Source organism: Micromesistius poutassou (assembly GCF_964030765.1).
Source record: "Micromesistius poutassou genome assembly, chromosome: 10".
Lineage (NCBI taxonomy): Eukaryota > Metazoa > Chordata > Actinopteri > Gadiformes > Gadidae > Micromesistius > Micromesistius poutassou.
The window spans coordinates 7,352,302-7,413,249 of record NC_140280.1 but is presented as its reverse complement, the minus strand read 5'-3'; the positions used below and the strand labels follow the sequence as shown (position 1 = coordinate 7,413,249).

Sequence of the window (60,948 nt, the reverse complement as noted above, 5' to 3'; positions counted from 1 at the left end):
TCCTCACTAACAGAGCTAACGATATTAGCACGGTGTCCCGCGGCGTGGACAGGGCTGTGATGGTGTGTAATGGAGCCTCTTTATGTCTGCGGGCGCTTTACAAACGACAGGGCCTTCACTCAAACGCTCGCATCTCTCAAGCCTGGCGTTCATTATGGGAACGTCTGAAAGAGCCGAGCCTGGTCCTCCGGTTCTCCTCGTCATCCCCACACAGAGGGGCCCGTCATGGAGTCGAGGGGCCGTGTATTCTCCCAGTCGACTGTGATCTAATGCTTATTATTCCACCAGCTCTATGGCTGCGCTTGTGAGGATTCTGCAAAGTGTGATTGTTGGCTTGGCCGGACCCCTGGTCTGGTCGTTTCTATGGTAATAGAGGGGGGGCTGGGCCATGCCGCGTGTCCCCCCCCTCTATAGAACGCATCTGCACTGACCCGGTGGTGAGGAGAAAGTTTCTAAATATAAAACTAGCACCCAAACACTCAACACCCCCTCCCACACACACACACACTCAGGCACCCACACACACACACACACACACACACACACACACACACACACACACACACACACACACACACACTCACACACACACACACACACACACACACACACACTCACTCACTCACTCACTCACACACACACACACACACACACACACACACACACACACATGCACAGGCAGACACACATACACATGCACACAGACAGACACACACACACACACACACACACACACACATACACACACGCACACAAGCACACACAATCGCACACACATGGAAAGTCTAGTGTGTGTGCACATGTAAAAAACGTTATGAATATAATAATACCCATACACTCACTAAAAATGCATGTGTGTGTCCACAAACAAACATTGATACACACAGACACACAGGTTTATGCACACACTTACACACACAAAAACACACATACATACACACACTCATACACAAAAACACACACACACACACACACACACACACACACACACACACACAACACAGACACATGAAAGGGTGTGCACACACATGCATAGTCACACACATGCTCATGTGTAGACACACACACACACACACACACACACACACACACACACACACACACCCGGAGATGAAGAAAGGGTGCAGAGCAGAGGGTGTGTGCGTGTGTATATAGTCTTTCATTGCTCTCACATTATAACCTTGAGGAGCGTCTGTAACGGAGCTGAGTGTGCAAGGGAGCGTGAGAGGAGTGGACACGCGGGTCAGGAGGAGAGCCGGGGCTCTAAAGAACGTCCACAAAACATCTGACAAGCTGCTTCACACACACAATGATGGAGAAGTGAGGAGAAAAGATGATATTGGGTTATTAGAAATCATAAAAGAGGAGGCTGGTTTTTTGTACTTTATGCTAATGTCATCCATTCTGTTTCATTGGTGGTGAAGTGAGGTGAAGTGGTACCATACAAGGATGGAAATATACATGTTTTAATGTTTACACTAACCTTTCCTCTCCGGAAATGCACATACAAGTCGTACAAATTAAAGCATCACTACGAGACAAAAAAACTCAACTAAATTCAATGAATCAAGCAAAAAGATACATTCTAAACGGGGGCTTGTTTGTTCCTTATTTCCAGCTGTTTCACTGCATGTTAAAGGTGTTTAACTGTCTGTTTACAGCAGATTTTTGGTTTTACTGGCTGTTCCTGGAGCGAGGGAGTGACAGTACAGAACCACACAACCCCACTGTCCCGAGGCCAAACTATAAGACCTAAAACGAGGCAATCAGGACACACTAAGTTCAAAATCAGCAAGGAGGGGTAACATGTCTGCTGAGGACTGCCCCTCCCCCTCCTTTACTCTCTGACCTCAACCCCCCCCCACCGCCCCCTCCACCCCCGGACACCCCGTGGAGGTTTCCCATGGCTTTCAAATGGATTCAATTAACTGAAAACACAAAAAAACTAATGACCAAAAGATGTGCCTTTCTAAGGAACACCAAAGGAAAACCAAAACACTTAACAACTTCACACCAGGACTGCTTTCTGACATTTTTTTATCGTTGCTTTTCAAAGACTATCGTAGAAGTTGGACTGGAAAAGAGCACGGTAGAGAGTATAAGAGTTTGGAAGTGACGGGTGGAGAAGGTGAAGCAATGTGGCGGAGAAAGCAGTGAGATGTCAGGGGAGAAGAAGATGGAGGCAGAGGGTCGGGGTTAGAAGCGGTGACAGTGAATGAGTACAGCTGAATGAAGGGAGAAAAACAAGGGAGGGTCTGACAATCAAAGGCGGCGACCGAAAGAAAAGAATGGTAAATTAGGGAAAGTGAACAATTCCTCTAAAATGGCAGTTTTAGAAACGTGTTTGTCGGTTGGTTGTTTTTTTCTCGCTCACAACGTCTTTTCACTTTGCCATTTTTTGACGAAAAACTGTGAAAATAGCTTTTGATTCTGTCCTCGGTGGCATTTGAAAGTTCCTGAAAGAGAAACACAAACAGAGGCCTGAACAAAGGCTCCAGTGTGAGGAGGAAGGCACCGTCACTGACATCGTCAATACTTTAAACAACTTGTCAATGCAGATGCTGGAGTGACTTCATTCTCTCCCATTTGTGTACAAACCCCTTTGAAAGGGGCTTGCTGGCCTGCCCATACCCCTTTATCTGGGTTCAAATGGCAAAAGCCAGCCTTTGTGTCTGGGAGAGTTCATTAAATTCATTGGTTTGACCTGTTATTTCTAGGCCAAAAGTCTGCTGATTTGGAGAAAATGTGAGCCAGCCATACGTAGTAGCCTACTGACCTCCATAGCCAGAGGAGCTCTTTTGAGGGACATTTCAAGGCTGTTGTGTGAATACGTCCATCAGGGTTGGCTCCCGAGTTATCCATACCAGAACCAATGGATTTACATCAAAAGGGAATTTGAAATCATCAAACGATATTTAGTCCCTTACCATCTTGTGCCCATTTTTTTTGTGAGGAAATAACGTGGTTGTTAAAGACTTTTTGAGAAGCTTTTAGAAACGTGGGAAACATTCTAAATGAAGTTGTTTAAACTTTCCAGAAAGGTCTTGAACATTGTTAGCTGTAACCACCATTGACAATATGAGGCAGTTTATTTGGCTATTCTCATAAGGTGCATAATGTTGGCCAAATAAAGTCTTGCTATGACTCAAGAAGTTAGTAGATATTGAAGTGTGCCTATTATTTCGTTATTTTCTTTAACAGACACCGCTTTTAATCCAACTCGCTACACACAGTGAACCATCGCACTAGGCTATCTTCTGACAGCTCTGATTCTCACGTGTGTTATGAACAAATCCTGGTCTGAAGAGCGAAAGAAGCACCGAAAAGTTGGACAATTTGGGCCATTGCTCCTTGTTGGACAATAGTGGACAAATGCCGTAAGACAAAGGACATAAACAGTCCCACTTTTTCAGGATCTTTTTGAGGAAACAGAGTTGATGTTGAAGACCGTGAAGAGCTTGAAGGAGCGGGAACGTTTTCAGACCACGTTGGAGGAAGGCATTGGGGACTGATCCTCTGCTCTGTCCCTGCATGGTCATTGACATTCTGTTGGCAAACTGTTTCTGATTGGGTGGCGAATCAAAACCTGTCCTATCTGGCCCATCTCTCTCACACACACCACACACACACACACACACACACACACACACACACACACACACACACACACACACACACACACACACACACACACACACACACATTTTTTGGACCATTCATGTTATTGCTCCTATTTGGACCAGTGGAGAATAGTGTTATAGTAATCCAACATATCTGTGTTATTTTTGCACAAACCGAGTAGTTGAAGAATATTTTCTCAACACGTGTATGAAGCAATGGTTTCTTATGCTAGAAAACGGGATACTGTGAAGTTTCCCTTTAAGAAGCAGGTAGGGCTTTAGACATTGAGAGGATGACCACAGCTAGGTGGACATTGGGGATTGATCCTTGGCTCTGTTCCATGTTTATTGACTTTCTATTGGCAAATAAGCCTGCTTCTGATTGGGCAGTTAATTTAAATATGCCCCCTCCATACACACACGCACAAAAGGCTTTTCAATACTGGACCTATAATGCAACATTATATCAAAGTTATGCTGCAGTGGGAAATTCTGGACGCTCAATTTTAATGCAAAGCCAAAACAAAAAGCAATAAGGAAGTTGGTTTTATACTTTTATTCGTTGTTTTGTATTAAATGCCATATACTGAGTAAATCTGAAGCTGTAGGTCAGAGTGAAGAGCTGTAATTTGAGTGTTATTTGTTAGAAATTCCAAAGCTACCTGTCAGCTTTTAGTGAGGGAAATGCCTCTGTCTGAGAACCTCTTGATTCAGACCTCTCCTGACTCATTTCTGGTCAGGGCATCTCTTCCCTGATAGGTTTCTTCTCTGTCAATCACAGTTGTGCACACAGTGTAGCAGTAGCACTGCCACAGATGCATGAATGCAATCATACCAAAAAAAAGGTACACATTTTTTCGACCCAATCCACCTGAAGAACCAAGTTGTAAACTCCCAAGTTCCCACTATGCTCTGAACGCATCACCGCAGCTGGTTGTACAGATACCTGCTGAGAAACATCCCCCCCCACCCCCACTACCCATCCACTTTAAGATAACAATACCTCAATCACTACACGCACTACACTACAATCATACATGTAATCCTTAAAATGAGTTTCGGTGTAGAAAGTATGGCTTAAGAAGACATTTGTAACATAACAATAATGGGGATTGTGACAACGAACAGTAAGTTAAATACATGAATTTAAATGGATACCTAAGTGAGCAAAGAAAGAAACAGGTACAGCTCTGTTGTACCATGGTACAGCAGCGCTGTACCGTGGTACAGCACTGCTGTAGGCTACTGTTCCTCTCATAAGCAAAAGCCAAGTTGATCTACGTAATACAATGTTAAAAGTTATGACATCATAAATCTATGTTTGTTATTATTGAGCTTGTATTACTATACTATATTCACTGAAGAAACACTGACCACATGTTCTTCTTTGTGTTGTGATTAAAGTGATAAAAGTCTTTAATAAATTATATTGTGTATCAAAGACACAAGTATGAAAATATTGAATTTCTTGCCTCTTCTATAATTTACAACAGCAACTACAAAAACAAGAAAACACATTCACAATATAAATAATAATTACCAATATCATAATAACAAAACAATATTATACTATATATATTATATCAACAGTATATTGAAAGTCAATAATTATAAATTCAATTCATTTCATATCAATATATTTTCTGTCTGTAAATTCCTTTGAATGGAACAAGATTTATTAAAAAAAGTATATATCTCTAACATATTTAGTTTTAAAAAAATCAAAACCAAATGCAGGTTTGAGTTTTGACTCACCTGTCAGACGTCATCTTGTCTAACGATGAGCAGAGTAAACAATGAGACTCACACCATACGCCTTTAATGTAATCACAACCTAATAATCACGTCTCTTTAATGTGATGTGTGCCTCCCACTCGCTTGCTGGAACATGAGCTCACCGATGGCAGGCAGTGTATTCAGAATAAATATGACATTATTTTACATATAATCCTGCCAGAGCAATTATGGTAATGAGTCACTGATGTCACTTATCTCCATCTTCATGTTTACCCGACCCACATAGTTCTGTCAAATTGTGATTTTTAAATCACCCCCTCACTCGCTCACTGCAACTGCTTCTCTCTCATTATCTCTCACCCCTCGTTCTCCAATGATTATCTTCCTCTCTAATCGCCCCTCGCTCCGTCTCTATCTCCACCCATCTCTCCCTCTCTTCAACCGTCTCCATCCCTCTCTCAACCCATCTCTCTCTCTCTTCAACTCTCTCTCTCTCTCTCTCAACTCTCACTCTCACTCTCTCTCTCACACACACACACACACACACACACACACACACACACACACACATACACACACACACACACACACACACACACACACACACACCATCTTTCTCTCCTTCTCCCCCTCTCTCTCTCTCTTTCTCTCTATCTTCATCCTTCTCTTCTTCCCTCCCCCACTCTTTCTCTTTCTCACTTTCCTTCCCTCCCACCATCTCTTTCTTTATTTCAATTAAATCCAAATGGTTTATTTGATCTAACATATAAATCATTTATCAAAGCAAAATGAGCAATGAATATTCTATCCACCCCCCCCCCCCCACCCCTCTCTCTCTATTTGTGTGTGTGTGTGTGTGTGTGTGTGTGTGTGTGTGTGTGTGTGTGTGTGTGTGTGTGTGTGTATGTGTGTGTGTGTGTGTGTGTGTGTGTGTGTGTGTGTGTGTGTGTGTGTGTGTGTATGTGTGTGTGTGTGTGTGTGTGTGTGTGTGTGTGTGTGTGTGTGTGTGTGTGTGTGTGTGTGTGTTTGCGCGCGCGCGTCCCCGTGCGTGCTCACACCTGCGTGCGCGTCGCGCCACCCCCATATCGCCCCATTGAGCCGGTGCTTGTTGACTGTTTATGTGTATGACTGGTGGCTCTACTGGTCATATGAATGATAATCAGCCTTTTGTGCGTCCGGAGCGCAAGCGACGCGCGGAGCGGCGTAGCGGCGCAGGCTGTCGGGCCCGTATAGAGAACGGAGGCCTATAGCCCGGGGGGAAGATTAGCCTTAGCCGGCGCGCACCGGCCCTCTGTGTCACGTCGCCAGTCACAGAGCCCATCCACAGCTGGCCCCCCGTACCCCTCAGGGACCTTAAATCCTGTTACACTGTCAGCTAAAACCATCATTTGTATTAGCGATGTGTGGGTGTTTTAAGTGTGTGTGTGTGTGTGTGTGTGTGTGTGTGTGTGTGTGTGTGTGTGTGTGTGTGTGTGTGTGTGTGTGTGTGTGTGTGTGTGTGTGTGTGTGTGTGTGTGTGTGTGTGTGTGTACATATTAAGCGAGGGGGATAGTGTCTTAAAACTATGAATAATTCATAGTGGAAAGAAAAGGAGTTATTGACTACATCTCCATAAACAGACTGCTCCCTTTTTGTCACCGGGCACGAGATGTGTTGAAATAATTACATTAAAGCGCATGAAAATGTGCTCCTCCATACGGCGCAGCTTTATCACCCGGGATGGGTGTGAGTGACGGCGATTGTTCCCGCTTAATACTCATAAATAATTTACAATTTAAGACACATTGTGGGGGTATTCAAAATATACCCCTTTTTAAATATTCCTAATTTATTTATCATGGCGTCAGTTGTATTTTTTACCAGATAAGTACTGTATAAACGGTTGGTGTACATTGCGTAATCTCTTTGTGTGTGTAGATGTCGTGGGTCTACAGCGGGCCGTGTGCGTGTGTGTGCGTGTGTTTTAATACGTGTTATGTGGGGACTTAGCAGGTCGCACGATTCTCAACCATAACCCGGCCGCCGGCCGGAATACAAAAAGTGAAATAAATAGTCGAGAAAATATGTGAAAATATACTAAGAGTCCTATACTATACTACAGTCCATTACGGTAATATGAATAAACGGGATAATTTATTTCTGGGTTTGCCACCATTACGCACCGTGCGTCGTGGAGCGGTAACCCGTGTGGGGTTTTATCTCGGTAACAACAAGTGATTCTGGCCAATGAGATGCTTTGCACTTCAGCCTCGCGCCTCCAGAGGGAGGTCAGGTCTATTTGTCGGTCTCCAGTCGGGCTGGCAAATTATTAGGATGAGCCGCTCTGCGTGACGACTCGAGGGACCTCTATTGATATCCACGGGGAGACCGCTGCGTACATCATTAGAAAATTAGGCCCTTTGGTCAGATCAGCAATAGGCCTACGGCACCACGCCACACACGCACACACACACACACACACACACACACACACACACACACACACACACACACACACACACACACACACACACACACACACACACACACACACACACAGAATAACCGCACAGTTAAACACACAAATAATGGTGCATTTACAGGCTTAAGATCACAATCCAAACAAACAAGACAGACAATCATATTGAAATCCAACACATTATTATTGTATATAGTCGTGAACAAATAGACAGTTCATGAGCCTGCTCATATGAGCAGAAGATACAGGAGCCATACAAAACAATGTGCAGGTGCATAAAGAAATTTACCAAATTTGGAGGAATGAAGAATAATTTGGGATGAATATGCCTGCAGGTCGTTTGCGTAATGGTTAAGCTGCTTCTTAATTGTAGTATTCTTTGGATTTAAATTACATGACTACTGTTTCGACCGACCTCGGGCTGGTCCAGGCTGTGGTGGGTCTGGTGCCCCTCGACGCGGACGCGTTGTGGGCGGAGGGATCTCTCCCCTTGTGGGCTCGGTTCTCAAAGTGATTTCCAATGTAAGGAAACTGGAAAGCCTCCCGGATCTTTCTTCCAAAGTCTTCACTATTTGCGACCCAGTTCAATTGGATCGCAAAAGTCCCAGTACAGTCGGAATGACTTGTTCGAGAAATGATCCTGAATATCTGAGTGACACAAAGCACCTAAAAACAAACTTTAGATGATCTATTACCAAAATTGATTAGAATCTGACAACACATACCCAAATAGCCTGTCTAACCTGGGCCTATATGGGGACATTATCTCAACTATTTGTTTATCTAGGTTTTTTTTTGACATTTTAACACCGTGGTTTAAACTAGGCTTAGGAACGCTTTAAACAGTATTGTAACACATGGCAACACGAGGAGAAATGAAAGGAATTCGGCTAAAATGAAAAGAAATGTCATTTTGCTCCTAGCCCTGGTGTCTTTGAAGGTGTTGTTGAGCAGGGCCCTAAAGTGAAAGAAAATGTTTTCCTATTACTTAATTCAGGCCGGGCGGGGCGGGGCCCTCCGCTCGGGCCCTCTGACAGAGCGCCCTTTGTGCGCCTCTATCCGCCGCTGTCACACACTTTAATTCGAGTCTCTTTCTCTCTCATTGAAAAGTCCCCACAATGACATTCAATAAGGGCCGGCAAGTGAAAACCTGGTTATTTTTACATATTCTTTCCCCGGCCCGGCAGGGGCCCGGGCTAAGGAATTAATCACTGAGCATTGCCTTCGGGGATGACTTGTCCTTTTTTTTGTGGCCAGAAATGACACATTAACCCTTAAATTAATACACATTTATACTGAATACGATTTAATTCATCAACAGCGACGTTTATTTATGCCGGGCGACCAAACGGCCCATCACTTCAACTAGAGCATTGAAACGTGGCTTTAAAGAAAGGGTTAGGCCTGCTTCTGTGTGCTTCCCAAAGGGTTGAATCTTATTCTAGATTTTAATGAAGAGATTAGTGTTAGTGACAGCCCCGCAAGACAAACAACATTTAACGGAGAAACGTAAACGATGGGATAAAGCATGGAGTGTCAGATCCATCAGGGGCCACGCTGAGAATCCCCGTGAGAACTGGCCCCTGGTGTCTAAGTTAGGGACCCCAGATAGAGAGAGCGCAATAAGACGCTCTTTATCCATATCTAACGCACTCCATTTCAAAGACCCAACCCACTCCAAATGCATACGGCGCCCTTCCCAAATCTCGCTTCAATGTATTCTTTCGTAAACGTGGGCTTTATCTCTGATAAAATAGGTGATAATGAAAAGGGAGGGGGGGTATCGGGTAGTGCCGCCTCTCGCGGTGTGGGTGGGGCCGACAAGAATAGACTACATTATGCAGTTCATTTAGTTAACAAGTGAAATAATGGGGAAGCGTGCAGTGGGAATGCCAAGAGAAAAGCAGCGACCCCATTGAGAGCTCTCACCGCATCACCGCGTAACCGTCACATGTCCGGAGCCGCGCGGCCCCGCCACCGGTGCTATTTAAGGCGCGCGTCGCTCTCATCAGCACCAGTTCGCTGTCCACTCTCTTTACGCGAACACTCCACACCGCACTGACGACGCACGCTACGACTCCTCTCCACTCTTTCTCCACACACACACAGGCGCACGCAAGAGAAAGTTTCCACTTTTTCCTGTCAACATGCCGAGGTCTTTCCTGGTGGATTCGTTGATTTTAAGGGAGGCCAATGACAAGGGCAACGAGAACAGCCCGCCTCTGTTCCCGTACGCGGTGCACTCCGGCCACCACCACGCGTTGCCGGGCTCCTGCCACTCCAGGAAAGCAGGGCTGCTGTGCTTCTGCCCTCTGTGCATGGCCGCGTCGCAGCTGCACCCGTCCCCGCCGTCCCTGCCTCTGCTCAAGGCCTCCTTCCCCGCCTTCGGCTCGCAGTACTGCCACTCGGCGCTGTCGAGGCACTCCTCGACCAACGGCGCGCACCTCGGCCACGGCCCGGGGATTTACCAAGCCACCTACTCCATGCCCGACCCACGGCAGTTCCACTGCATCTCCATCGGTGAGTTTGAATGATGGTTGATTGTTTTTGTATGTGCATCACTTGGATATGAGTTAGCAGACCAGGATGAGCCAAACACTAGCCACGCACGCATTTGTCGCAAGTTGTCGTTGTGCATTTATTTTTGGGGTAAATCGTCATCTGATTGTGTGACTTATCTCGTGTTCTTTCCTTCCTTTTTCCTTCTCACAGAAAGTAACAACGCCAAACTTCAGAGCAGCAAGCGCATGCGCACGGCCTTCACCAGCACGCAGCTTTTGGAGCTGGAGCGGGAGTTCACCTCCAACATGTACCTGTCAAGGCTGCGGCGCATCGAGATCGCCACGTACCTGAACCTGTCCGAGAAGCAGGTGAAGATCTGGTTCCAGAACCGCCGGGTGAAGCACAAGAAGGAGGGCAAGGGGAGCGGACACAGGGCGGGGGGCGCGCACAACTGCAAGTGCTCGTCCGCACGGTGCTCGGAGGAGGAGGAGGAGGACAGCCCCGTATCTCCGTCCTCCTCATCAGAGAAGGACGACGTGGACCTGTCCGTGTCCCCGTGAGATCTACGCTCACACGCACGCACGCGCGCAACCACACACACACGCGCGCGCGCGCACACACATAAACAATATGCGGTTACCGTAAAACTTTGAATGCAGCCAAAAAAAGACTGTTACTTTTGAGTGCAGTCGTCTGTACATAGGAAGAAAAAATATATATGAACAGGGGTTTCTCTGACTTATTGTATAGTTGAATACATGTTGTATGTTTTCTATGTAGTTTTTTTTAACGGTTTGTAAATTTGTTTTCGCCAATCTATCTAAGGCTATGCTAGAAAAATGTGTAATGATGAACAACCCAAATGAAGAAAATGAATTGGAAAAAGTTGTTTAGTTTTGGGAAGAAAGCAGTATTTTGTATTGATGTTAAAAACTAGATTCACTCTGTGTGTGGATGGTACAAAAGTAGGATTCCTGACATTACGGCATTGTCGCCACAACACTCTGAAATTATATCTTCAGTGTCATTAAGAAATATTTATTTATTTAAAATGTTACATGAATAAACATATTTCTGAGAAATCTACCCTTGATGTTGTCGTGTCAATCAAACATACCCTTGATGTTTGTCATGTCAATCAAACGTACCCTTGCGCACCACTGGGAGCGCGCACTGGGCGCGCGGCCGCGAACCAGAGACTTTGACAACTACTGATAAACCGAAGCTTGAGTTTACTAACGAATAATGTACGTTAAATTGCACCTTTTCTCTCATAAAATTGTGCTTAAAGGCCAATACATGAGGGGAAACAAAGAACAAGAACAATACACAACAAAGTTAAAGTTTAGTCTATTTGCCATAAAGTAAAGTGTATACGTCTGTTGGATTTCCTAGCCATTTTTTTTTATTCAAGATTACATAAAGCAATATTAGAATACTATTGGAGTTGAATCCAAGTGAAAGGTGGACACGCAGCCTGCACTATAGCGGGGAGAATCCAAGACGCCAAAGACTCATTCTTGGTTCAAAAGTTTGCAGTGCGACGTTTGCTTGCGATGATCTGATGCACCGTGCAAACATTAAACCTAACCTATGACTAATCCGAGTGCCAGCAAACTGACGGATTGCTTATATTTGCACATAAAACGTGCCGGTGTGTGCAGCTCGGGGTTAACAGAGGTCTATAACAACCTTAAAATATGCTTATCTATAGAGTCGTCTCGGGTGTCCCCCTATATGAATAAACCATGTGTCTATTGTACACACACACACACACACACACACACACACACACACACACACAGACACACACACACACACACACACACATATATATATATATATATATATATATATATACATATGTCCTCCCAGGTTTCATAGAACGACCTGTCAGACTCCGTCTAAACCTGTCCGGATCCTCCTCGCGTGACTCTGAATCAATCCTCTCCACGCAGTCAGCAGAACATCATCTAGACGCGCGCCCTTCTGTCCGAGGTTCAAGGTACACCGAGATGCAGTGGTGTGGAAGAGAAACCTGTAAACACACACTCACACACACATAGTGTATGCAAGTGGCGTGGTCCAGTGTAATAAAGGATGTTTCACCTCCAAATGTGAGTTACATCATTCCTCCTGCATAGTCTGTGAAACGTGTGTCGTAATTAGATTAACTAATTGATAATAGCCCTATAATAACAAAATAAAAGAATGGCTTTTCAGTCACGACGCAAAAGGAAAAAAAAAGGGTGAAGGACGCAGAAATACATATATATGTCTCTCGGTTGTGTGTCTTAGGATACACATTCATTTTAAAGATAAACTCCCAAATATATATTTTTCATAATTTGAGTTTATTGTTTAAAAAGTGATATATTATTTGGAGTGCATAAAACCAGATTTACGGAAGGATAGTGCAGATGGCCACTTTATAAGTACTACTTTACGCATCTATCCTGCTGCCTTTAGATCCATGCGTTACCTCTCCTCGTCAACGCGCCCTGTGCAACAGGCTCTAAAGAGTAGAGTTTAAAGTGTATTTACTTCGTTAAAAATCCATCGCCAGACTCCACTGCCAACAAAAAAGCTGTTGTTGAGTCGGGGAGCCGCAGCACCGCATCTCATGGCCCTTTTGTATCACCCGGGACGTGGAGGCTCTCTTGTAAACTTTCCTTTAATTGTTCACTTAACCATTTTAACAAAACCCTAATATTTGCATTTGTTAAGATATGGGATTAGACTATTTTGTTAATTGCACCATAGAGTCCCATTTTGCTCACTGGGTCCTCGGCAAAGCGCCCTTTATCCGTTCAATAGCCCCGGGGTACGCGCCCTGGGGGAGCTTATGGCCGCTCGCGGTGCTCCAAATGCTCAATTTATTTATTCTTAATTTTGTGCCTATCAATTCATTGTAGCAGAAAAAGAACGACAGTGTCTTTTGGAGAGAAGAAAGGCGAATTGTTGACGTAACCCTGACGGAGCCGGGGAGAGAGGGCTCCCTCGGAGCTCGAGAGCGGCTTGAGCCAACAGGCGCCCATCTAGCAGACTCGCCCTTGTCTTTATACCGGCTAATTTTTTATTTACGGCCTTTCTTTGACATGTCTCTTATCTATCAGATTAAAAGACCAGCTTGTAACAAATCAGTCTGCACGATTTACAACAGCATTACAAGGGGACAAAGGGAGCCGCCGTCAGTACCTGAGAGTCTGGTAGACGGAGCGGCGCTGCAGCTGATTCGATGGTTGGAAAATACGCACGAAACAAAATACTTGAATCCTGAAAAAGAGCCTTTGTACGTTTCTTTAGAAATCAAGCAATTCTGCATGACAAAGGACAATTAATAAGCCGTCTTTTCACGACCAGCAGCTGGTTTCCCCGTCAAGGAAAGTTGGAAAAAAATTCAGACTGAATGCGCGCAAAAGCCCTTTGCGCGCAGACAGAAACCCAAGGTGACCCATTTGGCACAGTTAAAATAACCAAGCCGAGGTAAAAGCGAGGGAACTGTCAAAAACATTTAAGCTGAAATATCTTGAAATTGCAAATCCCTTTATGTGAAGGGACGCTGCCGATGTGGGTTAGTGGTACAAAGGAGGTGGTTAAGTTGGACACTCTTTGGAGGCGGACACGTGGCTTCTCCATGAGGAGCCTCTCGGACCCGCGCGGCCCTCCGCGGCACTACACATGCACAACCCCAAACCTTTTAAATGTTTCACGTTGTTTAGGGATATATTATCCTGCTGAATATATCCACAATGTTTGATGAGAACACGATAAAGTTGTTTAGGTAATTTTAAGTATAAATGGATTGGGTTCTTTTGTTCGTTTTCCCGGAGGAGTCTGGCTGCTCCCAGCTCTGCTCCCCGGTCCTTGGCTGGTGGTTGTTGCTGCCTGGTTGGAAGGTTTTCACTTGTTTGTTAAGTGATAGTGATATAACTTAGGTGATATGTAGACTGTATAAGTTGATAAATGTTAATTATTCCACTTGTGGAACGTTTTCAATCGCTGTTTTTTTTTGTCAGATAAAAATACTCAGATAATAGTACTCATCTATAGAAAGCATTTTTTTAAGGGAGCCACAACCTGTGTCAGATAGTTAAATATACATTTTCACAGTCGATGAGAGACAACAGCCGTGACCATGAATTGACCTTCAACTAGCCTACATTTCACTACAAGTTTAACCCCTTGGCAAGTTAAGTTCCCCATTTATTTTGCTATTTGCCACATATTTGGCACACCAAAGCTGTTTTCTTTGAAAACAGCTTTGGTGTACAACGAAATGGGAATGAAAACAAGTAAACAGCCAGTGAAACTTTGCCAAAAACAGAAGTGAACACAGTGAAGCAGTGTTTTAATCCCAGGGCCACTGATTATTCCCTGCAGGCTGCATAACGGTCAGCAGCATTTCCATATATCCACCAGTGAGATGATGAACCTCCTCTCCGCCTCCCGTCAGCCGGCCGGCTCTAATTGAAATGCAACATGCACGCCGACCTGTTCTGGGATCAGCGCGAAAGGAGGCTGCTGCCTCATTATGGAGCCATAGACTCACGTGTCAAGGGTCGAGGAAATAATGAAGTGCGCGGACTTGGAAATGACCTTTGAACGCGTATACCTTTTGCTTGAATAGAATACGGTGCTTTTCTTTACCTCCTAGAACCGGGATTGTTGTTGCCCCGTTTGGGATCATTTGATTCGTTACAGGTATAATCTGGTTGCTTTCATCCACTGCTGTAGATTCATTTAATGTTTGAATAATCACCTTTAGGGCCTTATGGTTGTAGGTTGATTACACGTTATGGTGACATTTCAAGAATGAGCTGATAGTTTCATCCAAGGGCCAAGCATTACCAATCAAATGATTGTATAGTAAAATGATTAGTGTAATAATATATAAAATAGTTTATGCAAGTGGTCTGAAGCCTAATGAACCAGGTGTTGCCCTGCAGCCAGTGGGCCAGGCCTGCTAGAAATACTCAACTTTACTTTATTTTGTGTAATTTACATTCTTGGGATAGTTTGCAGGTAAACTCAAGGTTGTCTCCTTAATTGAACCATAATTAAAACCATATTGTCCGAATATGCATTTGCATTTAATATAAACACATAATTAATGCATTTATTGATACTGACGATGATCAGAGCCACATGTTTGGTAAGGCTTTAAGGTATTGATTCATTGGGCAATTTATATATAATTAAAATTACAGCCTACAAATAGACGCAGACCATACATGTATCGTAAACGTGCATACACACAAGCATAAACAGGCACGCACACACAACATCATTTGTGAATATCTTTCAAATACACTGCATATACTGGCAGCCGGATTAGAAATGTGGGATGTTTTGATTTCCCATGCAAAGAACTAGAGGCCTCCACACTCACTGAAATGATGAGTGGAGAAACCGACTCGAAAATATTGAACATGAGCGACACTCGGTGGCGACAAATCTAACTGCAGCTTTGTGGATTCACTGGGGGGGGGGGGGGGGGTGTGTGTGTGTGTGTGTGTGTGTGTGTGTGTGTGTGTGTGTGTGTGTGTGTGTGTGTGTGTGTGTGTGTGTGTGTGTGTGTGTGTGTGTGTGTGTGTGTGTGCTAGAAGCTGCATACAGAAGAACTTATAGATAAGAGCTCTTGTTTCCTTTCTGTTGCTCTGGTTAATTTACGTTATGGTTGGAATGCCAGATACTGGTAACAGATTAAAAATTGTACAGCTTCCAGCATAATGTAAATATATATATTTTTATTGACAGATAAGATCCACATAGAGGAATACCTGTTCTCATAAAACAATACAAAGCAAAACAATAAAACATCAATGAAAACATTCATTGATGGCTTTGAATACTTCCATTCGTACATACAAACACATCCTCTCTAAACTAATATTAATGGTCAAATAAGGCATTTTATTTTAAATTGAAGATTTCTTTAAAAAATGAAATAAAAAGCAATGTAAGATCAATGAACACTCCTAATATTCACCTTTAATTCGAGTTTAAGACCAAAATATGGCTTGATTCCAGAATTTCAGATGGCATTTGAGCAAAAGTTTGGTTGTGATTTTGTGTTAAGTTTCAGTCATGGACAACGTCTAAAAAACGTGTATTTCCCTGAAATCTGGCAAAATGCACAAGGGGGTTGTTTACTCTCTCAAATCTTCAAACTGTGGGCTATATTTACACTTTCTATTTCATGTTTCTGTTGTAGAGTAAGAAGCAGACAAGTTCAGTGTCCTGTACATCATTTCAGGTTATGTTACAAGTGCACATAAAATGTCAGTTTGTTTGAGGATCGCTATCTCATTCACAGACGCACTGAGAAAATATATCTATAAAAATTCAGCCCTTCAGTCAAGGAGACACAGGAAATAATTCACAAGAATGTCCATAATGTGATAGCATTAAACTGAGCTTTGTCCATTTAAATTCATACTTTGACTTCTTATAAAATAAGAAGAAAAGGACAGAATTGACACAGTAAGATTACAAAATAAAATTAACTTAAATCTTTTGGTCAACATATAATATAAATCCAGTATGTTGTTGTGATTAAACAAATGCAATGGATTTGTCTTTTAAATATTGAAATACGGTCATCTTATCATTGACACAATTAGTCACTTCAGTCCCTGTTCTGTAAAATAGTATAAGAATAAATAAAATAGTTTCTAGCGTTTCTATAGACTACAGTAGAATCAAAAAGCAAGACTGTTGAAAATGCGCCCAGAATTACATGCGACAGTGATGCGTCTTCCCTTTATTCAACGCATGGTAATGCAATGGAACACTTCAGCTCTATATGTACAACATACAATAGCATACTCAAACTACTCAATCAGTAACATAATGACATAAAAACGTCCATCTAAAAGTAGTCTACTCTAGTCTCAATCGAATGGACATCAGCAAAACCAGAACATATACAATAATAAATTGTCGATGCTATTGTGATACTATTATTGTACATAGAAAGTCAGTTATAAGAGGAAATCTGAATGAGGAAACACTCAAGCATGTAGATCCACTTTCCTAGACGTAATTTCACCCCCACTTTAACCGTTGGTATAGACCTACCTTCAAACTGGATGTCTTGTTCTAGTCATTCTTTATATAACACTCCATAATCACAATATAACTTTTAGCGCCATCTGCTAAGACTTTTCACTGACCTTTGATTCCTTCACGACTTCCACGTGCATCCTCCTTCTAAACAACTGTAACTGTTAACCAGTCTGTTTTCCTGGACCAACTAATCGCGGCGCTAATGACCAGCGAATGAACCCCTTAAATACATGACGTCATTCAAAAATCCAGTGAAGTGTGGGTGATGTGCGAATAGGGGGGGGTGAACGAGTCATTCGATCTGTCGCTGGGTGCGGCTCTCGAATATCATGGAGCGTCTCTGGGGCTGGTAGAAGCAGCTGGTGGACGTCTCCAGCCGCTGGCCACTCTTGGGGATGGTCATCTTGTTCTGGAGCCCCTTGCCATCCGGCGTCTTGCGGAGGTTCACCCCCACGGTCGCCTCCTCCCGCCTGGCCAGGGACGTGGCGTCGTTGAGGCTCCTCTTGGGGGAGAGCAGCAGCTTGCTGTCGTCCAGGGGAGGGAAGTCCATGATGGGGAAGGGCGGGCTGAGCAGGATCAGACTCTGGGGCCTCTGCCGGTTCCTGAAGGAGGGTCTCTGGAGGATGTTGGGCCGGTTGGGCCGCGGGCAATCCAGGAAGACGTCCGTGTCTGCGGGCGGGGTGGGGGCGGCGGCGGCGGCGGGCTTCCGCATAGTGACCTGTGGCTCTGGGGCCCGAGAGGCTCCGTTCTTGGCCTCCTGGGGGGGTTCCTGGGGTTTCTCTGCAGGGGGGTGTTTCTGGTGTCTCAGCACAGGCTTCTTATTCTCTAGCTCCTCCTTCTTCCTGAGCACCCCGGCCGTCGTTGCCGCCACGGCCGCCTGGGCTGCGGGCGGAGCCGGCAGCGGGGTCTGCCCCTGCGTGCTGTCGGTTCTCTTAGGGTTCTGGTTTTCCTGTTGGCGGACCGTGCCGCGCAGGTCGCCGTCTTGGCGCAGGTGAGGGATCTGTGTGTACTGCACCTTGGGCGGGATGACGGGCACGGCCTTGGCCTGGCTGGTCTTGATCATGAAGGCAGTCCGCACCGACGACACGCTCACCGGGGCTGAGTTCCTCCGCAGGGGGGCGTGGCTGTTGTTGAGGAAGAGCTCCAGCTCCAGGGCTTCCTGTCCATTGTCTCCGGGCCGCTGGCCAGGCAGCGGGCCTCGCTGGAAGGGGGTCAGCTCCTGGAGGTGACGGCCCTGCTGCTGATTGGAGATGTCTCGGATGCAGCGACGCCCCACCAGGTCCAGATTTAGCGAGCACGGCCGAGCATGTTTGGCCGCTGAGCCTTCCTCTTTTCTAACAGAGGTGGGACACACCTCCTGGGACAACTGCCTGCGGAACCGCTGAGACACCGGGTTGCAGTTACCGTGGGTGGTCTTTGGTTTTATTGCCGAGCCTTGCCGTGTCTGCTGCAGAGGTGCGGCATTGTGGCCGCTTCCATTCGTCCTGGGGAGTAGAGGTTGGAAACGAGACACTTTGGGTTCCTCTGGTTGGTCTGCGTTCCCCTGACCCTGAGAGACGGGGGTTCCTGAGGTGGTGCCATTGCTCGCAGGGTACGGCTTGTTCGGATTCAGTGGATGAGATGAAGTTCCTCCTCCTCCTCCCCCTCCTCCTTCTTCTCCTCCTCCGCCGTCTCCTCCTCCTTCTCCTCCTTCTCCTCCTCCACCCGCTGGGCTCAGGATGGAGAATGGTGGGGCGAGCAGCAGGTGGTTGCGTAACAGATCTTCTATTTCGGGCGTGTGGAGAGGACTGGTGACCCACTCTCTGGAGCAGGAGCTCAGCTCATCCCAGGTCTCGCCCAGGTCCAGCTCCTCCGAGTGTCCCGCACATGCCTCGTCTTCTTTCAGGTGGCGGAACACCAGAGTCTTGGGTCTGTCCTCCAGACGTATGGTTGAGATCCCTGCTCTGGGAATCTGGGCCAGGTGTTTCTGTCCACCATCAGAGGAAGTGCTGGGTCTGTCCACCAAATGTTTGGATGATGTTGCCACTTTCTGAACCTCTGTTAGGCGGTTCTTTCCATCTTCAGAGGACGTCTTTGGTCTGTCTACCAAACATTTGGACATTTTTGCAGCTTTTTCATCTGCTGAGCTTTGGGGTTCCTGTCTGGCCTCAGATGAAGTCTTGGTGGAAGGGGTTTCCATCAAAACCTCCTCTGATGGCTTGTGGTTCTCATACGTCTCTATTTCCACTGCATTTTGACTTGCTCCTTCTAATAACCCCCTGGCCCCAGTGTCGACCAGCGGAGGCACTGTGTTTTCAAAAAGATTGGCTTGAGTGAAATCCAAACTTTTGTTCCCAGAGAGGACCTGCCAGTGTTTGATATCAGTACAGGTATCCAAGCTCGTAGACTTGACCATTGAGGCTCTGTGTAGTTTGCTCATCCTCTCCTCTTTTGAAGGAGCACAAGGAAAAGGGTTCAGCTTTTTATCTCCGACTGCAAAGTCCATGTTTTGGTAGAAGGGAAGCAAGATGTCCGACTCTGAGGCAAGCTTCCTGACGCGGTTGGGTCCTGTAGACCCGGCGGGGATGTCGGTCAGAGTGACGGCGGAAGCTTTGGGAACGCCGTGGAACACAGAGAGAGTGGGAGAGCTGGAGCTCCTCTGGGACGCTCCTCCTCTTCCGAACCTGGTCTTCAGGTCTTCACTGGAGCTCAGAGTGGAGCTCTTTCGCAGAGAGGAGATCTCGTAGGAGCCCTCGGGACAGAAGATGGGCTTGAAGGTTTTATCCAGGAGGTCCAACTCCGGCTCAGTGATCTTCAGTTCATTGTGGATCTCCGACCACAGCTCTTGTACGCTGGGAGAAGACCCCTTGTCCTGGAAGATATTGAGATGACACATTCATTGATCGATATAAGCCAAATTAGGAAACAATGCATCACTTTTATCTTAGTTGATCTAATATATTGTAATTGTTTGATGTGTATGTATCTTGATTAACAGACCTCTTAGAGTGCATGTACTCAAAATGGCAAGGGGTGATAATGACACATTATAATAAGCCTCATTCGAAATGCATAATACTTATTATTATCCATAATTTTCATGATGAACACAATACAGATACTGAGAAGAATATCTGTTATCAATATTAGCATAATGTAATATGATAATATAATATGATGATATATGATACAATAATAACATTTATTTATTATTGAAAAATGGCTTAGGTCAGGGTTAGGTAAATAAATAAAATGATTACCAGTTTCCCAGGAGATGATGTTAAATGTTCTCCAGAACATTCCAGTTTAGAAAGACCCTTCCCTTCGCCAACATCTTGTGCTGCTCTTTCATTGGGATCTAGAGTGATTAAAATAAATGATAATAAAAATTCAGTGATTCTCCTTAGTACTCTTTACTAAACAATCAGGTATATGTGGATCTGAACATCCAATCAATAATGTCATATGATATTTATAGTATTTATTAATTGAATTGTCCATTTTGGAACATGGAAAAAGCCACTATAGAATCATATCTTATATTAATCTCTCTACTATATCATAATATGTAATGTGTCATGTGTCATATCTTGATTTAACGTGGAAAGAAGAAATTGCAGGAAAGAAGAGAATGTGATCTAAAAATTAATAATAATAACATTCACATGTTATTATTATTCTCTGATCATGATTAATAACATGTGAATAGTACAAGTATGCTACGGTTCATTAAAACATTACAGATGGCTAGGTTTATGTTAAGAGTTGATGTAGCTAAGGTGAGTTTCTGCGCAAAAGCAATGAATCATGGGAATAATCACCAGAAATGTCAGTACAACGACTCACACAGCCATAGAACGCGTCTGCCTTCACGCCAGCCTGACCTACAGTGCCTGGAGCACCACCTACTGGTGTATCCTGGTACTACCCTGTAATGTGTTGCAGTCAGACACAATCAACGGCGGCAGCAGCAGCGTCTTACGGGACGAACGCTAACCTCCCCTACCGGTTGAGCTGAGGTCAGAGGTCCCTCTCTCCGGGACGTCCCCCGCCGGTCTCCCCCGTCCCCCGTCTGTCTCCAGCTGTAGCAGTGACGAGGAGCAGCTGGAGCTGTTGCTGCTGCTGCTGCCCTCCCCCAGGAGGGGCCTGATGCCCCCCGCCGTCTTGTCCTTGACGTGGGCGCGGCACGGCGTGCTGTTGGAGCTGATGACCGCCGAGACGCGCAGCGGCACCGACACGGCGAAGGGTTCCGAGATGTTGACGGCCTTGCGCTGGTGCCGCGGCGACGAGGACTCCAGTGGGAACAGGCTGCCCGGGAAGGAGGGTTTGGACGCCCCGTGGTGGCTGTGGTGGGTGGAGCCTGAGTACAACATCCTCCGGTTCTTGGGAGACGTGGGTTTGAACCCGGGGAGGTCGTCCCCTTTGAACACCTTGAGCTGCTCCGGGAGCGTCTTCTGAGCCGGCGAGGAGGAGGAGGAGGAGGAGGAGGAGCCGGCCCCCTCTCTCTGATTGGTCGTCGGGGTGGTCTTCCCTTTGAAGTCCCACCGCTGGTCCTCCTCCCTCAGGTCGTACAGAGAGTCCGAGCCCAGCGTCCGGGACTTGGCGTCCGGGGTCAGGGCGCCGTTGGCCCCGCTGGGCGGGCTTCCTGTTCGGTCGTCGTCTAGGGCGTGGGGAAAGGTTTCTCAGTTAAAAGGCAAATAAGGTTTAATCAAATGAACGCATGCCTCCGGCCTGCCAGGAAGAAGCCAATATGAAAAATACAATGTGTATACAATGTAAATACACAATGTTTCATTTGTGGTGTAGGCAAAAGTACAACTAGCAGTAAGGCGTTAGTAACTCGTGTATACGAGTGTATAGGAGAGTATATATATGATTTGAATATGCTGAATCGGTTACCTATTTGTAGAGAGCACAACGAGTCCATGCTCCTGGCGGGGCGGAGAGCTGCCTTGTCTGTGGAATAATACAATCAGACTTAATAACACAACACAAAAGGATGCTCTGTCTCTGTTCCAGGAGATATCTTTAGAACATATGGTTAGTTAAATTATTAACGTATGATCTTAATTTACCATGTCTAAATCTGTATCACATTTCAACTCTATGGCCTTTGTCTTCATTCACCCGTTGCCTATTCCTATCATGATACGCTTGTATTCCTTGTGGCTTGTAAACCAGTGGCTGCAGCCCTATTGTACAGACAACAACCTCAGCCCCTTGGCTACATGGCTCTTTGTTCTACCGTTCCATCACTGTGGGTGTTTTCTATCTTTAAACTATAACTACTACTTGTGGTTTAGCCTTGCTCTTAAAGGATTCTTGGTTATCCCCTCTGTGTGTATTACTGTGAATCTTCCCAAGTTCCCACGGCCATGCTCCCATAAAACACACTGTATTGTTAGTACAGGCATTTCAGAATGGAGTTTTCTCGGACAAGGACCTGACACTATTGCAGGTCAGTCCTAACCTGTTAAACTCCATGGATTTCTATCCCATAATGATAGACATAACCTGGATATTTACCTATTCATTCATTTAACAGACACCTACAGTGAACTCAGATGCATGTCAATAAGGAGCGGGTAGCTTCTTTCTCAAGCAGCAAGAGGGTAGTCGTATAGAAACAGCTGGATGTTGTAACACTGTGGATAGGTTGAGATGTTACCTGTGTTTGGGCCTCTGATGAACACGCTGCCGTTCCGGCTCAGTTTGCCTTTGGATTCGTTCACAGATCTCCCGAGGTTGAAGATGGACTTCCACTTCTTAGATTTCCCAGAGAATTTCCTCCTAAAGAACGGATAACGTGCACTTTTAGTGCTGAATGTATCTTGATGTATTTGTATAGCCCTGAATCATAGCAACAGTCTCTGAGGCCCTAATTAACAACACCATAATGAATATAACCATTCCAGAGAAGAGGGAAACATCTTGGACCAACTGTACAGTCCAGGGATCATAAGAACTGCAATAGGTACTGAATCGGCTTATTAGATGACTTTAATAAAACTACATTCAGCAGCAGCAGTCCATCAACTCGATCCAAACTGCTCATACATCATGACCCATAACCAAGCAAACAAACCCTGTGTTTGTTCGTTTCTGGTACAGTCGCTATAACCAGTGACTACACTCAGGTAAACTGCATGAATAAAGACTACAGGGAGACAGAATACATTGGGATTCAAACCCAGAACAGTCCGTCTGGGATCACATGTGCCCCTCCCGTCTCCCTGGGTGCCTACTTGGTGTCGGAGATGTCCAGCACGGTGTGGTAGAGTGTGGCGGTGCTGGCGTCGGGCAGGCTGTTCTCCCGCTGGCGCTCGCGGTGGACCGGGTGGTTGGGGCCGAGGGAGCGGGCCTGCGCCTCCTCCAGGCTCATCAGCTTCATGGGCCCGTGGCCGTGGCCCGCGCTGAGCGGCAGCGTGGCGTAGCGCTCCCCGCACGCATAGCTCGGCGCTGGGAGGAGAGGGAGGGTCACAGGGTAGGCCTTAGAGAACCAATAGGATGGACGCTCCTGGATGCCTACAGGTTAGACTGCATACAGCGGAGATTGAACTCAGAACCTTTAGGCTGGGAGTTTAACACCCTAGCCACGACACTTAACCCACTCTGATTTACTTTTTACGATTTATATTCATAAATCATCATAGCATACCGTGTAGTCATTTAGCAGATGCTTTATCCAAAGAGACTCACAGGGATTTTTAAAGATAAAAGTCATCAGGAAGTAGGGAGGGGTCAGATCATTCTTCCTCCTTCAATTTCCAATACAGGTAGGCAGGCAACTTTGAGGGTCGACACCGGTACCTTTGGGCTGTGGCTGACTCTGTGTGTAGAGTCTGTGGATGCGTACCTTCTTTAGCCTTGCAGACGCCGGTCCCGCGGTTGAAGATCTGCTCCGTGTGGTTGAGGATGAACTCCACCACCGCCTGCTGCACACGGACCTCCTGGAAGGCCTGGTCCCCGCTGCACGCCGACGCGTCAATGTCTTTACACCTGGGGGGGGATACTCTTCTTTACAGACATTGTTTAACTCTTCTTGAAATGTCACACAAGTTCCCAAGGGAAGTATTGAAATGATCGCCAGCGGGTGAAAACCTATCCAGGATAGATTTGGTCTTAAATCCATCCCGTATAGTTGTGGGGGTTGGGGCCTAGATTAACATCCATTGATATTAAAGGAAAACAAAGGACTAAAATCAAAAGGACCACCAAAAGGACCAAGTAATTTGGTGGATGCAATATCCATGCACACATATACACTTAGCATGGGTTGGCCCAAAAGGAATAAAATCTCATAACAATGGTAGTAATGTATAGTATAGCCTAGAAGCTAACACAGTAACAGGTTAAGGAATAAAGACAAAGAACTCTGAGTGGCCTCCTCTGACACCACACTCACCTGAGGAGGTTGGGAGCCCAGACCAAGGCCAGGTTGCGAGTGTGCATGTTGGTCTGGCTGCTCAGTGTGGCCAGGTGCGCCAGGTGTTTGGTCAGGAACTCCAGGGTCCTGATATGGAGAGGAAAACAAGTGTGTGTTACGAATGTTACGCACATGTTGCAGGTACTGTCCCTTTTAAATGAAAGGGGGACTTCTGATGGCAGTGAAGTAGCCAGGTGATATCTGAGTATCTTTTGGGGGCTTGAACGGACAGGACAGAGACAAGTGTGTGAGGAGAGAGAGAGACGGGATGACACGTTGCCTTGGGACCACAGGATGGAATTGAATCTGGGTCGCTACAAGGCGTGAGGTCTCATCATGAAGCCCTAGCAGCTGGAGCTAGCGGGCCATGCCCTTGTTGTGCTCACCTGAAGTGGGAGACGGGGAGCTCCTTGATGACCTGCTGAATGTGTTCCAGCTTCTCCTGCGGCTCCAGGATACGAGCAGCCTCCTGTGGGGAAGAGCATTACTGTGTTACATTCAGGGGTCATGTCTGGGGACAGGGTCAGAGCTGTGGGGGTCAGGGGTTTAGCTCTCACTGGGACCACCCATGATAAGAACGTATGCATACATGGCATTGTGGAATGGTTTGGATAAAAGTAATCTATTAATGGATCACACTCAAGAGGGAGAGAGAGAGAGAGAGTGAGAGAGAGAGACAGAGAGAGAGAGAGAGAGAGAGAGTGAGAGAGAGAGACAGAGAGAGAGATACTAACAGCAGCACACCTCAGCACAAAAATGTATATATTTTACAGTAGACAAATAAACACCTGTATCCAGGCAGAGCCAATTGTGTGTTATCATAAAGTGAAAGTGAGGACCTACAGTGAACAGGCTGTAGAGCTGATAGGTGTAGAGGTGAAGGTGTGTGACGGGAGGTGAGAGTGAAGACCTACGGTGAACTGGCTGTAAAGCTCATAGGTGAGCAGGGGGTTGGGCAGCTCTCTGAAGTAGAGCTTGCATAAGGAGCCCACACAGTGGATGTCCTGGAGGTACACCTCCTTAGTGAGGTCAGGGCAGGAATCGCTGCTGAACTCCTGCCTGGGTACACACAAGGGAACGCACAGGCACACACACGCACACACAGACAAGCATGTGCAGACAGAGACACAAAAACACACATGTACAGACGCACACAGACACACACACAACATACAGATGAAGTAGATATTTACTGTGAACTTTGTGAATAGTCACTACTTTTTGATGTACAGTATCATTCATTATATCAACATTTAGCATTTAAGTTATAAACATTATCTAAAAATATGACCCTTGATTTAGCTTCAACGTTACAAGCCTTATCACCAGAGTACACATTTTGTCCATCATCAGTATAACAACCTCAGAGACCCCCACAGGTCCTCATTAGTCAGCCATAAGTCACATCAAAGTCACAAGAAGGAGGGAAAAATCCCCTTGTTATTGACTGGAGATTATTTTATCAGATAGAAAATGTTCTTATAACTCCAACCCTGTCCCACTCTCTGTCTCTCCCTCTGGCTCTCTCTCTCTCTCTCTCTCTCTCTCTCTCTCTCTCTCTCTCTCTCTCTCTCTCTCTCTCTCTCTCTCTCTCTCTCTCTCTCTCTCTCTCTCTCTCTTTCTCTCGCTCTCCGAACTAGAAGGTATCTATGGTAGCTGGCAACGTAGCTTTCCGTTTCAGTCAGTAGTTCCTAAGGAGCCCCTGATCCAGAAGATAGCTAGAGAAAGCTACGCCTAGCTTTCTGATTCAGTCCTTCTTCATACCTGAGACGCTGGATGTTGGAGGTGACCCCAGACAGCCGGTAGATCCCGTCCACCACTCCATGATGCTCAATAAACTCTGCACATTTCTTCAGAACCTGGGGGACTGAGAGCACAACACACACAGGGTCAGAGAAGATGCTGACAGTTGAAATACATTGGATGATCGTGAACGATCGACTTGGCTACGTATGCTGAGCTGCACTTGTTTAGCTGGATTGTTTTTCGGGAGACTATTATTTCCATTTTTACTCTGTTACCTTCCAAAACAAATAGTTTATTCTTAATGTCCTTCCATTCATATGACAAATTCAAGAACTGCATAATAATTTCATCAACAGGAAGATTTCAGAGCACACTTAGGATTATAAGCCACAGTCAAGTCAGAGGAAGCTAGTGGAGCGACTATAGAGTCCCTCAAAAAACAAAAACTGGCAAAGTATAGCAAGGTCAATATTGCAAATAAGAAGTCACGCAATGTCAACAGCCCACAATCCCAGTTACACTCTCAAGGGGCTTCACATCCTGCACATAAGGCAGCACCTCTTCACCCTAAACCCTTCACTTTAGGACATGGAAAAAAGTCCCTATATAGGCTACCCAGAGGGAAGAAACCCTGAGAAGGAACACACACGAGGGATCTCTCCTTGGAGCGACGGTGAGGAGTGCAATAGGCCATAGTTACCGAATGGGCAGAAATATAACGGGAGCACACAAACACAGCAGAAACTAAGGTAAACTCAGCACTAAATACATGCTTTATAGGGGACAGTGTAAACAGCAAAGGCTGTGCTGCTCGCTCCAACTCTGTAGGACTGCAGAGGAGAAGGTGGACCTCCACAGGAAGTTAAAAAATGGTTTGTTTGTTTCAAAGGAAGCCTGTCCCACCCAGCCCTTGTAGCTGGTAATACTTGCGACATTTCCTCTAATAGAAACAGACTTTTGAAAAGTTGCCACCGACCCCATGCTGTAGCCTTTATGATTGTACACATTACAAATCACCAATGGTTCTTTATTGAGAACGCGGCCTAGAATTGAGGCGGGTAATCATTGTTTACCATCGTGCATGCAGCTTGCTAAACCATTTAATCTCAAAGCCTTAGGGCAACAAGTCAGCTTGATATGGTGATATTCACATTTCTAGCGTATTAAGAAAAAGGCCTTAGCTGGATTATTGGAACATTTACACAAAGCCTGTACATACACCTATAAATACGCTGGTTGATAGTTGTTTGGGATGTATTTAGTATGGATTGCTGTCCAACAACGTTGTGAACAAAGTAAAGAGGGCCTGGTCTATTTATAATTATTTCTGATCTTATTCTTTTATATTAATCTAACCACTTCAAGCCCCAAAAGTTGCTTTTTCCACGAATATTAATTGTATCAAGTTCAATCATGCTTTGTCTCTCATCCAAATTTGGAGGCTGTGGCAACCAATCAAATCAAACTCTTCAAGAAACTTTTACGTAAAATCACTGGAATCTTTTATGCTGCGCTTTGTGCTAAAATGCTGGATGGAGCGCAAGCTATAACCACCGGACCCGGTGGAGAAGTCTACCCTTATCTCTCCTGCTCTACGAGATTGGAGCTCCGGTTTCCACTGGACTGTCAAAACCTTGCTGTGCTGTGACAGTAGAAGGAAACCACTGGGGTGGCTGGAACAATCACAATGACAGGAAACGCTGGGAGAACGTTAATTGTTTTGCCAGATTTAGCGCCATGTGAGATCGATCTGTGGAGCACTGCTCATGTTGATCAGCTCATGCTCACGTGGATTGAACAATTATTTCTCATTAAATCATATGGTAGATCTTATCGTAGATCTTAACTTAAAATCCCTCTTGGGGGGTTGCACAACACAAGTAAATATTCAGACAAAATTGTAATCAAAATGGTAGTTGTAGGTTGTGGTCGACAAAGCCTGTCTGCTTCTAAGCACTCCGTTCCACAATGAACCTATTGATACAATTGGAGTCAAAATAACATGTCACATGACTTATTGTATGCCTTATGACACCCTATTTATAAGTTTTGTGTGGGAAACAACTTTTGTTCTCATTTAGTAAGACAGAGGAGACAGACTAAAGACTTTGTGGCCAGTGATTTGTAAACCAGGGCCTAAAGCAGCCATTTTGGGGCAAAAGTAGTACTTATTCAAAGGCTAAATCTGTACACATGGCAAGGTGGAGCTAAGGTCAAGCACTGAGCCCTGCGTACAGAAGCAGACCAAATAATTGTAAGGTATTCTGTGGTTCTCAGCTTAGTGCTTTTAAATTGAAGTGTAATTTCGTGGCTCCTCAGGTTTTCCAGTAATCTGTAGAACAAGTGTTGTACATTCTCCAGTGACTCATCTTTTTCTACCAGAATAAAGTTGTAACAGTCCTGTGTTTAAGTTTAGAGACACTATCTGTCTTCCCCTGTTGCAACAACAAATGAGTTATTTGGGGGCCAGACACAGTGTTGAGTCACATGTTTAGTCCCAGCGTGCTTTCTGTAGAAAAGTAATTTGCGGCTGTGGAGACGATGAAAGTGGTGTTATTCTAACTAGTTTCTCTATTTTCACGCCCTGGCTCGTAACTGTAACACACTCCCAATTAAACACTTTGCTCCATTCATCCCTGACGCAATTACAGAGTTCCAGTCTACGCCTCAGCCCACTAAACAGCACAACAGAAACAGCACAGACCATGTTAAATATATAGGTCAGGGCGAGAGAGAGAGAGAGAGCGCACAAGTTATAGTTACACTTGTAAAACCCAGCACTTTGGAGTCATATCAAAGTTGAAACTTTTTTTTTTCTCAATGAAACTGGGATGATGGGGAAAGTTTCTCCAGAGCTTCTTCTTCTTCATGTGTATTTCTGCCCCAGCTCACGGCTAGCTCGCCAGACCCTCGACACACACACACAGGCTCCTCAGTGCCCGGAGGAAACTGACCCAAAAAAAAGAAAATACCACAGAGTCTGAGCCACGCCCTGCATGACAAATCCCTCATTTTATTCGCTCAATGCTTCTTGAATGAGTTGTCATTCAAACACGACAGTTTTTGCCAGGTTTCTTGCTCTGCACGGAAACTTCCACTAAGTATTCCCCCACTCAATTTACTTCTGCCAACAATGTATCGCCTATACATGACTCATGGCTTGTATGTACTTGAACGATTCTAGCCCTTTTTGAGTTATATCTTTATTGTCGAAGTCTCTTTGGACAAATGCGTCAGCTGAACAAATGTTATGCGAGTCTGACATCTGACTTCATATTCCCTGTGGGAACGCAACAAGCTGCCCAACGCCACAGTACATATAAAACAAAGTCCTACTGTTCTCCCGTAGCAAGGCCTGTGTGTGTACAGTCAACTCTTTCACCCCTGCTCTGTACGATTGTGCTCATTTGAATACAGCCGATTCCCACCAGACATTAGATAGAGCGACAACGTTTAAAAAATAGGACTTTACCATCTTCTGCTGAGCTCTGCAGATGTTCGATCAGGTCACAGCCAAACACATTGTCGTTTCCTTTCTTCTTAGACTTCAGCTTTGACCCCTTGTTCTTCATGTGGATCCTCCTTCAGATGTCCAGAAGACCTAAACAAAGAAATGTCTGTGGACACGCTGCAGAGCCTTCACATCCATAAGATCTCCCCCGGGAAGAGAAGGAGAGGTCGCCGACGCAAAAATAAAATGGTTCTCCACCACCAAGAGGTCAATAAGAAGAGCCCCACGGTGTGTCCAGTGTTCAGAGTCCGCCAGCGTCTGCATCCGCTCACATCTTGACCATCCTCGCCGTCGTTGGATGACAAGCTCTCTCCCCTCGCTGCCCTCTCCCAGATGTGACGTCACCCCTCTGCTCCGGCTCCTCAGCCCTCGACAAGGAATACCAGAAGGGGAAAAAGACACAAGTTGTAATCTCTGGTTTGTTTTTATAAAACACGGCCCACAGAGTTGGTGTCCTGGTCGGTTTCAACGCTATGTTGGAACGCTGAGAGGAGGGTCTTTTCTCGTTTGCAGCGAACAGCGTTGGACTGGGTTTCCTGTTGTTTTTTCTTCTCCCCCCCCCCCCCTCTTCCAGCCTGGGCCTGGTTATCTCCTCCTCCTTCTGCCCTCGCTCCACACAGACCTCCTTCTCTTTCTCACAGCCTCCTCGCTCGTCCAGGCCCTGGACACACACACGCACACACGCACACACACACACACACACACACACACACACACACACACACACACACACACACACACAGATTCCAGAGGACATATTTTAGGTTAGTTGAAAAATGCTGCTTTCACACCCTGATGTTTCTGTGTTTATGGAGACATGGTTTTTGAGAATGACATTACCACCGGGGTGAAGGGGAGGGAGGGAAGGGGCTTGGAGGAGTAGAAGAAGGAAATTAAGTAGTAGAAGAAGAAGAAGAAGAAGAAGAAGAGGAGACGAGAAGTTGTCTTTATTTCCTTCCATCCATTTCCTCAACCCTTTTTTTTATTTGACTCCCAGAGTTTGACCCCCTTGACGGGAAGGTTGCTCGGCCTTCCTGAATGCTCCCAAAGTACACAGCTTCCTGTCCAGAGACTGGGCCCCCGAGTCTGGACAACAACAACACAGCCGCTGGAGCTCAGGGGGGAGGAGGAAGTGGGAGGCGGCGGCATCGAGGAGCTGAAGGGCACGGATGGGAAAAGGGGGGGGGTGGGGGTGTGGGTGGGTGGGTAGGTGGGGGTGTGGGTGGGGCGGTTGCGTCGCACATGGTTCTTGTTAAATACACTGCTGGGTAGTTTCAATCTTTTCTCTTTCACACTGGAATGCAACGTTTAGCGCGTGCATGCACAGTGGCCATCCACCCGTCAGCTGTTGAAACGAGGAATTAGAATGATGACGGCTAATTGTTTAGCGCGTTTGCTAGCAGGGGGAGGGAAAGTGCCTTGTGGTAGCGCAGCTGTGATAACAGATGAGATAAGACTTCCCTCTTATGCAAAGTTAAAACTATTCTAAGAAATAGAAAGGACAGAAGATCAAAAATTCCAAGTGTAACGTTTGGATGCGTCTACATCTCAGTGTGATGTCATGGTGAAACGTACAACTTTCTGTGTTGAGATCAAAGCAGAGGAAGGCATGTGACTGTCTATTGTAGATTAGTTTGAAGGGTTTCATACAATAGTGACAAAGGAGTACTTTAGAGCTCCACATTTGTGGTTCTTTAACTTAGCTAGTCGTTGTAAGTGACCATTTTTCAACCTAGTCCGGACAATGGACCAGCGTCAGACCTTGACTTTAGCTGCACATTGTCTGTCTGACTCCCTTTCTAATCTCATAATCCTGTGTTCAGTGTCAGCATACGGGAGGCTGACCGTAATGTAGTGCACGTTTAGCAGGAAACAAGCAGAATCATTGCAATATGTGCTTTTGTTCCTCCCTTTTCTTTTAAAATACTTTTCTTTGTCTCAGCCCATTTCAGACGTGGCCGGTACAGAACATGGCGTGTTTGTGCCGTAGTACGGCCAGGCAGTTTTTGTTCCTCTTTTTTCTTCTTTTTTTTAAGTCACAAGTGAGCATGATGACCCATCCTGGCCCCGGCGAGACAAAGCTCTCATTCTCCACCAATCGGAAAAAGGACATGACATCATCTTGTTCATACAAAGGTCCAAATATCACCCCCCCTGCTATGGTGGACCATGAGCCTGTGGGCAGACGATTCACTGGGGTTGAGAAAGTTAATCGCTAATTGAGAATATGTGTTTGTGTGTTGTGGGTTTGTTTGTATTTGATGCAGTCTGATGATTTGGCATACTACATCTGCTGTTCTCGTACAATTATCAAGCAAATACTGATACATACCCATGTGTTATGTAACCGTAAATAGACTTTGGCAGGTATTAGTCTGCAGCTTATCAAATAGGGTGAAATAGGATGACATTAATAGTGATATTACAAAAACATGGTATCCAAAATCATTGCAACATTAGGAAAGGGTTATGTTGATATATTGTATTACTATCATAATAATGTATATTTAATAGCTTTAGAGAAATCAAATCGTTATCACTAATATGTTATAACATAAGAAAGCGATCAGCGCCCTAGTCAAGCTTCTATCCCACTTCTCAGTCATATCTTTGAGTTGTAAAGTTTTTTATTGAATTGGCCAAGCCCTACCGGATGTAATGTAACGCTAGCGATGGAAGTTGCTATGCGACTCGGTGGCTGTGCACAGACGCTTCTGACCACATGAGTCACTAACCATGCTCAGCTGAGCCACTAGTGGGAAGTGTTATCCCCAGTCCCAGAACCAGTAGATTGTTCTTGTTTTCGATTAACCGCATTCTGAAGTGAATGCGGTTGAGGTTTAAAGGTGTAGTGTATAGAATTCCGTGCCACCTGGCGTAACAGACTTGGCAGAAATGTAATATAATATTGTTTGAATAATTTAATTAGTGTCTAATCCCATGAAAATAATAATTGTTGTGTTTTCGTTACCTGAGAATAAAGCCTGTATATCTACAAAGGCACCATGTTGCTACACCATGTTTCTGCATTAGCTCATAACAGACAAACGGCGTTAGGGAGAGTGTTAGGGAGGAGGGTTGTGTGTTATCCCCATGGCTACGATCCATTTGTGATTCTGTTTTCGTAACGTCATTGTGTAGGTGTTTTTTTTAATATAATACCTGTATATTATATTATTATTATGAGCAGTGTTAGATATGAAATGCCACACACATCTTGGTGTTATACCATTTGTTTCCTTGAAGCTCAAACATCTCTAGGACGCAGACATCAAAACTGCCTGTTCAGAAGGAGATCCACCCACCCATACACCATGGCGTTATATTAAATGGGTGTGCGTTCCCTAATGCCTCCATGTATTGGAGAAGTTTGTTTTTGAAGTTGTTTCCATGTTCGATAACTAAAAGTAGGCTGTCACTCGTTTGGAGGAAGTTGGTATTCCAAAATGAAACTTTTGCAATCCAACTTTCAACAGGCATTATCAAATGCAACCTAATATTCATAGATAGTGATAGCTATAGGTATATGAATGTAGTTTACAACTATGTAATCAAAGAGGCATTTCCTGTGGCTTGAATTTGTAGCATTGACTGAAATCTTAAAATCAGTTGAACGAAACAACACAACAGTTTTGAAATGAAGTATATATTTAATTTGTATTTGAATGCACAAGGTCCCTTTTTTTAAAATCTCACAACAATAAACTAAAATACACACCTAACATACCCAAATTCCCACACAGTTTCACTCATACAAATCCTTTAATTTGTTGCTTACTTCTTTTTCTTTCACATTGATTCCAGATATATATGAAAATAAAATACAAAATAAAGTCTAGAAGTGTAAACAATGCTACAGGTTTTCTACAGATACAAAGGTACAATAATGAAGACGGCTATTTATGGCAATGAGAACATGAAGTAAGACTGCAGCCTACAGTAAGACTGTAGGCTATTTAGCATTCAATGTTTGTTTTTTTATCGCCAGAGAACGTACACCTTCACTAGTTCTCAGTGGATAATAAGAGAGTAAAGTTGGCCTAGGCAAACGTCAAGAGGGAACGTGACCAATTTGTTCGTCTCAACACGCTTAATTTTTTTTGGGCTAACTTGTGACAAAGACAAAGAAAGCTAACTTGTGATGGTTATTAATTATGAAATTTCAAAGCCTGCGTGATTAATCAGAAAAATCAACAATCACAGATTAATCCTCAATTAAGATTTAGGCAAGTGAGAATGAACCAAACAATCTTTGAAACAAGTGAGAAAGCTTTCAAAATACACCACTAGGCCTATTCATGAATATGACACGTTGTATAGCTCTAATGACACACCTGTTCAGTAGTTAATCATTGATTTATAAATCAGGGGATTAAGTAAAAGCCCATAGCCCAAGGAGTGCACATTTCAGTTGATATTTGCAACATACCCAAAAAAGAAAGAGAATCACATTGTTTAAACAGAGCAAAGCACACAGAGTTTGACTGAACACAGTGTTGCTCACTTTGTATTATCGATTTTGTCATTATCGCAAAATAATTAGTAAGTATATCTGTCACTATGATGTGGTAGGTTGGAACTACATAGTTCAACAAAATACTAACAGACAGTAATGCATTATTCCGTCACTGTAAAAATTTGTGGATATGCATGTATCGATTAGGCTACTATGACATGCAATGATTAAATAAGGCATATTGGTTCTTTACTGTGACTTAGTTATCAGAAAGCCGTTGAGGATAGAAAGGAAGTTACAAAAAGATCACAGTGTAAAAATAAAACTAATAAAATGTATATATTTAACAGCCTTTTTTTAACAGTTGATAATGCTAAATGTAGTTTCAATTTCATACCATTACCCATTAAGCCCAAGTTCTTTACCAATACTTTAAAATACATATTCAAAAAGGATTACAAAAAAGGATATGGATGTTAAGAGATTATCTCTATTCATTACTTAAAATGTCATTAGCATCCGATAGTTTAGCCTATGCTGTGTTATGCTACGTGATATAAGATTGGTATTGATAAAGTAAGATTGAGACATGTTGCATGAATCTACATTTTAGACTTAATGTCTGATTAAAAAAACGGTACCAAAAAGTTTAGGCCCAAATCACAAATATCTGACATTATTACTCTCCGATTACCGCTCATATCCATAATTTATCAATAAAGAGTTTCAGTGTCTAAAATATCGAATAGCTTCCACTTGTTGACCTAAACCCTTATTGTTTCTGGCTTTCTGATAGCCTGGCGATAATTATTATATCTAGTTAATGTATAAAATGTTTGTGTAGAATAAGTTATGCACAAGCAAAAAACTAAACTAAAAAGATGTTGCAAGCTATTGAATGCACACAATGAGGCGTACAAATCTGAAAAACCTTCAGTTTCCTAGGATTATTCTTTACCAATGTCTTCATCACGTATAGCCAAATCTATGCATCCGGTTAGCATTAGGATTAGCCCTGCTAACACACAGACTAACAGCCGCCAACTATAGCTAGTGCTAGGCTACATACGAAGCTAGGCTGGTACACTATTCGGCAAGGCTGAAAAGTGCAGAGACAAACAGAGATGGCACACATAATCACCTCATGTTTGAGGCTGTTCAGCATTAAGTAAGTAAAAGGCTTTGGTAATAAGAAAAAATGTCAGGATATCAAATTAATGACAGATACGTGTGACCCTGGGGTGGGGGGGGGGGGGGGGGGGGCCCAAGAGCGGAGTTTCGATTCCAGTTTTCGTACACAACAAAGTCAATTTACACTAAAAGGTAAAAGGTACACATCCCTGAGGGTATTCTGAAGGATGTGGTGGGAATGCAAAAGTCTCTCCTCAATAAAGCTCTTTTCTACCCTCGGCAGTCTTTCTGAACGTTTCCCACGTGAACATTCCGACCGGTTCACACACACTTTCACACTCCAGCGAGGCGGTCGACCGTGCGGGACCACAGCCAGTTCATCGGGAGCCCTTAGCTGTGTTAAGGTGCCTTGCTCATTGGGGCACCTCAACCAGAACAAAACCCGGGGATCGAACCTCGAGTCCGGTTGCCGGGGAAACCCGCTGTGCCACCGGAGCCAGCTTGCCGGCGGTCAGTGTCGGGGCGGCATGCCGATGTCCGCCGTGATGTTGACGTAGAGAGGCTGTCTCTCCACCGACAGAGTCTTGTAGGAGCAGCTGTTCAGACCGTCCTTGCGCCACACCTGGGGCGTTCGTCCCAGCAACCGCATCCTGGAACAACAGGGAGGGAGGAGTGATGGTCAGTTTAGACTGGGGGCATTGTTACTGCTTGTGGCCTCGCCGGCTTCAACAGTGGTGACCTTCCTGTGTACCAGTTAAAAAGCACCCGCTAGAGTGGGGGGATTTGGTGCTGGTGGTCAATAGAAATAAGTCGGAGACTGACCAACAGAAGTGTGAGATGAGCCCTTTTCCATCTCGTCTGTTGTAAAAAAAAATTCTGCTTCTGGCTGAATATTCACCTGGAACTATGTCAATATGAGCGCTGTCTATGTCATCTATGTTGAGCGCAGTCAACATAGATGACAAGGCAACAAAATCCTTATATCAGTGGCAATGATGCCACTGATATGACAATATAATAGCATAATAATGCAAGTACACCCTTTCACCCTTTTATTTCTTAAGAATGTTCAGACATTGGAATTGGAATGTGAAATGTTTTTCACACAGAATAGAAGCAGCGCAGAAGACGCAAATATGCAGAATACAGTTTTTGTTTCCAGGTGGACTGGCTTGGCTTATGACCGACATGTGCGCTTAATCTTTTAAACCCTGTGAACACCTGTCAATCTGGCATGGCATGGTTCAATCTGGTGTGTGGTGCGAGTTGGGATCTCAAGTTATTGTTTCATAAATTGTGTGATAAACCATCTAACAGAATTTTTTCTGTTGACTGACGATATATTGATCACTGAGATAGCAATAAATGAGCGTGAAAAGAAGGAGCTTCTGACGTTTTTGGCGTCTTAGCTTGCTTATATTGCTTGGCAATATTGAGGTCACGTCCATACATCATACAATAAGTTGATCACGCAATCACCTGACAGGCCTGCACAGGAACGCAGCGCTAGTGTTATAACGCATGACCTTTGACCCTCTGATCACCCCAAAGGACCCCCTGACGGGGGCACCTACCGGTCGTTGTTGACCTTGTTGCCACTGTCCCGCTTGTGGAACACCATGGTGTAGCGCGCCACCTCGGGCGGAGGACGCACAATCTTCATGCCCTGCAGCTCCACCCTGACACACACACACACACACACGGTTAACACAGTTATACTCAATACTAGATAATACGAGGGCTCGTTTGAGGACGACCTAGAGAGATAACGCTACTAGTACTACTAGATTTGAATCCAATGGGAATATTTGGAAACGTGAGATGTCTCCGGTTTGACTGCCTTTTAGTTTGCCTATTGTCTAGGAAAGGGCACTTTGAAAATATTGAACAAACAATGGCTCTATAGAGAGGAGTTCTGCTGCCCGACCATCTCCTGGGTAATGAGTAATATCTTTCCAACTTAAAAAAAAACAACTAAAAACACAATTTTGCTGTTTGGGAAGTCGACTTTAAAAACTTTAACACATTAACTCGAGTGACTTTGGAATGATTTCAATCTGCAATCGAAGTGCAGACAACAACTCCCACGATAAAACTTAACTTCACGTCATAAAGTTAATAATTTTGTTAAAGTTTTGGTTGAGCAACCCCCAGCGGATGAAATTACACATTATACCTTCGATCAAGTCTTTTTTTTTCAAAGTGGAACGTGAAAAGCATGTATTAGTGCTCAAACACCCTCACAGTATGGATGTGGCAATGAAATAAAAGAACATCCACGACGTATCGTTGACAAGACACAGGAACACAGTGGTAACATAGTGGTAAGAGGTCTCGTGTTTATGTCCGGTGGCGGTGGGGTCTGACCTGATGCGGAGGTCGTCGTCCTCCCCTCCCCAGCCCCAGTAGGTGTTGGGGAAGCCGTTCACCCGTTTAAACTGCTCTTTGGTCAGCGCCGTCACTCCTCCAAAGTAGCCCTTGTAGCGCAATCTAGAAACAGGTAGAAATATATCACAATGGAGCAGAAACTAATCCTGAGTATGACTAGCCTCAGTGGGACTAGCCTCAGTCGGACTAGCCTCACTTGGACTAGCCTCAGTCGGACTAGCCTCAGTGTGACTAGCCTCAGTGTGACTAGCCTCAGTGTGACTAGCCTCAGTGGGACTAGCCTCAGTGGGACTAGCCTCAGTGTGACTAGCCTCAGTGTGACTAGCCTCGCATGGACTAGCCTCAGTCTCCAGACACGTACTTGTAGCCCGTAGCGTTGCGGCCCACCACCATGTGTTTGGGCTGGCTGTCGCACATGTACAGGTTGTGGTCGTTCTCGGGCACCAGGTCCACATCGTGGAAGATGAAGCAGTCCCAGTCGTGGTCCTTCAGGGCCTCCAGGTAACCCACATTGAGCAATTTCGCACGGTTGAACGTTGCGTCGCCTGCCTTCAACGACATGCAAACATACAAACGATAAATGCACCCTAGTACATTTTACTACAAGCCCAGTGTCTTGGACAAATGGTTCCTAATAATAATTTATGAAATGATATATACTTGATTTTACTAGTAGTTTGTTTGAAAGCCTCTGTAATTCTGCTTACACCTAGAGATAGCGCCCTTCCTCTCTCAAATTGAAATGTGTTATATCAGTGAGCATTCAAATTGCCACTAAGTCTGTTATGAGGTCACTCCAAACTCCTCTCTTCATTGTGTAGATTCCTTTGGTTGTCATCATGCAGACTTGTCCCCTACCCAATTAGTGTATTGCAAATTATCTTGGCCTCTCCTGCCATGGCTCTTCCCGATGGAAACTCCCCTCACCTTTGTTTTTACTGCCCACAATGTGAATGTTTCCTGATAAGAATCCCCCTTTGTCTCACGGAAAATGCTTGGTGAATGCTCGCAGTGTGTATTCCCCTTATCATACTCTGTATTTAGATCAAAAGTCAACACTGCCACCTTACTTAAAAAACTGGTGAACAAATTCCAGTAAGGGTGGGGGCTGCGGTTTTTCATTTACATTTCTCATCGGATTTCAACGAGTCGTTTTAAAATTCCTATTCAATCATATTATATATGAAAAAAGACTCATGGAAATCAATTTAGATTCATGTTTGGATCATATTTTGTATTTTTTATATCAAACATCCGTTTTTTGTTTTTTATTTAATACTCCACGTTGATCATAATTCCTTGAATAAACACGACTCATTGAAATCGCCTCTCAGATAGGGCGACAATGCAGCCTACATATACTATATATCTCTGTATATATAAGGTCTATCCCTGTACTATTGGTTGACATCATTTCCTGTCTGAAAGGGTACTAACCCATTACCTGTTGGTTGACATCACTTCCTGTCTGAAAGAGTTCTGATCATGTGCCCGTGGTACACTTCCTGTCTGAAAGAAAGACAAGAAGCCTAACCTCTGCATAGATATATATATACTGACTAGATATCGCATTCGGCTTCTAAGCATGCGTCAACAATGCCGCCATCTTGCCACGGGGTAACCACCCACCTGAATGAATGAACGTCGATGGGGCAGAGGTCCTTTCCCAGTCTCAATCACTCTAAACGCCTTATTTTAAGGCAATATTCAAGTGGGTTGGTTTCTGACATAGGTCAGACGTGTAATGATAGTAAAAAAAAAAAGTATTTTTAATTAATTTTTACTAGCATTACCACAAACACACGTTTGACCCAACCCGATTGAAGATTTCCTTTAAAAAAGGCATTTGAGAGTGATTTTGACTGGGAAAGGACTTTTGTCCCATCGAAATTCATTCATTCAGGTGGGTGGTTACCCCGTGGCAAGATGGCGGCGGCATTGATGTAATGTTCCACTGAACAGCGCAGCTCAGGCGATATCTAGTCAGTATATATATCTATGCAACCTCTGTAGTCTGAGGGATGATGTCACTTCCTGTCCGTACCTGCTGGATGACGTAGATGGCGTAGTGGAGCTGCTGCCTCTGCAGAAACGGGTGCAGGTGATGCAGGAGGTAGAGGAGGTGCTTCTCGCGGCTGCGCTGAGGGACGAGGATGGCCACGCTTTGTCTCGCAGTGCATTCTGGGGGCTGGTACTGACCCTCGGCCACCACGGCGTTCTCATTTGTCACTTCCTTCATCGTCAACGAAGGCTCGAAGGACAGCTTCAGGGCGCCATCTTGGAGGGGCAAAAAGAAAAGGCTTTAAAGAATGAGTCAGATGAGGTCTGTGTTTTTAGGCTGTTCTCCTTGTCAACAGGATTTGGGCCCAATTCCCTCATCTTGGTTCTGAAGGCTAGCTCAGTAGGGGAACTGAATGCAGAATTCCCCCACTCAGCTAGCCTTCAGTACCAAGCCAGCCACTAGGTGAATAAGGCCTATAGGACACAGAATATATATTGCAGTGCAGTAGCACAATGTGCGATTATAAAGTACACACAAAAAAATATATATTTTGTGTCTCTGGTATTTCTGAACCAACAAAGCATTAGAAAACATTACTGATTTCTGAAAAACACACGTACATATGTTTGCTCTCGCTTTCCCACTTTACATCTATGATGATGGAATGAAAGCAGAGTGTGTATGAGATAGTATGAGGTGTGGTTGTTATGGTTGAATACGTTTTATGTTAAATATCAGCTGATCACAATAAAGTAAACATACCAAAGCAAACCTAAGGCAACAAAGTTGCGAATCGATTCCAAATCCTAGAAGATAAAAATCAAATATGTTTTGTCCTCCACATCTACAATACTCGCTGATATTATGGAGTAAGAACTTCCCCAGGGACAACAGGATACAGTCCCACATGCTGAAACATTACCTTTTAGCAACACAACCTTTGTTCCATAAGTGTGCAACCCTGTCCACAACTCTGCTCAGTCAGGAGACCTAAGACTGCTGTAGGACGGCCAAGAACAGTGTCTTCTGCCAATTCATATAAACTGCCTGTTACACTGTGGCTACACTGAAACCTCCATATAAGTCAGCATGACAAACATACCAGCATGACATTCTAACAGAGAAACTTTTAAAGTTGTGTGAACATGAAGGCTTATAAGGATTGGTGAGCTCATTATTGTTGGTCTGAACATTGTGCAGCATCTATCTGTTCTCGTGTTAATCCATTAACCTATTCACATAATTAAAGTGACAAATAAAATCTGTAAGTTACTTGTTACCATGTTATTAAGGGTTTTTGAGGTGTGTATCAAAAATGGTGTGCCAAAAAAATCCATTGCATTGGAATCTCATGTAATAAGTTCATTATTACATGAAATTATTATCTATCATTTGATTTCTTTACGCCGATTTATTGGGTGGAGTCTATTATACCTCCTGGCTCTTTAGCCAAGCAGGGAACATATTACTGTACACTCAAGCCAGGCCAAGGACATTACAGCGACATCGCCCATTGACATCATTTCAGACTTTGGGTGGGGGGGGGGGGGGGGGGGGGGGGTGATTCAGAGGCAGACCACAACTCTACAGTCTCTAAGACTGACAGTGAGATGCATATTAATATACTTTTAACATCTTCAGTAGGTGTGTAGTGGATACATCACTCTGTGATTTGTTAAGTTATGATACGATTTTAGATCATGTTGTCCATCACTTTAACTCTCAAAAATGTGCACTGGTGACGTTGTTTACTCACAGAGCAGCGGAGAACTTTCCGGGCACAGGGCCGTAGGTGTACGGGCACTCGACGCAACCTCTGGTGACGCTCCCTCTGGTGACGCTCCCTCTGGTCTCAGATCGACCAGCGAGCCGTCCCCTTTGACCGGGACCCGCAGCGTCACAGGGGACCACTGCAAGGCCTTCACCGTGTCCCCCTTGTATGTGGCGATCCACGCCAACGCAGAGAGACACAGCAAGAGTGCAATGACGTACTTTCCTCTCCTGGAGACCGTGAGCATAGAAGGACAGAACCCCATGGCCACCCCCTCAATGAACTATTTGTTTTGGTGTTGAGTGGTCGTCTCAGCTTTTGTTTTTGTGTCGTGCGCAGGGCACTGTGATGAAAACAGCTCCAAGGATCCGTGATAATCTGCTCATGGCAATGGATTTAATCATATTTTTTTTCGTTTGTCAGCTTTGAGTAGCCATTGTTCTCGTTACATCAGAAAGGGTCTGTTCAACACACAACTCTGATGTGGCGCCCTCAGAAACTGTTAAGAAAGGGAGAAGGAAAGGTTAGTGAATTTAAGCTCAACCGATTGGATGGCCAACAACCAGGGTGTGCCACACACCATGACAATGTCAACTCTCAACAATCTTCAAAAAAAAACCTGTCTCTCTCCATGAAGAAACTTGATCTCTTCCAGGAAACAGAACGCTTTGTTCCCGTTGAACCAGGAATATTGATGTGGACATTTTTGGTGCAATTTCTAATCTATACAATATCCATTATTTCACAAGTTTCATCACTTTTAATTTCAAACATGAACTGAAGTGATCTTCACTAGCCCATCTCCCCCAACAACAAGAAGTAAAGCTAACGAGGTTGTATGCTATATAGAAGCCTCTTGAGCAATGGTCGAGTTTAGGATACCTTCTCTCCTCACATTCACCATGTCCAGGTACAAAACCAGGCATTGCTCTTTATCTCTACAACTCTAGGTTAATACCCAGTTCGCCTGTACCCCCCCTGGGCTCTTCAGTCCTGAAGTTAGAACTCAGCTGACCAACCTTCGTCAGCTGAGGGGGGAGGGGCAATTTGGCAATGACCAAATTAATAACCTTAGAAACACACAAGGAACCGACACGTTTGTTTCAAGGTAACGCACCCCTCACCGTCCATTCCTGGAGGTGCAAACGTCTGATGATGGTTCATCATCATAATAATAATAATAATAATAATAATAATAATAATAATACTATATAATAATAATTTTATTTTGTAGAGCACAAAAATCTCAAAGTGCTACAGAGTTTAAGAGGGAAAAAAATGGGTTGTTAAAACATATAATACATATACAGTAAAAGAAGCAAAAGGCTTTTTTTTAAAGGTAAGTCTTAAGGTTTCGTTTATCATGGTGCGGCTTTAAAGGTGTGCTGTCATTTTAACATCTCATAACCTTATCTAAGCCTTCGGAGATAACCTATGTAAATAACTAATAACCACTAAGGTTAATTAAAACGTACCGTTAGCTACAGAGCAGACCTAACAACACAGTCATTGACATCGTTGATGGACGACTGCTCTATAAATACATGTTGACAAAGTTGTATAGACTAGGCTAAAATGGCTCTAGAGACGGTGCTTTCTTAGTCGATCTACGTTGATGAGTGTAGTAAAGTTACTTTACCTCATTCCTTAAGCTGCTGCACTAGTGATACCACAGCGCCACGACTTGGATTCAAGTCAAGAATTGACAGAGGAGGAGGAAAACAAACATTGAAAATGACTTCCGGGGTGGCTGTTTCACAATAAAAGCCAGTGCGAAAGCGCGCAAGTAATGTTTGCAATCCGTTATTTACGTGTGTTTCACAATAAAAGCCTATAAACACACGTAATAAACGTTTACATTCCGTTAATTACCGTTGGACTTCTTCGTACTTTGCCAGAACCACTACTTGGCCATCAACACTATTTATGGTCTTTCTTTCCTTTTCATAAACCTTGCTTCGGTTTGTTTGCCCTACTGTGCCCGCTCTGTGTGATGACGCCGATGACAGCCACGTGTCAAAAAGTATGTGATCGGTGGTTGTGAAAGGTTGATTGGTAAGTTTTTTAAATCGAACAAAAAACAACGTCAGAAATCTCCTTATTATTTAAAATGGACAAAGTAACTGAACGATGAAGAAAACGTTACTTCTAACTTAATATCCAATATTATATCCAAGTAGTAGTAGTATTATATCCAAGTAGTAGTAAAGTAGATACTCTAGGCCTATGACCTTGTATATACTATTATATAAAACCTATATAAAAGTATATACAAGGTCATAGGCCTATTAGAATTACTTAGATACTCTAATAGGCCTATGACCTTGTATATACTTTTATATAGGTTTTATACAGTCATGAAATTGTTTACTAATCTCTGCAATCCACTTGATGAAAAAAGAAAAGAAAAAGTGAAGAATAAATACAAATACTCATACTTTGATTTGCATTGTACTGCTTTGCTTTTATTGTAATAATTCATTATTTACCATGTTGTTATAGTCATTGAGAAAACGAAAATACAATGTACAGAATATTGAATAAGTAGACTAATCTAAACAAATTGCATCCATTACATTGTCAAATGAAATGTAAAGATTTACTGTACAGTCCAAATCATTTTAATAAATATTCCATGATAATATTGAGTGCTAATGAAAATTATTTACAATTCTGAATCATCAAGTTTCAACATCTACCGTATGCCATCTTTGTCATCATATCAGACACACATTTTAATTTGATATGGACTTCAAATAAGGAACTGGCCAATGGATTCGCAACGGGCTTGCAATGTTCCCAAACGTGAGGTTACATCACATGACTGAATTCCTTCTTGACTCGTCGAAGCTCAGGGACAGAGTGACCGTTCCACTCCCAAAGCTCACCCTGGGCCTGTGGATCCTAGGCTGGCCTGCGCTGGGCTCACAGTTGTTACCGTTGGTCTTGAGGCTTATGGACGAGGAGGGGGACGAGCCTGAAGACCCGCCCGTGCTGCCTGACCTCTTCCTGGACGCCGTGTTGTGCTTGAGGGTGGCCTTGGCCGCCACTTTGAAGGCGTGCGCCGCCGTGCTGCAGCGGACCTCCTCAATGGTGTTCCTGGAGGGCTTGAAGAGGATGATGTACACCTTGTGGAAGAAGAGGCAAGCCAAAAGACCGAAGCTGGACGCCAGTATCGCGATCACCTCCACCGCCGACACAAACTTGCCGTAGGTGCTGAAGTACGCCGGGATGAACGAGATCCAAACAATAAAGAATATCAGCATGCTGAACGTGATGAACTTCGCCTCTGTGAAGTTCTCCGGGAGTTTACGCGATTTGAACGCAAAGAAGAAGCAAATGGCGGCGAGGAGACAGGTGTAGCCGATCAGAAAGCCCAGGGCCATCATGGAGCCCTCGTTGCAGGTGATGAAGATAATCTCATCGATGTCGTGGTTCTTGGAGCTGGCCGGCGGGGCGTTGTAGAGCCACACCACGCAGATCATCACCTGGACAAAGGTGCACAGGAACACTAGCAGGAACTGCAGGTTCAGGCCCCACCACTTGCGGTGGAGACTGGTGGGGATCTTGGCCTCGAAGACGAGCAGCACACGGTTGGTCTTGACCAGGATGCAGGAGATGCAGAGGACGAAGCTGATCCCGAAGGCCGGCTGGCGCAGGCGGCACGTCCAGTCCTGCGGTTCGCCGATGAACATGAGGGAGCTGGAGAAGCAGCAGACGAGGGAGAAGAGGAGGAGGTAGGACAGCTCTCGGTTGGTGGCCTTCACGATGGGAGTGTTGCGGAATCGGACAAAAACCCCCAGGACGAAGGCCGTCAGAAACACTCCCAGCACTGCGAATATTGTCAGGGCTATGCCAAAGGGCTCCGTCCACGAGAGGAATTCGATCTCTTTCAGAAAGCAGAACGTGTGGTTCCCATTGGACCACGAGTTGTTTGGACACTTGGTGCAAACACTGGCATCTGCATGAACAGATAAACAAACAAAATCACATGTCCACCTTCACACTGCCGCAGTAACAAGTTGTAATATCCAAGATTTAAAACTCGATAAGAAGCGATAAGATATACAGGACTAAGATGTGGCTGAGATTCTTACATTCAGCATTTGACTAGTTGTAGTAAATCAGGGCAATCTACAACCAGCGGCAGCAAAGGTGTATGGTCTTAAACGACAAGTGAGGGTGAAACAATCGAAGCATAGGTATTTCATGAATCCATACCTTTATGGTTACTGTATTCTCCATCGGAGCACTCTTTGCATTCGAAACAGCAAGTGGGCTCGCTGTCTATGATGCCCTTCCTCGTGCCTGGGTCGCAGTCCTCACTGCAGTTTGAAAACGGCAGCTGGAGCGTATGATAGCAGAGGAGCATGTGAGAATGGAAATTAAATAATATATATTATTATATTATATATATTATGTATAATGGAACCTGCAGTCACAATTGTCACAATCACATCTGTCATCAAAAACTCGGCAAATGTTCCTTGAAGGATGATGTAACAAGATGTATTATAATAAAATGATAGTTATTATTTTGGTTAATTGTGAACTTACATCCCATTATGTATGAGAGAGAGGAGAGGGAGAGAGAGGGAGAGAGAGTGTAATGGAATATATTTCCCGAAGTACGTGAATAACCTCTGTGCTGTATCCATTCCACAGTATCTTGGCCTTGTCGATGTAGAGCTTGGATCCTTTTTTGACGTGCATGTTGTAGTAGCCAATCTCCTCAAACACCACGGATGCATCTTCTGTTGACCTGTGCCAGTTGATGATGGTGTAGTTCCCCCACATGTCAGCGTTCTCATCAAAGTGCACCGTCTCCCCAATGCTGTCGATGTAATCCAAATGTCTCAGCTGCTTCAGGACCTGTGGAGCAGAGAGCAGTGTACAATGAACTTTAAAATTGTTGATTGATCGATTTTAATAGGGTGCAGGATAGTGTGGTGGCAGTGAGTATGTTGGGAGGGTTCGACTCCCAACTGACATGTAATGGATTAGATTGGCTCAGTTTTCCTGAATAATTTAGCATAACTGAGCAAGAGCCCAACACTTAGCAGCTCCTTAAATCCTGATGATATGTCTCTATCTGCTTTCACTGTTTAACACATTCCTGCTCCTTTATGCCCTGTCTCTGTATTCAATCTGTAACCCCTTCCTGCTCCTTGGTCACATGTCTCTCTCTGTAATCACTGTCCAACCCCTAACTGCTCCTTAATGACCTGTCTCTGTATTCACTGTCTAACACATATACTCTCTAACCCTGCATGTTCCTTGATACCCCATCAGTCTATCCACTTACCCATCTCTCATCACTGCGTCTCCTTACCTGCCATGCCTCCATATCTTTCGTATCTGCGCAGGAGCTGTTTGCGAAAAGCCCTCGGCCAGGCGTGCAGGTGAGTATGTCCTGCAGGGCCTGGGCGATGGAGTAGACGGCCACGTACACGTTGTAGGAGATACGGAGGTGCGTGTAGTCCAGATACGGCGTCTCAACACTGGTGATGTCCTCGTCGCCGGAGCACAGCGGCCGCGAGCTCTCCGTGCCGTTCTCGCTCTCCTGCAGCCTCAAGCTGTCCTCCAGGTAGCAGTTGAAGGTTTCCTCCCAGAACTCCCGGATGAACTCGTTGTGGCTGACCTTCTTGGGCTGCACCTGCTGGAGGAACTCCTTGAAGCCCGGGATGTGGCCGGGCCTCAGGGCGAAGCCGATGGTCCCGGCCATGACGTCAAGATACTCTGGTTTGGCGATCAGTGAGGAGCTGGCCCACGCCTCGCTGGCCAGCCAGAGGCGGTCAGTGATGTTTCTCCGGGCCATCTCCTTGATCAAGGGCTCCACGTCAGGACCACTGGCGAATACAACGATCACTTTGGCCGTGGAGTTCTCAATGCGGTCCACCAAGGCCTGGATCTCGTGGTCTTCAAAGTACTGGGAGATGAATTCGTTCAGATGAATGCAGATGTCCCGCTCCTCCATCTCCTTCTCAAACTTCTCGATGCCCGGGCGTCCGTACTCGTCGTCCGAGGCCACGGCGATGACCCAGTTCCACTGGAAGTAGGCGATGATGTCGGCCATGGCTGTGGCCTGGTACTCGTCAGTGGGGATGGTTCTCATGAAGGACTTGTACTGGTTCTTGTTGCTCAGCAACCGGCTGGAGGAGGCATAACTGATCTGTAGAATGCATTCAGATTAAGCTAAATTCACATCACATTCACTATCACAAACAGTCACGTTACATCATGTTTCAACCCAGTCTCACACCAAAATGTAGTATAGCTATGTTGGTCCACAGCGGAAAACATAGTCTTTCCACAATAATGGCTCTAAAATTGTGAGATGCCTACGTTTTTTTGGCCTATTTGTTTCTATAAGCCTCCTTCCACGTCACTTGACATGAGTTTCTGTCTTCGAAAACAAGCAAGATGGCTGACATTTATGTTATTATCAATGCAAAATGCAATATTTGGATATAGATTCAACATTAAAATTAGTTTTGTTAACATTTGAGAAATGTGCTTCCTATTTATATATGATGTACCCCTAAAGTCCGGGGGTCTCTTTTATATCAGAGTGGGTCTCAAGGACACAAACAATTATCAATCTGGTGGCTCCAGCCCTATAAGAAGTGCCTCACAAAGCCTCACCAATGCTCCATCTCGTGACACCTCCTCACCCAGCAGCTTGCTTGCAAGGTTTTAACTGAAGTTCTTCCCAGACCTAGACCCTACCCATCCAGCATGCATATCTGAGAATCAGACCTCTATTTCATAACGAAAATGAATGATGAGTGAAATGCACAATGAACTTCTTTCAATCTCATAAGGGGCAGGGTGCGGGCTCCTTTTCATCTTTTGACCCCAGACTTGAAGAACTTGTCCACAGGCTAGCACATCTCCCTCCATGTTACAGAAAAGGAATAATGGCCATAGGTCAAAATCACGCGCAACAAAAATGTAGCTCATGGTTCCACATGATTGAAGTATGTGTAGCCTACCCTGATTCTATTCCCTCAAAACCCCAAATCATATACAATCACTGAACAACTATTATGTTAAGAAACAATGTTATTATTTTTGCTGGAAAAGTTATCAAAACGCATTTCAATGCAGAATCGATAAAAAATATAGCATTTTACACAAAAAATAAAATAAAATCAGCCATCTTCTTTTTTTTCAGATAGAAACTCGACACCCACGTGATGTGGAAGAAGGCCTATAGAAAATAGTCCAACAAAACGTTGGCATCTCACAATTTCTGAGCCGTTGTTGTGAAACTACTAGGTTTTCCGCTGTGGACCAACATAGATACACTACATTTTGTCGTGAGACTGGGTTACACATTCACACACATTCGCATTGCATCACATTCACATACATTCATGTTCACATTTACATCACATTTACATCACATTATAGTGACTCTGAGAACAGTGTGTGCAAAAATGTAAGCATTTCTTAACAAACCAACTGGACTCAGTGAAGAGTGGCTCTATGACTCAAGAACACAAGGGTGTCACAAGCCTGTGGTCAAGTGTAGGGATGTCACGAGAACCGATACTTCGGTACCAAGTCGATACCAAAATTCAAAAAACGTGACGGTACTCGTTTTTCTTAGTACCGTAGGTACCGTAGGTACCGAGGACGCAATTCCTCTGGACGTCACGTGGGCAGCATATACACAAATGCCGCTTTTCCACCGCCAGTACCTACTCGACTCGACTCGACTCGACTCGACTCGCCACGCCTTATTTGCGTTTCCATTGGCAAAAAAAGTACCTGGTACCTAGTACCGGGTACTTTTTTTTAGTACTACCTCCGTCGAGGTTCCATGCCAGCGGAGTAGGTACTTTTGTGTGACGTAAACAGGCTGCTGGTAACTGATTGGCCAGCGGCTGTAAATGGGAATATTCACTCAAGTTAAGTTGTGTCCGGCGTGGTTGGAGTCCACGAACCCGCTCCCGAGGGGGACACTGATCAGCGTTTCGCCGTGTGTGTCGCTCCTTTCCCGGGGCTAGAGTTAGGCTGCGCGTCGTTATGTGTGTCGGGCGTGGTTGTGTGTGTCCGGCGTGGCTGGAGTCCACGGACCGGCGTTTCGCTGTTTCGTTTCAGTGTCGTTCCTTTCCTAGGGCTCGAGTTTCGCCTCTATCAACGTTACCGTATGACAAAAATAGACGCGCAGTCATTGCGCTTTTTATTTTATTTTATTTCCCATCATAACCTTTCCCGGGAATCAGGAAATAGTCTTGATCAGATTCAGATTTCCCGGGAATCGCGTCTCCCGTGATTAAAACCTAATGACGACCCGCCCATGGTGGAGAGGTTCTTTTCTACGACCCGCCCACATTGAAGAGGTACTTTTTTAGATGGAAACGCAACCAAACCGAGTTGAGTCGAGGCGAGTCGAGTCGAGTCGAGTTGGTACTGGCGGTGGAAAAGCGGCACTACACGGGAACATGGAAGACGGCAGCTGCAGCGAGTGCGACGGCTCCGCCTCGACTCGTCGATAAAAAGAATAACAAGAGTCGCGTCTGGAAGTACTTTGCGTTTGGAACGCTGCGCCGCCCGACTGTTTCAGACGGGACCCGTTTCAATGTTGCGCTTCTAAACACGCATGGTACGACTGCGTTCGGCATCACTTACATGATGTTGTTTTGATTGAAGATCGGCAGGTTGTAGTAGGTGCGGCGGTGAATGTGTGCGTGCGTGTGCGTGTGTGTTGCGAGCGTATGCAATTTCAAAGTAAACAAACCAACTCAAAGCCGATGCATGCATCCAAAATTATTCGTTCAAAACCAAATAAACAATTCAAAAACAGCGTTGCTTATTCGCTTCAAATACTTTTTCTTTTCAAAACTTGGTTAATTAATACGGCGCGGTACCGAGCAGTTGAAAACAATGTTGGCGTCTCCTGTGGCTGCCTTGCGCACCTAGGTTATATTACTTAATATTAGGTTGGAAGTTATGTTTTAAACCCCGCCATGCACGTAAGTGTAAACGCCAGCCGCATAGCTGCATGACTGCCTGCTTTCAGCGCGTATTATTATTTTTTTAATTATTATTACTTGAACGCTACATGCCACTGTTCTTTTTTTGTAATGTTAATAGTGGTTTATTTTTATTCATTACTTGAACGCTACATGCCAGTGCCACTGTTTTTTGGAATGTTTAAATGTTTTTAATAAATAAAGTAGATGGGATTTATTGTTTTGTTTTTGACCGTGGTATCGAATTGGGTATCGAGAATTGTGGAATTTCACAGGTATTGGTATCGACTACTAAATTTCTGGTATCGTGACATCCCTAGTTTAAGTACATGGGATTTATTGTTTTATTTTTGTTTTTTGCCGTGGTATCGAAATGGTATCGAGAATCGTGGATTTTCACTGGTATTGGTACCGACTTCTAAATATTTGGTATCGTGACATCCCTAGTCAAGTGTGTAAAAAGAGCTGGTGCTCAATGTAAGAGATGTCCTGAATACAACCGAAAAGTTGTAGTCAGTTGATGGGCGGCTTCTGAAGAGATGGGTCTTCAATTTTGTTTTTCTATAGAGGGATTATGTAGGTCACTATCGATATACTATCGATAATTGGCACACGCAGAAGTGTGCTTGTTATAACAACAATTATAAATAGGATTATAACGAACTTGTTCAAAAGTTTGAACCTCTTACATAACATACTTTTGTTCTTCTAGAATTCGACATCGCCGGTCTGGCCCACTGCTGTGGTTCTGGTGCAGGTCATGTGACTTAAAAGGGGACATGACAAAACTAGGAGCTGCCAGAGGGAAAGCCTTGGTAAGTAACAGTAAATACACTGTGGAGTGTGTCTGTCCGTGACATGTTCAATGGGTCTGTGACATCTGTGTGTGAGTGACGATTGTGGTTGTTATGTCCAATATTAATGTGATAATGATGCCATGCCTTGCCTATATGTATATGTGTGTGTGTGTGTGTGTGTGTGTGTGTGTTTGTAATTGATCTGTGTATATTGTCTGTATATAATATGTTGCCAAATGTTTGAATGCCAAAACACTCGACAGCCCTTGCAGACTCAATCATTGCATGCTGTGGGTTGACTGGTTCTCTGTCATCTGTGGCCCTCTACCTGGTAGTGCTTGCTACTGCGCATTACGTCAGCTCCTTCTGGTTCTAGTCAAACAGAGCAGCCGTCATGTGCATGCTACTGCTTGATAGTAGCAAGTGGTTTTCAGTAGAATATTGTTTACATGAGTTTCAAACAAATTCAACCAGAGGTTCCCATATGCTTGTCTCTAAATTCCTGTTGTCCTGATTTGTGTAATTATGTGTCTCTCTGTAATCCTGATGAATTATTTTATGCTACCTTCTTGTCCAGGTTGCTCATTAAATATATTTGTATCTCAATGAGCCTCATTTGGTTAGATATAGGTTAAAAAAAAAGAATCCTGGAATTTATTTATTCAATCATGCTCACAAGCACACAGCAGCAGAAGTGATGTTTTCCCCTTATCTAGATGTCTCGGTCACCAAACGGCAGCGTATCTGTCGGTATGAGCAGGCTCCCGATGCTCCGATTGGGTGACCAAATCTGAGGGGGGTGTCGCCACCAGAGTAAGCCCCTATGGAGAGGCTGACCGTCTCCAGCGGGAGTGTCTGGGCTGGGCTCACCTGAGGGATGTAGAACAGACTCAGGAGGTTGGCCACGGCGGTGGAGACGGCGGAGCCCGACGCGCCCACCACGGCGATGGTGGAGGGGATGTGGTCGGTGCAGTTGCAGAACTCGTCCAGGTTGATGGAGTCCATCTTGTTCTGGGCCACGAAGCTCAGCGTGGCCTCGAGCGCCTTGGACACTGTGTTGCAGGTGTCGTAGATCCTGTAGCCCAGGGTGATGTTGGGCAGGAGGGAGCTGCTGTTGTTGATCTCATCGATGGCAAAGATCATGGCCTGCAGCCAGCGGAAGCCCCGGAAGTTGTACCTGCCAGAGGGAGATTAAGGGCCGCTGTTTACTAGTTTGTGTTTTTTAATTTATTTTTTATTCCGTGACTCCCTGTGAATTCAGACAGATGTCGTTAAGCAGCAGGTCAGGTTTTAGGCAGGGCATCTTGTTCGAGGGCGCCTACTACAGGGTACTTTACGGGCCACGGCGATCGAACCATGTTCATTTTTGCTGGGAGTTTAACCCCCTCACCCCCTCACAACACTATCCTGTCCCCGAAAAACATGATCAAAAGTGTTAATGATTTTATTTGACATCCACATGAAACCATATCAATTACACTACTGATTGATAGATTGAACCACAGATTGATTTTAAACCAATGAGGGACACGTTACCTCACACACTGAGTGGACTCTGGCCTGGCCGCCAGGTCCTGGTCTTTAGAAGCGACTCCAAAGTGTATGGGGAAGAGACCCCCAAGGAGAATATCCCCGGTCTTCTGTGCCCTCTGATAGGGCCCGTACGTTGAGGTCAACTGGACGGACCCCAGGAGCAGCAGATAATAACCCAGTAAAAACGTCATCCCTTCCTTTGGTCAAGACGAGACTTTATTCCTTTCAGAGGTTCCCTGATAGCCTCATTGTGGTCCATAGGTCTGCCTGCCATCTGGTTGGGTCCCGCTCATGGTTGCACGATTTTAAAACACCTGCAGGAACAAGAGAACATGTTTGTTTTGATTCCCTGCTCTTTATCGCACAAGGTTTCAATGTTGGGTTACACGTTTACATTAAGAGTAGAATGTGGTAAAATACACTTTTCTTTACACTTAACTGAAAATAACAATTAAGTTTAGCATCAATGACTTTATACGATTACTATGCATGTGCAATAAATGGAAGTATTAATATACAATTAATACTAGTGTGTTGTATGAATATATACAATTCCTAAGGGAACCTGTAGGAATGCCCAGTGGATTGCATACAGAGCTTCCTCCAAATCAACAAAGTATCGTACAAAACTGGTTTTCAAAATATCTTATCTTTTCCTGTCCTTTTTTGCATCATTTTATAGTTATATTTCCCCCTGGAAGTATGAGCATTAGCCTGTGTTTATATTCCCATCGTCACCCAGGGCAGCAGATTATACGGATGCTGCTTGAAGTGCCTAAGCTCGCACGCCGAGTGAGGGAGAGAGTCACACTTGAGTGAGCAGGCTTCCTGCGAGCGCCGGGGTCTAAAACGCGCTGGCTTGTAAAAAGCGGTCACCATGGAAAAGTGTGATGGCCGGCCCTCCATCTGGCTTCTAATCCTGGAAAAAAAAAACGCTGCCGCCATGCCGATGGCAGCCGCCATTAAGAGAATATCTGGAGGGCCACTTACTACAAACATAAACATTACAGAGAGATGTGTGTGTGGAAGGAATCCATTTTACACAACCACTTTCTATAATGGTATGCTGAACAAAGTAGAACTGTTATGGAGATGATGATGCACATTGGTTTTCTGTTGGTAAGCCTCTCCAGATATAAAAGTGTGCAATTTGTGTGGTGCATTTCATAATCGAGAGGTATCCATCAATGTGATGTAGGCATTCCATCTTTCCTTACATGGATAAATAGGAAAAATACCTAAAAGCCCAATTCTAGCTTAATGAAAAGCTACTCTATTTTCCCAACAAAATGAAATTGTATGAATCTGAATAAAAGAGACTTAATAAAAGAGCTTATGAATCTCTATCATAACAGTGCTATTATTTTCAAGGTCCAACAATAAACAGTATTTACTTCATTAATACTAGACAGAATATAATTGTATGCATAACCAGAATAGTACAATCACCAAAGTCCCCAAAAGTTCCCAAACTCACGTTAGTTTGCTTAAGTATCAAATAAAATATTTTCCTTACCAGAATTCTTGGATGATATTTTAAATACAGCTGCACTGTAAGAAGTTCAGCACATCTCAGGAGGGCCGTGTCTGATGTGTCCTGTGTGAGTTTCTCAGACAAAGGGAAGACTGGACCTGTTCCGTTAGATGAATCATTAACCGGGAGAGCGCCAGTACATTCCCTTCAGCTAATGAAGTCGTTAACCAATCCCAGCTCCTCCAGAACCCCATGAGCGACATGGTATCACAGAGGGGCTGGCTATTTACAGATTGGGCCACATGTTTATTGAAAGTCTTTGCTTTAGCAAAGACAACAACAGAATGAGACAGCCATAGCAGGGGGTTAATTATCAAACAGCAACTAACAGTGATTATCGTTTTGGATATGTCATTAATTAGCATAGACTTCTTGCTCAAGGGTGCGTATAGGTAGGGTGCAGAGATTAGGACTTGAAAACTTTTCACAGCTGGGAGTTGCATAACTATAGCCACCAATCTACCATACCCACTTGCCTCTATATCTATCCATCTAACTATCTGTCTGTATGTCTGTCTGTCTCTCTGTCTGTCTGCATGTCTGTACATCTATCCATCCATCTCTCTATCAATCTGTCTATCCATTTATCATCCAGCTATCAATGTTTTTCTGTCTCACTCTCATACTCACTGTCACTCTCATTGCACTCTCTTTCAGCATGTTTACAATCACTGCCGTGCACTATCCCTGCTGCTAGCATTAATTCATGGTACCGGCACATTTCCAAGGACAAATGGATTGCTCTTAGTGTTCTTCTCACACTCTAACGAGCAAGTCATCAATTTGTTGCTAAGCAGATGTCCCCATCCTAATAAAATCCAAACATGATGTGGACTTCCAGTATCTGGTTAGTAAGAGATCACCTTATTGCAGGAAATGTAAACACTTTCATTGGATATAATGTGGAAATTATTACACGGCCTGTGCAATATTATAAAAAAAAAAGAGGTAAACTACATCCACTCACTGTAAATTAATCACTCAATGGTGAATCAAAAGTAACAAAAAGTAGAAAATATTGAATAGGATTTTGTTCAAACAGAGTTTACAAAAACAGGCTGTCAAATAAATGCGATTTGTCATTTTCAAGAAATGGCATGTACACCTGAAATGTAACATAATGTGTCAAAAATGTGGGTTCCTCAAGATGTGGGATTTTCGAAGAAGGCAGATAAATGGAAGAGATTTACTCTAAAATAGTCTAGTTTAGAAACTTGGCGACTCACAGCATCATCCAACAGCTTAAAGGTAAGGGTGAACTGCTTAGATGGATCAATACTTTTGATTCAAAAACCTCCCATTTGAATTGTAATACTTTATCATTAAATAATATTTTCTTTCATTATTTATAGAGGTTTCAGAGACGAGAATGCACTATTCAGCGGTGCTACTAATGAAAGAAATTGGAATGCTCATTTTCTAGAAAAATAAACCAAAACATAACATTGGGGAAAGCGGTTAGGGGCACCCTCGGGGCACTTTATTCAGATTAAAACTAAAACGTTGTCATTTAAATTAGTGTCGAGTGTTGATCAGTTTCTAATGACTATGTTTTGTTTTGTTTTTGATGTTATAATGGTTAGGTGATGTTGACTTTTAAATGTCTTTCCACATGAATTTCAATTTCATTCACTTTATTTTGAATATTAATTTGATATAATTAATATTATCATGTCCCCTAATGGGATTTAAGTACATTTGTCTTTGTTTCGTTATAACTTGTGACACCATCTTGTTATGCATGCTGCATACTTCTATTCATGTTTTTAGTTAGCCTATACTTTTTTAGCTCTCTAATTGCATTGAATCTACTGATTCTGTCTTGAAATAAGTAGTGACTTTAATTTCAAAGTAATACTTTGAAATCAGTCTTAAACCCTAGTTTCAGTGTTGAGCACTAAGATTCACATAAATCCTTATGAATAGCCTTAATAAGGTTGAGACTTCTATATTTTGGCAATGCTGGTTTGGACAATATGTACATCTGCAGTGCCCAAATAACTTTTATGTGTTTTATGTGTGCTTGTATATTAAACCTTTTTTTCAAGGTTTAATCAAATAATCTGGATTATACATTTTATAAGGTTTTTCCATTCCTGCTCTCCTTCTTTGTTACTAAGCTATGGTCTAAAGATCTTTTACCGTTGATATTATTGTTACAGTGAATATGAACTATGTTACGCATATGTGTTAGCAGAGTTGTGGACCTAAAAGCCTTAGAAATGTGTGATTTACCTGGCCCACACTTGGGAATGTTTTCTTCTCCGAGGTCAGGTTTGTTTGAACCGTCCGTCAATCTGTCAAACTGTCAATCTGTCAGGTCTCAACCTTATATGCTGAGACTTTATCACAGAGACGGCCTGAAAGGGCTTCACGGGCGCCTTAACCCTAAGAGGTACCCCTCAAATACCAGCAAGGAAGAAACCTTGAGAAGCAATACTATGGGTCCCTCCTTTCAGGGACGGGTAGGAGGGTGTATGGTACCATTCCTAGGAAGACATTGATTGTATTTTACACCGTGCATCAGGGAGGCTGATGAAGAGACATCTGACATGACTCTTTATGAGGTGGTCAAAGTGGTCTGGTGTTCTATTGGGGTGATAACTATAGCATTCTGGAGATCAATCTGAGAGAGACTCTACATTGCTTGCGGATGTGTGTCAATTGGATGGATGTTTTGGGCGAGCCAACATACTGAACCGTGGCTTATGTTCAGAACGATGAGTTCCACGTCATATGCTGTAGGGGGTAAGGGGTGTCCTCTCTTTTGATTAGATTGTATACCCTGGCAATGTGAACGGTGTAAAGCAATATCCTCTTGTTGTTTTATCTTTTCTTAAAGGGGACATATTATACCACCAGGTGTGTGTTACAAGCCGTTTTGAAAATGTGCAGCTTTTGACATCACAGGTGGGCGTGTCCACCTAGATCTATGCTGGATAGATCAGTCTACCAGCCTACCCAGTGGACTGTAGCAAACGTTGCATCTATCCGTCATACAGCTTGGTGGACATGCCCACCTGTGATGTCAAAAGCTGCACATTTTCAAAACTTCAATCAGTAATCACACTCACACCTGGGGGTATAATATTTCCCCTTTAAGATTTTTTTTTTCCATTTGGCACCCAGTCTAAATGCTCTCGGTTCAATCTCCAATGTCTTGACCAAGACACCCTAACGCCCTATCTGCATCTCAACAACGACTACCTGAATTCCCCTAGAGTGGCTTTGCTAAATAACTAACCTTTGACCCATAGCCAACGTACTATGGTTTTCCGTCAGGATGTCTGGGGCCCAGGTACTGCGGTTCCTGAGCAGCCTGTCCAGGACCAAACCCCTGGAGCCCGAGGGGGAGGAGTCCAACTTCCGGCGTTGCCTGACCACGGTGGACCTGGTGGCTCTGGGCGTGGGCAGCACCCTGGGTGCCGGCGTGTACGTGCTGTCGGGAGAGGTGGCGAGGACCGTGTCCGGGCCCAGCATCATCATCTCCTTCCTGGTGGCCGCCGTGGCGTCCGTCTTTGCTGGGCTGTGTTACGCCGAGTTCGGGGCGCGGGTCCCCAAGACAGGCTCGGCCTACCTGTACAGCTACGTGACCGTCGGGGAGATATGGGCCTTCGTGACTGGCTGGAACCTGCTGCTGTCCTACGTCATCGGTATAGACCTATCTAAAATAGATTCACCGTAATTCACTTTGGATACAAGCCAGATAATCTAAATTCTACTTATATTACATTATATATATATATATATATATATATATATATATATATGTATATTCAGAATTCCCATATGCAATGTGAGAACCATGTCTCTGTACTCGCCTACTGCTCAGGAACGTCCAGCGTGGCCCGGGCCTGGAGTGGAACCTTTGATGACCTCATCGGGAACGCCATCGCCAGCTCGCTGAGAAACATGGCCGCCATCGATCTTCCCGGTCTGGCACCTTACCCAGACTTCTTTGCGGCCGGCCTCATAATGTTACTAGCAGGTATTTTGTATACATAGTCTGCTGTAAACATATATATCATAACATATATATCTATGGATGAACTACAATCTTTAGCAATGCATGTTTGCAATCAAGGTGTGGGAATGAATGACTATATAACATAATAATATCCTAATCTTTCTATTCAATAAATATTATATATGTTTTGTGTTAAAATCAACATGCTGTGTATGTTTTCCCGTAATTCAAATCAAATGTAATTTTCTGTCCACTTTCTTCTCAGGGATTCTTGCATTTGGAGCTAAAGAGTCTGCTATTGTCAATAAGATTTTCACAGCGCTGAACATGCTGGTGTTGCTGTTTGTGATTATCAGCGGCTTCATAAAGGGGGACATTGATAACTGGTACACCAGTGAGGAGTCCATTATCAACGAAACACTATTCGGGTTTGGAACTTACCCTTTTTACTGAATGCAACATATCAACATATACTATATAATATATAATGATGTAATGACAATTACCGGCAATTGTGGTAGCATTAAAATATAATGTATTCAAATGATATACTGTATTTTGTATAATATTGTACAATTGTATATAATAGAATGCAAGTAATTCTTTAATTCGGAAACGGAATTAATGAAGACCTAAATCAATGAATGATTTACATTTTCGTTAAGATAATTAATTGATTGGTTCGGAAAAATGAAATGAATGGATGATTGAATTAAATAATTAAGGAATCTATCCATACACTCCATCTGTGTTTCCTCAGTAACCTGCCGTTGAATGACACCAGTAGCTATGGTAAAGGAGGGTTCTTCCCCTTCGGCCTGAATGGAACCATATCAGGGGCAGCGACCTGCTTCTATGCCTTCGTGGGATTCGACTGCATTGCAACAACAGGTCCGTTCAATACGAAGTTGAGTACTACAATCAAATACATAACAGGATAGATAATGCAAAAAGGGTGGGCTAGATAGTCTAGTGGTTAATGTGTTTGAATCCCAGAGGTTCTTGGTTTGAACCCCAATGTCAACATCCCTGAGCAAGATGCCCTAACCCCTTCCTGCTCCATCTGAATCTAATATCTAACATGATTTATGTGTACACTAATTTCCTGTCTGGGATTTTAAATCTTATCCCATCTTACCTTCACTGTAAGGCGCTTTGGTTAAAAGAGTTTGCTAAATAACCAAAGAGTAGGGCTGAATAAGATTAGATTCAACTTGATTGTCATTGCACAAGTAACAACTAGACCACAAAATGCAGTGTGGCAGTGCATAAATAAAATTAGCCAGGCGGTATAATATTAATAAACCACAACACATAATATCAATCAAACCAATCGATTGATCCCGTCTGATTCCTGAAACGTGTCCTCCCAGGCGAGGAGGTCCAGAACCCCCAGAAGTCTATCCCGCTAGGCATCGTGGCATCGCTCCTCATCTGCTTCCTGGCGTACTTCGGCGTGTCGGCGGCGCTGACCCTGCTGATGCCCTACTACATGATCAGCGTCCAGAGCCCACTTCCTGTGGCCTTTGACTACATCGGCTGGGCGCCGGCCAAGTACGCAGTGGCCGTGGGCTCGCTGTGCGCCCTGTCCACCAGGTGCTGATGATGGGACATAAACACACACACACATCTGTTGGAGAATGACGTTGAAACACTTTGGGTTGTTTACATGGAGATGCATTTTATTCAAAGCTTTTTATTCAAAGCAATCTCGAAGACTTCCGTTTCTTTATGTTGGTCAACACCTTTGGCATTTTTCCCAGGGATACCAACAGTGTCACCACCAACAGCCAGTTTGTCACATTCATAATTCTGCAATGTATTTATAAGCATGTTTTGTTGTTATGCTGTCCCTAGCCTCCTGGGGTCCATGTTCCCTATGCCCCGGGTTCTGTACGCCATGTCCCGGGACGGCCTGCTCTTCAAGGTGCTCAGCAGGTTGAGTGCCAGGCAGAGCCCCGTCATCGCTACGCTGGTGTCCGGTGCCGTTGCAGGTACACTTTATAATGTGTGTGACCATGTGTGTGCATGTGCGGGCGTATGTGGTTAAGGATGCTGTAACATTGGGTATAACATTGAAAAGCAGCAGCAGCTCATGGATTGTCTGTGTGTGTGTGTGTGTGTGTGTGTGTGTGTGTGTGTGTGTGTGTGTGTGTGTGTGTGTGTGTGTGTGTGTGGGTGTGTGTGTGTGTGTGTGTGTGTGTGTGTGTTTGCTTACACACACGTGTGTGAATGTGTGTCTGAGCAGCGTTCATGGCCCTGGTGTTCGACCTGAAGGCCTTGGTGGACTTGATGTCCATTGGAACTCTCTTTGCCTACACACTGGTAGCCGTGT

General features: G+C 44.3%; 5 protein-coding genes across 5 annotated transcripts in view; 2 read left to right on the top strand and 3 right to left on the bottom strand.

The window, feature by feature from the left end:
• Window positions 1-9,962: 9,962 nt before the first annotated feature.
• Window positions 9,963-10,877, top strand: gsx1 (GS homeobox 1; the record flags this gene model as incomplete). The annotated part of the gene is made up of 2 exons (XM_084474603.1): window positions 9,963-10,335; window positions 10,528-10,877. The coding sequence occupies 2 exons, from the start codon at window positions 9,963-9,965 to the stop codon at window positions 10,875-10,877; spliced, it is 723 nt and encodes a 240-aa protein (XP_084330729.1).
• A 5,206-nt stretch (window positions 10,878-16,083) lies between these two features.
• Window positions 16,084-30,582, bottom strand: arhgap31 (Rho GTPase activating protein 31). The gene is made up of 12 exons (XM_084473797.1): window positions 30,012-30,582; window positions 26,558-26,660; window positions 25,708-25,852; window positions 25,180-25,262; window positions 24,773-24,880; window positions 24,224-24,366; window positions 23,613-23,826; window positions 23,036-23,157; window positions 22,267-22,323; window positions 21,374-22,027; window positions 20,628-20,725; window positions 16,084-20,239 (listed from the first exon to the last, which is right to left on the bottom strand). Exons 1-12 carry the CDS (start codon window positions 30,109-30,111, stop codon window positions 17,681-17,683), a joined length of 4,386 nt encoding a protein of 1,461 aa, XP_084329923.1. The 5' UTR covers window positions 30,112-30,582; the 3' UTR covers window positions 16,084-17,680.
• Window positions 30,583-33,680: 3,098 nt separating this feature from the next.
• On the bottom strand, window positions 33,681-43,493 carry b4galt4 (UDP-Gal:betaGlcNAc beta 1,4- galactosyltransferase, polypeptide 4). Its single transcript, XM_084473853.1, has 7 exons — window positions 43,438-43,493; window positions 41,784-42,297; window positions 40,070-40,302; window positions 38,387-38,574; window positions 38,005-38,127; window positions 37,212-37,316; window positions 33,681-36,287 (listed from the first exon to the last, which is right to left on the bottom strand). Exons 2-7 carry the CDS (start codon window positions 42,061-42,063, stop codon window positions 36,149-36,151), a joined length of 1,068 nt encoding a protein of 355 aa, XP_084329979.1. The 5' UTR covers window positions 42,064-42,297; window positions 43,438-43,493; the 3' UTR covers window positions 33,681-36,148.
• Window positions 43,494-44,614: 1,121 nt separating this feature from the next.
• Window positions 44,615-53,303, bottom strand: casr (calcium-sensing receptor; the record flags this gene model as incomplete). Its single annotated transcript, XM_084474779.1, has 6 exons — window positions 44,615-45,759; window positions 46,020-46,143; window positions 46,440-46,670; window positions 47,131-47,970; window positions 52,450-52,756; window positions 53,116-53,303. 6 exons carry the CDS (start codon window positions 53,301-53,303, stop codon window positions 44,615-44,617), a joined length of 2,835 nt encoding a protein of 944 aa, XP_084330905.1.
• Window positions 53,304-57,929: 4,626 nt separating this feature from the next.
• Window positions 57,930-60,948, top strand: part of LOC311353909 (cationic amino acid transporter 2) — a gene marked incomplete at both ends in the record, with an annotated part of 4,996 nt that continues 1,977 nt past the window's right edge. Inside the window, 7 exons of the mRNA XM_084473705.1 lie at window positions 57,930-58,299; window positions 58,479-58,634; window positions 58,879-59,041; window positions 59,374-59,504; window positions 59,987-60,209; window positions 60,471-60,607; window positions 60,862-60,948. The exon at window positions 60,862-60,948 is cut by the window's right edge and continues 16 nt beyond it. Of these exons, the coding sequence (XP_084329831.1) occupies window positions 57,930-58,299; window positions 58,479-58,634; window positions 58,879-59,041; window positions 59,374-59,504; window positions 59,987-60,209; window positions 60,471-60,607; window positions 60,862-60,948 (1,267 nt within the window). The remainder of the gene's footprint in view (window positions 58,300-58,478; window positions 58,635-58,878; window positions 59,042-59,373; window positions 59,505-59,986; window positions 60,210-60,470; window positions 60,608-60,861) is intronic.

Excerpts from the sequence above, each read along its gene's own strand:
- b4galt4 (XM_084473853.1), bottom strand. The coding sequence starts at position 42,063 with ATGGGGTTCTGTCCTTCTATGCTCACGGTCTCCAGGAGAGGAAAGTAC. Across the intron at positions 40,303-41,783 it reads GGAAAGTTCTCCGCTGCTCT|ATGGCGCCCTGAAGCTGTCC; the intron begins GTGAGTAAACAA and ends TGCCCCTCCAAG. Across the intron at positions 36,288-37,211 it reads AACAAGGTCAACAACGACCG|GATGCGGTTGCTGGGACGAA; the intron begins GTAGGTGCCCCC and ends CTGTTGTTCCAG.
- arhgap31 (XM_084473797.1), bottom strand. The coding sequence starts at position 30,111 with ATGAAGAACAAGGGGTCAAAGCTGAAGTCTAAGAAGAAAGGAAACGAC. Across the intron at positions 26,661-30,011 it reads GCAGAGCTCAGCAGAAGATG|TCCCCCAGGTTCTGAAGAAA; the intron begins GTAAAGTCCTAT and ends TTGTGCTCTCAG. Across the intron at positions 25,853-26,557 it reads TCCAACATCCAGCGTCTCAG|GCAGGAGTTCAGCAGCGATT; the intron begins GTATGAAGAAGG and ends GTGTGTACCCAG.